Source organism: Telopea speciosissima, chromosome 9 (assembly GCF_018873765.1).
Source record: "Telopea speciosissima isolate NSW1024214 ecotype Mountain lineage chromosome 9, Tspe_v1, whole genome shotgun sequence".
Lineage (NCBI taxonomy): Eukaryota > Viridiplantae > Streptophyta > Magnoliopsida > Proteales > Proteaceae > Telopea > Telopea speciosissima.
In genome coordinates this window covers 21,119,944-21,179,792 of record NC_057924.1, presented here as the reverse complement: position 1 = coordinate 21,179,792, position 59,849 = coordinate 21,119,944, and the positions used below count along the sequence as shown (strand labels likewise).

General features: G+C 40.1%; 2 protein-coding genes across 4 annotated transcripts; both read right to left on the bottom strand.

Moving 5' to 3' along the window:
- Nucleotides 1-14,417: 14,417 nt before the first annotated feature.
- LOC122638748 (protein FAR1-RELATED SEQUENCE 5-like) lies at nt 14,418-15,191 on the bottom strand. Its single transcript, XM_043831597.1, has one exon. The coding sequence runs from the start codon at nt 15,189-15,191 to the stop codon at nt 14,418-14,420; it is 774 nt and encodes a 257-aa protein (XP_043687532.1).
- Nucleotides 15,192-18,916: 3,725 nt separating this feature from the next.
- Nucleotides 18,917-26,122, bottom strand: LOC122640907 (programmed cell death protein 2-like). Of its 3 annotated transcripts, XM_043834192.1 has the most exons (11): nt 25,953-26,122; nt 25,800-25,916; nt 25,603-25,686; nt 25,178-25,311; nt 24,986-25,083; nt 23,054-23,142; nt 22,856-22,970; nt 22,284-22,441; nt 22,121-22,191; nt 19,511-19,625; nt 18,917-19,293 (listed from the first exon to the last, which is right to left on the bottom strand). In XM_043834192.1, the coding sequence occupies exons 1-11, from the start codon at nt 26,019-26,021 to the stop codon at nt 19,129-19,131; spliced, it is 1,215 nt and encodes a 404-aa protein (XP_043690127.1). In that variant the 5' UTR covers nt 26,022-26,122; the 3' UTR covers nt 18,917-19,128. The 3 variants fall into 3 exon arrangements, with proteins under 3 accessions (XP_043690127.1, XP_043690125.1, XP_043690126.1); XM_043834190.1 differs by having other exon boundaries at nt 25,800-26,122; XM_043834191.1 differs by having other exon boundaries at nt 22,284-22,438; nt 25,800-26,121.
- Between the last annotated feature and the right edge of the window lie 33,727 nt (nt 26,123-59,849).

Genomic DNA, 59,849 nt, shown 5'->3' with positions numbered 1-59,849 from the left:
TCTATATATATATATATGGAGTTAGAATGGGTAAACCGAATTACGTTATATGAACCCCAATTACATCAGGATTGGTCAGGACCAAGTTAGAATGGGTAAACCGGACACTAACCCATAGCCCTATCATGGTTAGAAACAGTGTACCCAATAGCACCGATGTTATAAGAGTGAATTGTTTAGGTTTTCGTTATAGAAACCCTAAAAAGAGAAGAGAAGTGATGAGAGGTACCATGGAGAGTAGGGTTAATAATAGGAAGGTTCATACGAGGCGGAGTAAGAAATGGAAGAAGAAGGTGAAACGGCAAATCACGATGTTCAAAGTGAATCAGGGTTTTGGTCGATTGAAGAAAATTCCGACACATGTTATAGACTTCAGCGCTGTTAACCACCTTGGCATCGATCTTGATAAATTGGCATCAGAGAGACGGTGAGGGACAAAGCGCTGCCGAAGGCGAAGGCGAATCGATGTATTGTATCTTCTTTCACTCGATCTAAACCGACGGTTACTATACTCAAAAATCCCTAATTAAAGCCTGATAGATATGACATCTATCATAAAAAGGGTTTTAGGGTTTCAACTCTAGCAAAAGGGTTTAGGTACCTGGTTGAATCTGCATCGAAGTACTTTGTTTGGCTGAAATATGATATGACAAAGGCGGGAAAATGGAAATCTTTCTTCTTCTTTCCCGCCAGTCTTCTTTCTCTTCTATATAAACTCATTTGCTTTGTTTCGGTTGGTGTGAAACCCTAATACTGTAGTTGCAACCCTAATACGGTTGGTTTATTACATTGAACGGTTCACAGGTAATCCCTTCTTCGAAACCCTAATACTGTAGTTGTGGTCCTTTGCATCAATACACACTTAATTATATTGATTTCTCATACATGTATGAATCTTGTCTCTGAATATTTGTAGTTGTGGTCCTTTGCATCAGTACGCACTTAATTATATTGATTTCTCATACATGTATGAATCTTGTCTCTGAATATTTGTTAGGCACATTGACTGTTCTTATTCGGTTCATTCGTTGATCTATTCATCTATTCATCATTTCATCTGTTTTCGGTCTTCATCTGTTCATGTGATATATAGATGTCAGTTGTTATTGTGTTACAAAAGCTAGATTTGTCCGATTAAACTAGGTTTCCTTTATATAAAACCCTAGTTTTGAATCTGATGTACAAATGTTTTTTTAGAAGAATATGTTATTGTGTGTATCCCTCTTCTATATATATGTGTATTCTATGCGTAACAGTACGGGCAGTTGAAGCAGTTGGAGAGTAATTGGGGATCTGTGAATTTTTTTACTTCGAGTTCTTATCCTTTCCCCTTCAGTTGAAGATGTGGAATTTATCTATGAGTTTATGCAGTTGAAGCTGTTGGATAGTAATTGGGGATTTGTTACTTTTATGTTTGGAGTTCTTACCCTATCCCCTTCAGTAAAAGATGTGGAATTTGTTTGTGAGTTTAGGCAGTTCAAGCAACTTGGTGATCTGTGAATGTTCATCTGTTTCGATTTCTTACCATTTTTCCTTCATTTGAAGATGTGGAATTTATCTATGAGTTTATGCAGTTGAAGTTGTTGGATAGTAATTGGGGATTTGTTACTTATATGTTTGGAGTTCTTACCCTGTCCCTTTCAGTAAAAGATGTGGTTTATTGGGTTTGTGAGTTTAGGCAGTTGAAGCATATGTATAGTAACTGTAGATTTATTTGTAAACAAGTTTATTGGTTTATAGACTGAGGATTGGTTATTTGTCTATTACATGACTCTATGACTGTTGGCTTGATTCACAGGGTGTATGTTGTATTTTCATACCATACTAACAAATATGATTTTTGCCTTTTTGTAACAGAGTAAATTGGGTTTTGTTTAACCATCATTCTTGTGGTCTTTATTGACTGTTTCAATGGCAAGGATAAGGTGTCGTATAATGAGAAAAGAAAATAGGCCACCTCGAGTCAGGGTCAATAGGAGGATTGTTGCTATTCTTGTGCTTATTACAGCAATCAGGCGTTGGCGTTTTTAGAAGCAGATGCAGCTACGGGAACTTTCCTTGGCAGCTCAAGGAGCTGTAGGTGATCCACCTGCTCCACCAATTCTAGCACCTGCTCCACCAGTTCTAGCACCTGCTCCACCAGTTCCACCTTTCAATGGTGGTGATTCGTATGAAAATCCAATTGTGGTAGACGATCTACCAGATGGCCCAGTTGAGGTTTGCTATGTGTTGTCTTCTGATGATGAAGAAGTTGATGAAGAGTTAGTTTTGGAGGAAGAAGATGATGAAGAGATAGCATTGGAAGAAGTTGATGAAGAGTTTGTTTTGGAAGAAGAGAATGATGATGAAGAACATGGGACAGATGAAGATTATGAGGTAGATCCAGAAGAAGACATGGACTGATATGTCTTGTTTGGGTTTGGTTTTTTTCTGTTTTTTTTTTTTTTTTTTTTTTTTTTTTTTTGTTGACAAAATCAGTGTGGAAGTATATACTTGTTGGTTTTCCAATTTGATTTTTTAACAGGTTTTTTTGTGATTATGGGTTAGCTAATCACATTCACCCTGCTCTGGTTAAACCCCCAATCCTGAAAATATTGTAACCTTTGAAGGTATCTCATCAGTGTCAGAGTGAGTACAGTCAGAGCAATCACATACATCAAAGAATTTGTGGCCTGTAGAACTTTGGACACGATACGCTGGGTTTCCTTGGGGCATCAAATGAATAAATTTAGACTGCTCTCCAAAGATTGTGCAACCAGCAGCAATTTTTCAAGACATGGGAGAAAACCACAGAAAAGCTGAAGGATACTTGTGATACCTCCTATCTCAAGATCAAATGCAAGGATCAATCTTGCCATTGTCCAACCAAAAAGAAATCCCATTTCACCCGCCTTCCCAAGCACAAGTTTCATCCACATAAGCATAAGCATTTGGGTTCTTCCAGACATCAAGGCAAAGGCAAGCGCTACCGCTATTTCAAAAGAAAGAAATTCCGCGGTAAAACATCTGATAGATGCTTCTCTTGTGGCAAGAAAGGTCATTTTGTAAAACATTGCCCAGACAAGCAGAAGAAAGCCAAGCTCATGCATATGCTTACTCAGTTTGATGCTGCAGATGATAAAGATGCTGATATAGAGTCTTTGTACTCTATCGATGATGAATTTTCTTCAGGTCTTCTCTTTGCTCTAGAATATTGCAACTCAGATTTCGAATCTGACCTTGACACCATATCCACCATGTCTGACGGATTTGACCCCGTCTACCCTCTTTCTAAGCCCCCTTTGCCCCTATGCCCATCTACCCAAAAAATTACCCTTCCATTGGCCCCTTTGTATATCTTCCCGTCTGCATGGGATCGTCCTGTCAAAGTTATTGGTTATTTTGACACAGGTGCTACCATGACTATTCTAGCCCCTCATGTTCTACCCCCTTGCTGTTGGAGATCTCACAAGCAATATTTTACTGCGGCAGATGGAAAAACCATTTCTGTAGATTTAATCTCCAAAGAACCCATCAAGTTTAAAATATTTCCCACTTTGATAGTCAGCCATAGAGTTTTAGGTTCCTCCCTCCCAGGTCGTGATGCCCTAATTGGATTCGATCTCCTCACTAAGTTTCGTAATCTCCAATGGAGTTCCCAAGGTCTTACCTACAAGAAACAGTTTCTTCCATGGACCACAACCCCCAGCCTTTTTTCTCTCATCCCTTTGGCAAATATCAAGTAGCTATTGATTTCTAAATGTTGTGCCGATTCTCACACTGAGTTCCTTGCTAAGTTGTGATCATCCCCTATGGCAAAATTCTCAATTTTTTATCAAGCTCCCATTCAAGAAAAATGAAGATGTCAGTCCTACTAAAGCCAGCCATTCTAGAATGAATCCGCATCATCTAGCTCTTACTCAAGAAGAAGTTACCCTCTTACAAACCCAAGGATTGATTGAACCCACATCATCCCCATGGGCATGTGAAGCATTTTATGTTAATAAAAGAGCAGAGTAGATTCGTGGTAAACTACGGCTTGTGATCAATTATCAGCCCCTTAATGCTTTTCTGACAGATGATAAGTTTCCGTTACCAACTCGTCTAGCTTTGATGTTACAGCTCTCAGTAGCCACTATTTTCAGCAAATTTGATCTCAAAGCAGGATTTTGGCAGCTTGGTATTCATCCTGATGACAGACCCAAGATAGGATTCTGCATCCCTGGTTTTCACTTCCATTGGAATGTCATGCCATTTGGTCTCAAAGTGGCCCCTTCTTTATTCCAGAAAGCTATGATGAAGATCTATTCTCCCATCCAGCAGCAGGCTCTCATTTATATTAATGATATCTTATTGTTCTCCAAGACAGCCGATGAACATCACAAGCTTCTCTCCCAGTTTTATGATCTCATAGTCCAACATGGAATTATGCTCTCCCCCAAGAAGATGGAAATTGGCACCGATACTATTAACTTCCTTGGTGTTACTATCCATAAGGGAAAGTACCAACTTTAGCCTCACATTGGCAAATCACTCCTTCAATTCACAGATGGCCCTTTTACTACATCTCAACTTCAACAGTTCTTAGGAATTGTGAATTACATGGCTGAATTCATTCCACAACAGACATCATATACAGGACCTCTGTACAAACTCCTCAAGAAGAATCCTCCTCCTTGGCTTGATGTGCATACCAAAGCTGTTCAGGCTCTTAAAAGGCTTACAGACCATCTTCCATCTCTTCATATCCCCATCAATGGTCTACGTATCCTTTAGACTGATGCAAGTGATACACAATGGGCAACAGTACTTCTCGAGGAGATTGATGGAAAAAGACAAGTCTGTGGTTATAAAAGTGCCCAATTCAAGCCCTCCGAGCAACATTACCATTCCACTTTCAAGGAAATATTGGCAGTTCGACGTGGCATTGAAAATTTTCAATTCTATCTCATTGGTCATACTTTTCAAGTGGAAATGGATATATCATCTTTCCGGCGAATGTTACAATTCAAGCAGAAGGTTCTCCCAGAACCATAACTCCTCCGTTGGGCTCGATGGTTTTCTCAATGGTCCTTCCGGGTCAAACATATCAAAGGCAGAGAAAATGTGTTGGCAGACTTCATATCCAGAACCAAAACCAAAACACCTATCCACTCTTCTATACCCATTCTGTGCATGCCTCTCTGGCCCACAGACCCTGGCCCATCTCAGCCACCCCAAGACCCAAGTCCTTCCCAGCTTCCTCCACCCGACCTAATCTCCCTCCTCCCTACTCTTCCCCCTAAAATCTACTCAGATATCTCAGGAAGAGCCATGGTCAATTACAGCACACAAACCTATTAGAACATGTTAGCAGTACTTGTTTCTAGAAACGGACTTCTCTATGATTGGCAAGCCTGTCACCCTAACTACCCTTACCTTATCCTTTTTACCATGACCTACTTCTACAATTTTAGTAAAGAATACATAGTATTTTTCTGGCACCTTCTTGTTGTCCATAAAATTGCTATGTGTTTCTCCACCCATGCCCTTCTCCATTAGCTCAGGCAAACCACCACCACATATCGGTTACCTTCTAGATCTCAATCCCACCGGTTCATTCGTCCTGCAGTTCCTTCTCATTTTGCCAGATTCCTCCAACTCTTTGCCCCAATCCCCCACTGGATCAGTCTTCTATCAGACCTACCCAGAGATCAATTCTATGTCACCATTCTCTTTCACCGCCCTGTTGATCACATTCACCCTGCTCTGGTTGAACCCCTAATCCTGAACCGCCATCTTATTACTTATGACCCCACCTTCTCCATCATGAGTACCAGCACTACCAATCTTTTTGATCATAGAGATGATGATACCGAATCTCGAGAAAGATGGATAGTATTCATGAGAACCATGTGCCAAGAAAATCATGTGGACCCTGCCACTATACCAGTTGTTCTCATCAACACCACTTATACTGCTTGGGACGTAAATCACTCTGTCCTGCGACACCCCTTGATACATCGCATCATGATGGCAAATGCTGAGCACAAGGTGGACCAATATCTTCTCTTTACTCTAGTGGATTCTTCGTCAGGATATGATACAGATTGATGGGCAATTGATGGACGCTGTTTGCTTTTTACTTTTGCTTTTGTGTGAGACTTTAATCTTGTGGTGTGAATTGTAAGTAACTTTATTGGCTATTGTGCCTTGTGAGACTTTAATTGTGTGGTGTAGATTGTAAGTAACTTTATTGGCTATTGTGCCTAGCGTTGTAATAATTTTTGGACTTCTGATGTTGTTAAGTCCGAAGATTTGTGTTTGTGTGCCTATATATACTTCATATTGTAAGCTTTGAAGGCAAGATCTGGTTACAGACTACCCTAGTAATATAATCTGAGTGCAGTGCTGCTTTGTTTGAAATCACTTAGTACTGCTTTGTTTGAAATCACTTACTACCTGGTAATCTGAGTGCAGTGCTGCTTTATTTGAAACCAGCTCGTTCTTCCTCAGCCCGTCTTTCCTCCGCCAGCTCCTCTTCTGTTCTGTTTCCCCAATCGCATGATTCTAAAGTTGATTACCTTTATGAACTTAATTATACCCCTTCTGATCAACAGGTCCATCCCACCAATTTCCCCATCCTAAATCCTTATGATGTCTTTCCAAAGAATCCCTCCACTCTCTCTAAAACCATCCAGACTCTTCTTGCTCCTAAGAAGTCTCTTGGACTTAAAGAGTATGTGCAGGCCTCCCCTTTCTCCCAGAATCAGGTCACGGCCTCTGGTCCTGAACAATACTTTCCTGTTGAGATTCCTCCATATCTGATTCGGCAATGGCTTACCTTAGGATATACCCATCTTCATCTTGGTGCGGCCAAAAGTCACCTGTTGGAGCTGGAGGCCTTGAGTGTGCAAGTGTTTGACAGCATCGTTACCCAATGGTTCTGGGAACGAGTTGAGGAAGACTTGTTTCATATTCACATCATCCATTCCGCCAAGAATATAAAACCTATCCATCATTCTTGTAAAATGTTTTTCCAAGTCAAACCGCTGGAAAGAGCAACACTTCATCTGAAAATATTCTTCACGAGCTTTTACCCGGTTGTTCTCAAGAGGGCCAATGAACTCATTGTATAGCTAGAGAACAAATTCATCAATACCGAGTTGTACCCACTGCATCTGTCTATATGGACCCAATGACATATACCATTCTCTGAGGGTACCATGAGTTCTTGCTAGGAATTTGGTAATGGCTGCTCTTGGAGTCATGCCTTCTTGGAGTAATTCTACAGTTAACCAGGCATGGAATTCAGAGATCTTGTTTGGTCATTTATAGAATGGAATGCCATCAAATGTGAACAGTTGTTTAGGGTCCTAGTTTTGGAAGGGCTGAAAATCTGGTAAGGGAGCCTGCATTGGCGAAGTATTTTTACCAATATGGTCTTCTTCTTCAGAAATAACTTCAGTGACGCCAATAGTATTTAGGTGGTCTTGCTGGTTTGGAGGGGGAGTGGCAGCAAAGACTAAAGGAGAAGCTTCGACTTGGAGGAAGTCATTGTCAAATTCAGTATATGAATCAGAAGCTGCGAAGTGAGTTTCTTTTGATGCCTTGACAGGGTTCCTGGAGTCCAGATAGAGTTGTTTAAGAAAAGTGCTCAGAGAATTTGGGTTTGTAGCTGGGAGCAATGGTGAACAAGTAGGCTGGGTAGATGAAGGCTTTGTTGGGGGAACATATAGGACAAAGCTAGGTGGTCTTGGAGGATATGGGTGAATTGGTTGAAAGGTGGGTTGAGAGTAGGACTGATTGGAACGAGAGTGGTGAGACTGATAAGGCTGGGTGTCCATGCTGCTGGAATGGTGAGTCTGAGGAAAAGGTTGGGATTTTGATGATGTAGAACTGGAAGATGGCTTTGATGACTTTCGTTGTCCAAGCCTTCTTTGGTCCTGTCTCAGTTCTTGCAATTCTTTAAACATATCTGTGGGAAAGCTATGGGGTGAGGGAGGCACATCATACTCAAGGACAGGGGGAAAATCTGGATAAAACTTGGTAAGGGAAGGAGAGGGCTGCAGTGGTGCTTGGACCCAGCTGAGTTGTTCTTCAAGTCTTTGCTTTTCTCTTTCTCGGGCAGAGATTAGAGAAGACGCATAGGCAACGTCTTTCACAGTAGTAGCTATGTGCATAAGCTCTCTGTGCAAGGTCTTAATTCTTTCTTTGAGATACTGGACATCCAGATCTTGCTTTTGCAAAGCAAGGGTAGTGTGTTCCTGATAGGAGACAATCTTTTGCAGATATTGATTTTGTATCATAGCATTTTTAGCTTGCCAATTTAACTGGGCTTCAACCGTTGTATTGGTTGGTTGCTGGCCATCTGGTTGCACTGTATTTGATGGAGTGACTTTTCGTTTGTGTTGTCGTCGGTCATGATCTTCATAATCGACTGCACTTGGAAAGTTTCTGCTTATGGAATTGGAACCACCGCTTCCACTTAACATACAGCACGGTGTGGGAGGAGATGGTTTAGGAGCCAGAGGGCAACAACCTAAAGAACATGGCTTCCTGCTTCCATACTCAACGACAAACTGGTACTTTCCTAAGTCATCTCCAAGAGGATCAACATTTGGACATCCCTGTTTATAACGAATCCAAAGGGGATCCTTCTGCTGCTTCCTCTGCTTTCTTCTGGGCTTTGAAGGTATCTCATCAGTGTCAGAGTGAGTACAGTCAGAGCAATCACATACATCAAAGAATTTATGGCCTATAGAACTCTAGAATCGATACACTGGGTTTCCTTGGGCATCAAATGAAGCAATGGGGATGTTCAATCGTGTTTCAAGGAGATCAGGGAAAAAAGGAACGACTGGACCCATGTTAACGGGATTAGGGAATCTGATTTCGGTCTTGCCTCCTTCAAGTCTTTTGTATGAAGGATCTGTAGCTACCAGAGGAGGAGTAGGCTGCTCTTCATGGGTAGACTCATAGGCTATGACCCAAGAGTCTGGGACCAGCTTGAAAAGATTAGCACGACTGAGTTATCGTGGCACATGAGTGATTGTGGGTGTCTAATCTGAACCAATATGGAGGAAGAGAGCTGAATCATTTGATGTGTGGCCAGTATTCAGATCAAAAGCATGATTCTGCAATCTGTAACAAGTTTGATAGTGCATTGTGGCAACTATCACAGATTCTACCTGAGGAGCACCTGTAATCTGGACCAGGAACTGCCAAGCAGTAGGGAGATTTGGATCCAGTAGAGAAATGTTGTAGTTGGGGTACAAGGTATAGAAGACTGTGCCATTATTTAGGGTGGACTGGACATTGGTGAGGACTGCATGATTTTATACTTTGAAACGGGTGTCAAGTAAATCCATCCTCATTATGACTGGGAGACCCTTACGACCATGCAAAGTGAGGGTCATCTTGACCGCACCAAGATGAAGATGGGTATATCCTAAGGTAAGCCATTGTCGAATCAGAACTGGAGGAATCTCAATGGGAAAGTATTGTTCAACACCAGAGGCCGTGACCTAATTCTGGGAGAAAGGGGAGGCCTGCACATACTCTTTAAGTCCAGGAGACTTCTTAGGAGCAAGAAGAGTCCGGATGGTTTTAGAGAGAGTGGAGGGATTCATTGGAAAGACATCATAAGGATTTAGGATGGGGAAATTGGTGGGATGGACCTGTTGATCAAAAGGGGTATAATTGAGTTCATAAAGGTAATCAACTTTAGAATCTTGCGATTGAGGAAACAGAACAGAAGAGGAGCTGGCGGAGGAAAGACGGGTTGAGGAAGAACGAGCTGGTTGCATAATGTAATGGAAAAATCACCTACCAGGAGAAGGATGACTACTCGGAAAGAAGTAAAATAGGTTATAGTCATATAGAACTGCGGGTTCTAGGAAAAAGTGGGACAACACACCAAAGGTATTCCGAGCCTACAGGGATTAAACCGGCCACTTGCCAAGATCCCACTCAATGCTCAAGGACTGTTATTAGTATGGTCCAACACATTAACCAGAAATTAAAACCTGCCTATTCTGATGGAGAAGATCCATCTGAGCGGCAACCCCAGAACATACTAAGGAGGGGAAGAAATAGTTAAACCTCATTTAAATCGAACCAACGTAGGCAGAGCCTTCACCTAGCGGGTGATGGGGAAACTAGAACGTCATGGCTCTGATACCAGTAGTAAGTGATTTCAAACAAAGCAGCACTGCACTCAGATTATATTACTGTAGTGGCCAAATTTAATGATCTGCATTCATGTACCCGTAATAGTATTTATGTTCCATTTTTTTTTATTGTACATAGTAGGATATATGTTTGGAACAAGACAAGTGGAGACATGACTTGAGGGAATTATGTTGAATGGGGGTTATGGTTGTAGTAGTTTTTATTGTACATAGTTTATATATGTTTGGAATATTCAGTCAATACTTGTATGGGCCTGGATCTTCTTAATCAACTGCTTTTTGTTTTATTTCCCAGTGATGGGAGTGGGTGCTTAATTACAGTTTTTTCTCAGCACTAACCGGTGGTTAATGTTTCCTTTTGCGCTTGTTATATTTCCCAGTGATGAGCGTGGGGGGAAAGCTAATTTGATGAGAACAGGATGAATTTTAGATTTCAGTATGTGAAGGTCTCAACCCTGATATACCCTTGTTAAATCTTAAACAGAACAGTTTCATCCAATTTGTTCCCAAGTTTATCACTCATCTATTTTTTTTTTTTGTTAAAAATTTTAGTAACAGTAGAAATTTTACTGCAAAAAGAACAGCAGGAATTTTATGCACAAGCTATCTTTGGTATCATTTATGTTTTAGCACTCCTATTGAAAACCACAAGATAGTCGGGCATCTTCTTCATTAGAAACCTTAGATTGAAGTTTATACATCAACGGTAGATAGTTTTTTTTTTTTAATGTTTTACGATTTGAGATAAATGGGCAACAAGGACGGTGTATTTGCCATCCCTACTACCAAAAAGGTAAGAAACAATGACAATTCTGTCCTAATCCAAAACCTTTGCAACTCAACGATTTTAAATTAATGGAATCCAAACTCCAAAACCTCTTCAACTCATGATGTTGATAGTCCTTCAGAAGCCAACCACTTTTGAGCGATTGACCTTTCATCATTGGTTTTTTTTTTTTTTTTTTATGCTAAGATGACACTTCTCGATTGGTAGGCAGAAACTGCCTATGATCCTTGATTTTTCTATTTAGGGCCAACAAATAGATCTAAAAGAAATTATTTGGGTCATACTATTTGAGCCATTCTATTATGTTCCAATCATAAATTCTCATTTGGTGGTGGAACAAGACCACATCCAGCAGATTCTTCCTCCTGTAAACACTTGACATCTACAAGTAAGCAACGAGGCCGATTGACCTTGTAAAGTGGGTTGAGGCCTGGGTGGTCTATAGCACGAGGGTATGTAATTATATGAAAAACAAAAAATGGCAATTTCAACATATGCAAAGAGAGAGAACACAGAAATATACAACAATTTCTAAAGATGTTAATGATTCCATGAGTTCAATGCAGTCTAAAATCAGTCCTTATATATAGTCACCTACTACATCTAAATGAACATGGTTGAAGGGCTGGATGCTACAATCCATATCAGCGATTGAGTATCCTAACTGATGTTCATCACCAGCTGAGTTTCTTGATTGTCATGTTTGTAACTCTCCAAAGGATTTGTTTTCCATTACGAGCAATAACGTTGCCTTGCTGCCTTGCCACCTGGTACAACGAAGTAGGTGAATTATTCAAACCCCTTGAATTACATATACCCATAAAAGCATGATCAAAGTGGAACAAGCATGAAAATGTAACATGGTTGGTCTGGCAAAAGTTCAATCATCTGACTAGGGTTCTGGCTTAACAGGGGCCTAATGTTAAGATACAAGAGGTTGCTCCACCAATTCAATGTAACCTTACATGCACATATATAGATGCTTAACAATTGGAAAGCTTTATAGATGGACAAGAGATAAAATCTTATTGTCCCTACCTTAGTTTGAATTTGAAGTGACTATATTCTTGGCTTTAGCAGATTTCTCACAAGGAATTTTTGGAAAATTTGCCATTGATTCACAAGCCTTTCCATGGACCTGCAGAAAATGACCACTTCTGTTTCTCACCCCACCCCCATGCCCCCCCCCCCCCCTCTTAGATTGGTAGGAGACCAACTAGGAGGCAGTACACCGGGATCTTTATAGGAATTGGTAATCCAACTTGATCATTCATACTGGAATCAAGAGTCAATGTCAGTTCACATGCATCTGTTTGAAATTCCATCACTTAATCAGCAAACCAAAAACATTTGGGATCAACAGATGCATAATTAACAAAATTTGTCCAATGACTCACCTTAATCCTTAACAAAATTTGTAAAATGACAAAAAAACTATCAATAAAAAATAGCAGGTTCTGCATGACAATCAAGGGTTTAGTCAATAAGGAGCCAAGTTGTTTTAACAAATAATTATTAAAAAATAAAAGATTATATCTAACATAAATGTTTTACTATTCAAATCTATTTGCAAAGATTGGTTGCTTCCTTGTGCATTATCCCCCAATGTATCTATTTGCACCAATAGGTTCATGCCTTGTGTATTTTTCCCTTTGGCCTGTATTTGCAAAGTTTGGTTGCTTCCTTGTGTATTATCCCCCAATGTATCTATTTGTGCAGACAGGTTTCTGTCTTGTGTATTATCCCCTAAGGTTCCCATAGTAACCAAAAAATACAATGTATTAAAACATATAAAGATTAGATAAAACTATTGACTATTTAAATATAATGTTCAAAGCAATATATGTCTACATGAAACAAGGAAATCATTATCAGAGGACAATTTTGAATGTTGTGACCTATACCACGACAGGCAGAACAATGGTAACTCCTTCTCTGAACAGATGTTTCAATGCCACCCCGCATACGGCATAATCTCGGTCTCCCCCTTGTCAACGACGTACGTAATGGATCATTTATTCTTGGTAGGATTATAGCTGAAGGTCCCACCATACAACTTGTAGAAGGCACAGTTGGTTGCAAGTTCTACACCTGTAATAACTCTTCATTCAAAATTTTTAAAGCAACCTCTAACTTCTCTTGGGAAAGAGATCCTTCCATAGCAAATTTATTGGCAGGATCTTGTAAAAGCCATACTGGTTGTTGTGGTTGTCCTTCAGATGTTCCAGACACAGATATAGATGGGATGTTACTAAATCGGGCAGCTTTGGTCCACCTATGCATGATATACCTCGAGGGAATCTAAGATCTGTCTGTTATCACTTAAATCTTAAGTATATGTCTACGCAATATACCTTTATTATTGAAGAACTTGCATCCATAAATTGTGATATCAGTTTCACAATTATCCAACACATATTGCACATCAATCTCTCCATTCCCATCTCTCTTAAAGACCTTGTACCTCTTCTCCATAATTTCTTCATCACATTGATTTGCTTCCAAACCAAAACATGCATACCACTCTTTTGAAAACACTTTGAACACCATTGTCGTATAAACATTAGCGTCTTGTTGTTCGATTCTGTGAGTTGTAGCATAACTAGGGGTTGATGTGATGCAGATAGCATCTTCCTTGGCTTCTTTTCCTCTTTTTTTCTTGATAGCTTCTTCATATTGAGTAACAAATTCATTTAGAGGTGTTGCAGATGTGAAGAAGCCCTTAAAATACTTATTCATTGACTCCCCACTCTGTGTCGTAGTTATACCAACAAAAAAAGTTTCACGATAGTAACACGGCACCCAGTGTTGACGTATCCTGAACTGCTTCTTTAACCATACATGATCCTGTAAATTAAAACTCTGTAGCATGCTCTGCCAACTCTCCTCAAATTCAAGTGGTGTATTAGAACCATAAATACACCTCCCATAAACTGACCTCAAATCAGGGAATTTGTTGTACAGTGGTCTCATGTGTTGTAACCTGTGTTTCTCCAAATGCCATCACATAGCCGATGGACAGTCAATGGAAACAAATGCTTAATTGCTCTCATTATACTAGGGTCATGATCAGTAAAGATTACTTTTGGTTGTATATTTTGCATTGCTTGAAGCCATGTCCTAAATAGCCATACAAATGATTCCTTTGTCTCATCAGCTATTAGGCCACAACCCAAGAGCGTATACTGCATATGATGATTAACACCAGTAAAAGGAGCAAATACTTGTTTTTTTTTATAAGTGGTGTCAAATACAATAACATCACCAAAAATCTTGTATTGTTCCCGTGCTCTACCATCCACCCAAAAAAGCCCATTAAGTTGTTGCTCTTTATAGGCACGGATATCATAATAAAACTCTACATCTGATGCCCTTTTACTCTCCAAATACTTAATTGCTTGTTCACAATCTAACCCTATGCATTTCCTTTGCTTTGACCTTAGTAGATTCAGACAAAATGCATCAATTATACCAGCAAACTACTCACCACCAGCAAAATCTTTTACAATTCTCATTATTAGTGAAGCTGGTATCCCACACTTATGGAGTTGTTCTATAAGGTCAACTGTACCTCTATGTTTTTTCTGACGTGATATAAGTCTGAAAGTCTCATTCCTGTGCACCAACATATGGTTGTGCTCCTTTTCAAATTTATCCACAACGCACAATCCATTATTACTCTTGATCTTTATTAGAGCCCCACAATTAGTTTTCTTTACCACACAAGGCTGGTAATCCACCTTTCTCCGTTTGTTATATATTTTCTCACCTTGATTTGAACACACATAGTATCTTGCTACTATTTCTTTATCTAACTTTGAGCGATCAACCCTGTATTTCCTAACTGAAAACCCAAACTCCTTGGCATAATTGTTATCATGTTCATAAGTCTCATCATCAGTCCGGAATACCATGCCAATAGTGGGTTCTAAGTCATTAACATTGGTACTCATAACTGGCATACTCTCATCCCCATCTAAGCTCAAATCCACAACTTCTTCGTCATCAACCTCATCGACTAAATCATTCTCAAAAGATGTGTTGTTATCATCACTATCTGCACTTTGAGAATTAACCCAGTCTTCATCATCTGAACTTCTACCATCATAACCCACTCCATTCAATGTATTATCACTGTCACTGTTACTCATAGCATTTAGGACATCACTTGACCCTGTGTCATTTCTATCCGACACATAGTTTTCCCCATCAAGAAAATCATTGTATGTATCCTCTAATTCATTCAAGTCCATTTCAACACAATATTGTATAATCCTGCAAGAGTCTTACCAAGTGTACGAACATGAGGAAAACAAAACTAAATTAGGACAAAATGTATCTTAACAATCAAGGTAGCCTCCCATTTCAACCAAAAATGTTATAATTTCAGTATGTAAGTTGAAGAGAATAAATTGACTTCAACAAAAAATACTTGGAACATGAAAATAAAACATATTCACATAAGTTTACACCTCATCAGTTCACATGCAACATTCCACCCATTAAAGCCTCATCTAAAACAGGGGATGGTGACAGATTTGGAGAATTTAGAAATAAACACACCAACTAATTGCCATAAAAAGAAAAGTCATACTTTGCTCACTGGAACAACAATAAATTCTCTAATTTTCAGAAGGAAATAATTATAATTGGAGTTTAACAGGCTTTGAAGGGGCAAGAAAAGGTGGAGAAAGCCTAATTGTATGATTGTGACTGTTTCTGTGTGGGTGTATTTGTTAGTACTATAGTATTGTATTGTAATTGGGGACCAAAGAGGTGATCCTTAATATGCATGTTTTAACACAATCTTGTTGTTCTACCACTGCCAAAAACACATGCTGGCTCTTGGAACATATTTTGATATTAAGGGAAGGTTTCTCACCAGAAACGCATGCTCAACAACCAGTTCTGCCTAATACCAACCCCCTCCCCCAAGGTTCCTTAATCATGACACCTTCTCTTGGGACATTAGGTGATGACATCAATATGAAACATCACCTGTGCATTACATCAAGTATCTTGCCAATCAATGGTAGCTAATAACAAAGCTTTAAAAAAAAATTATGCTATCCATAATCTTTTATCAAGTGTTCAGACTTTGGAAAGTTGGAAGATCTGGGAGTTTGGACAGATGAAGGGGGTATAATATAAAAGGGGGGAAATTGCCCAAGTTGCGAGTTCTGGTATTGCATTCCAACAGATTCTATGGTCCCATCAATCAGTATTCTCCAACCTCTTTTAATGAATTCCTAATGCTGCAAATCATGGATCTCTCTTCCAATAAATTTACAGGTAATTTGCCAGATGAATATTTTCAAACCTTGGGGGTATCAATGCTAAACAATGGATGCAAATCAAAACCAGGGTACATTGGAGATGCCTACTATAGAGACTCGGTCACAATCATGAACAAAGGGCAACAAATGGAACTTAGCCGGCCATCTACACAGCTCTCGATCTTTCCGACAACTTCCAAGGTGAGATTCAAAAGTCATCGGAGACCTATCACTTCTGCTTCTAAACTTGTCTCACAATAAGTTAGCCAGCCAAATCCCATCATCGATCCAGAGACATGGCACAACTTGAGTGTGATATATATAGACAGAAAGCGAACAACACAAGAGCTCATACCTGCTACTGAGATCTCTCTATCTCTGCCGACGCCTGTGAGTATCGACCAAATGGGGGAAGGGAACGCCGGTGAGAACTTCAATCTCGTTTTACTTTGGTAGTGGGGTGATTGTGGAACTCCAATTAAATCAAGGTTAAGTCATTTTACTCTGGGAGGGTGTTTTGGGTTTTGGAAGTTTTTGGTATAGGGGTGATTTTGGAACTCCAATTAAATCAAGATTAAGTAAACCGATAGCTTATAGTATGACCGCAGTAGGAGGTCATAGCAGATATCTCATTACCGCCAGTAGCAGGTTTCCATTTAATTCTAAAGTCAATACAACAGTGAGAGGGATTCGACTGACTCTAATGCTCAGCGCATATTTTGTAGTCTTTTGTTTGGAAATATAAGTCCCACCGAAATTCAAAATATTTTTGTGGAAGCTCTTGAACAATGGTTTAGCGATTAAAAGTAAGTTTAATCATTATCTATCCACCGGTGATTTATGTCCGTTCTGACATATGTTTCTTTCCTGTCAGATTTCTAAAAGAATTTGGGCTGTTGGGATCTTAGAATTGAGAACAGAACAACTTCGTGGTTCCTCACTGGCAGTCCAGGAATTTACCTATTACCTCTATTAGGTCACCTAATCCTAATTAGATCCTTTCAAATATTAACAATTGGGTAAAAGATCTAAATTACATAGGTAAAGTACCTCAATCTAATTCAGGTGTCTCCTTAATCCGTTTTCTCTCATGGGAAGAATAATAAAAAATTTCCGGAATCCTCTAATATCATAATCTACATGATAGTTTCTCCAGTTCATCATGAAAAGCAGATTGGACAAGGTGTACCCAGTGCATGAGGCTCTCACCACTGCAGAATCTAACGAGGGTCATAATGCGCACAGCCTACTCCCGCTTCGTGGAAAGACTGTTTCCAGACTCAAACCCGTGACCACTTGATCACAATGGGCTCACCCTCCATGAAAAGCAGGTTGAACATCGATAATTAATATGACAGTTTCTCCTAAGTATCTCCAATGCAACACTTAATTTTGGTTGGGCAGAAAATGCACAGGAATCCAAGACGAGAAGATTGCTCGAAGGCCTTCAAAAAATCAAACAATTAGAACTCACTTGAATTACCATCTGGACTGACTGTGAATCACTTCTAGATAAGGGTGTCAATTGGGACGATTCCCAGTATTTGGAACGGGACAGTACCGGTACCAAACCAAAAGTGCCAATCCCAGTACCGTCCCATTTAGTTAACGGGACCAAACCTAGATCCCAATCCCGATTATTAGCGGGACGAGACGGTACCGATTCTTAAACGGTTCTAGGCACTGTAGAAAAAAGACGAAGAAGTTTAATTGTTTCTAACGAGACGGGTTTATTAGTGTTGTGGAATTTTTTCACTATTATGAAATCTAAGTTGTCTACTGCTTTTAAGTTTTTATAAAGCAACTTAAATTATGAAATCTTAAAACTTCAAACTCCCTAAGATCACTATTACCAAAAAAAAACTCTCTAAGATCACATGTAATAAGCTTTTCATTTTTTTAAATCTAGAGAAGTCCTACAAAATGAAAGAATCCCGTTGTGCAAAAAGGAAGAACCTGATAAATGTAGTTGGTCGAGGGAGTAGCACTGTAGCAGGTTCTGTGAAGATAGACTTCAAGCTACGGTTATTGACATGTTGTTCTTCTTCGTATTCAAAAGGCAATTAGTGAAACCTTAATGAGTCGTAATTCTCATACCCTTTTTTTTTTTTTCAAAAAAAAAGATCTTATCTACTCTTTTCTTTTTAAACGGTACTAGTAGTTTCGGTACCATCCTGTACCTAATTGGTATTTCGCTACTGGTCCCATTGGGAATCCTGTCCCAGAACCGTCTCGTCCCATTTATCATTCGATACCAAAATCAGATACCAATACCGTCCCATTTACTAATGGGACGGTCCGGTACCGGATTTTAGCGGGACGATATTGGGACGGTTCCCGATTCCGATCCCAAATTGACACCCCTACTTCTAGATATGCTTCATCAAGGAAGGGAGCACTTATAGTATTGTTTCATATTGTTTTGTATAGGGACAAAAACCTTAGATGTTGGTATAACATTCCTAGGACCTCATAAGCTTTGGATCATAGTTTTAAAAATCGGACCGGAGGGTAAACCAAAAAGTCGAACAGTTCTAACTCAAACCGTTTTAAACCAGAAGAACCGCAATTAACTAGAGGAAAATAATAAATACATAAATAATATTCACCGAATCAAACGAAACAGTACGCAAAAAAAACTGGACACTAATAAAAAACCACCCAATTTTTATTTTTATTTTATTTTTGGCTTTTGAAGGGCAGTCTTTAGTGGGGACCAGACCAAAGAAGAGGGTGTTCTGGTTTTTCTGAATTGGTCCGGTTTTTTAAGAGACTGCTATTAAGTTTGAAAAGCTTGGTTGGACAAACAGTCGGATCACAAACTCCGCCACATTTGGTAGCAAAGCTACAACTATTACCATAAAGAAGCAAAAACTTTCCAACATGAACCTATTTCAAACAAAGAGAGAACCCATCAGGCTATCCCAGCAGGAGAATATAGCTGAACCCACGCAAATTCCTCTTTGTACCCCATTCTAGCTTCACAAGAGGCTGTACAGGTGTAAATAACAATGGTTGCCCAATCAAGAGAGTCTGGATCATTCTTCACTCCAAAGTAGTACAGCAGCTGGGGCAAGATCTGCAAATACCAACATGGCAGATTGTCATCACCAAGCCAGAACATGGAAGAGAGAGATCCAATGGAGCAAGTAAATTTGTGCAGACAGATAAACTAACTGAACAATTGAGCTCAACGATAAATGCAAAAATAATATAGACATTCATGTAGATTAGATGTACCACCAATGCGAGATTGTATCACAAAAATAAAGACAGTGAAAGAAGGATCTCTAAACCTGGAATTCAAAATGTCGAGGGCCATCACAGTGGTTGCATTTAGGAATATCTGCCTTTGATGGGCGGCCACTTGACATGGGCCACAATGGTTTAGCATTTGCATCCCTACAATACCTGCAATAATTCGATGATGCAAATCAAAGACCCACTAAGTTTAAATGCTATCAATACATAAGGTGTTATTATTAAGGTTGTACAATTTAATAAAAGAAACAAATCCAGAGTGTAATTGCTGAACAAGGCTGGTAATCAATTATATATGGGAAAATTACGCGTACCATCCCTGTAGTTTGCCTAAAATAAAGAAAAACTTGAAACTTCACACACGACTCGTACACCCCTTCCTATTTACTAAAAACTACAAACTTAACAGTCCGTTAGTAGGAGACTGTTAAGTGATTACGTCATGGTTCTATCACAAGAGGAAATGACCATAGTTGTCATGGCGTCGCCGCCATGGCGTCCTGGCGCTGGGAGAGGTGGCATATCGAGCTACGCCATGGTGGATGTAAATATATCGTTCGATATGGCTTCCATGGCGTCGCCATGGACGCCATACCACGATATGTTGGCATATCGGTCGATATTTGTACATATAAAAGTTAGATTTAAATTTTTTTTTTTTAAACCATTTAATAGCTTAGATGCTTTGCTCCAAATCACACACACTGAAGAAAAACTATTGCTATCAAGCTTCAGTAAACAGGTTAGCCTATCATTTGATTTTTACTATTGCTTTTAATTATTTGATAGGTTAATCTATATTTTCAATTTTTCATACTTTCATACACACTAATGGATATTAGTTACACTTTCATGAATTAAACCATAGTGGCATAGTATATTAGTAGTAGTGTAGTACACTTTCATGTTGATTTTTAATGTTATAGGACATATATTATAGCATACTAAATGACATTAAAAATAGAGAAAATAAAAAATTAAACATGGTCGACGTGCTCGCCATGGCAGCGCCATGGCAGGCGACATGTCGATATATTGATGTGACACCCTTCCACCGACTTGGATCGCCGTGACGCCGTGACAACTATGGAAATGACAAATATGTCATTTACTCATAAGAACCTCAAGAGGTGTCTTCGTCCTCCCCAAACTCTAATCGACTTCTCCAAGGACGGCCACCACTGGAACCCTTTTTCTCTGTGCAAGCTTCCCCTTGCACTTGTCACCGCTGGTTGAATCAACGGTCATGGGACACCAACGTTGTTGTTATCATTGGTTGCGGTGGTGGTACCTTTGGAGAGGGAAGGAAGGTCCAGGGCAGAAGTTGAGCCACCATATTTGCTAATCTTAAGCATTCAATTGCAGGGGGCTTGGCAGTGGGCGTTACTGTTCCTGGTTTGGATGGAGAGGCGGTCACAAGTTCACATTCGTTGGAGATGTTGCCATTGTTTCGGCAGCACCTTCGCAGCTCAGGACAGGATCCATGCCGTTCAAGAATCGGAGATTGAAACAAGAACTCCCCCCTGATCTAATCCTCCCAACGCACCGCCCCACTCTGATATAAACCCCCCCCCACGCGTATTATGCTCTACATTTTCAGCAGCTATTCAAATCGTGCATCCAAATTCTGCCGCTCCAATGTTTCAAATGCTTGCCGAGGATTTGATGTACCAAAACTCACCGCTTCAAGGGTCTGCTAAATTCTATACTTATGATTTCTCGGCATTCCAGCTAACAGATTCAGGACCTCTGAGCACAAACGGCAAGAACTAAGAAGAAGAAACCAGTTCCCGAGAATTTTTTTTAATTTATTCTCCCTTCTTCGTTCTACGCGAGGGTTTCAAATGGGGATGGGCTCGGGAATTGCAGGGAAGGCGGAGGTGGGAGGAGGGAAGGGGGTGGTGTTGCATGTGTAGGTGGGGGAGATACTGAGGAGGAGGAGGAGATGGGATGGATGAGGGAGTTGCGGTGTTCCTTCGTCAGTAGGTTGAGGGAGTTGCAGAGGATGGAGCTGTGGTATTTTGTGAAGAAGAACACGAGGGACGGTAAGAGAATGAAGCTTTTGTATTGAGGGTTGAGGATTTGAATTATTTTGTTTGAAGAGGGTAATATTGTCTTTTGAATTGCACTTCTAACCGTGTCAGGCTAAAGGGGTACAGAAAAAAACCGAAGGGGTGTACGAGTCATGTGCGCGAAGTTTCTGGTTTTTCTCGAATTTAGGCAAAACTACAGGGGTGGTATCCGTAATTTTCCCATTATATATACCACCAAAACTGAGTTGGTTCACCCGAGTATGTTTACCCATAGTTATTAAGACGATGCCATGGCATCCAGGCTCCTTGGGCGCCTTACCACCATGGCGGTGTCGCCTTGATTTTTGACCATCTAAAACCCCGTGGTCGCCTTCCCGCTTGATAACTATGTGTTTGCCATACACCATGCGATAAACCCTCGAAACTTATCAAATGAAAGAAGATCTATCAACATCTCATGAAAGTAAAGATCCATTACTTGCACTACAAGAATGATCAAATTCCTGAAAACTAAACCCTTGATGGTGATGAGGATAAAAACAGAACTGCACAGCAATTTGGAGAAGACCAGAGATGAACATACTCATTTTTCTACAGTTCAGAAGTACTCACCTCATTACTTGCTCGGGAGCTTTAGCGATGCGCTCTTGGAAAGAAGCCCAGCATTTCTGGTCATCATTTCCCTAGCACCCACATCAAAAGAAACAACCATGAAGGATCCAACTAGATGGAACCACAAGCAAAGATCAGCTGTGCAATGTAAACCCAAGCATACCTCAAAAGTATCTAACAGTGACTTCATTGATTCATCCAGCCGGCCATTGGAAACCACTGAATTCGAGTAGTCATTGCCTTCAGATGCCTCCACATTAAATGAGTCTTCATCCTCGCTTATGATTTCGTATTCAGGCCCAAGAGCTTTGTTGGCAACTGTATTGAAAAAAATTCACAACTGGTGAACCTATGTACAAATATTGGAAGTACTGGGAATAAAGCACAACATATTCAAGGATTCATGATCTATGCATCGTACTTGTGCTGATGAATCGCGTGTTTAAATTTTAGATACCAACTTGATGGGCCACTTAAAACTATTAACTATCATATAGTTGTAACCACAAAAGGTCGAACCTTATACCTCACCAATCACAACTCTTCTCTCTCTATAAATCCAAGTACTAAGATAAAGTGTAGATTGAATTATTAGTGTGATACAACCATCATACCTTGGCCCATCCTAACGAAGGTTTGAGGTTTATAAGCATGTGTCACATGCATAGAATGGGGTGCACTAAAATATTTGAGGGCATTTCACCAATTAACCAGGTTTACTCGTATATTAGCAACCTTTTTCTATCTCTTCCAATTTAGTTCTGCTGCCATAAGTGCTAGAGTTAGAGGATTGAGAAGAGATGCATATTCGTTGACAGTCAGCTTTATGTCCTGAGCGCCAATGCATCATCTGCAACAAAGGAAGAACATCAAATTTTCATGGTGTTGATCTAAGTTACAAGCCAGCATTTGAAAATTATCACTGCTAATTACCTGATGTTTCTCTGAGCAATAACGTGCACTCTTGCAACTGCTACAGACCTTGTCTCCCTTCCATGTACCACACCAACAACAGAGTGCAGCTAAAACAAGACATCACTGAAGCAATGAGATTACTGGCAAAATTTTGAAGGATGCAAACTAGTTTTAGATACGCATATATATTATGTAATCTTTCATAAACTTCTGCATCTAATATGGCATGAGTCAGACACATGACATGTCACAGTACATCCAACCTAAACCTGCTCCAGGCTATTCAATTATTGCACCCTTAGACATATTAAAGCTAAGTAATCACTAGAAAAATTTAAACTGAATCCATGATCCACAGGCAAGGAAGAAAAAAGGCGACAACCCATCCAAGATAAACCCCCTTCAGTATTTCCTTTGAACTTACTTTTTTTTTCCCTTTTTTAATTTTTCTACCAATAATCATAAAAAAAAATGTTAAAATGTACCTAAAAATGAAGAATGAGTACCAAATAAAAAGGTGCAAGGAGGGTGGAATGCAGAACAGAGCCTATAAGCTATTTACTAGTCTCCTTGCCAGCTTGTATAAAACTATTACAGGTGTCATAATCAAGACTCCTCCTTAACCTATCCTACTGATTTCTCATGCTCAAGGTACTTTCACTACCAGAAAACAAAACCTCTATGGAGTTTTGGCTGCAAATGGGCGTGATTGCTGGTTCTAGATGACCCTGTATAGTTGTGGTATGTGAGTTTGTGATGACCTATGGATGCTCAACGGTGCATACTTAAATACATGCATCTTATTATGTTATTGGCACACACAGAAAATGTTTATTATACGCTTGGTCGGTAATAAATAGATATGGAATTAGATGGATAATGATCATTCACTATTGTGAATTTTTAAAATACTTTTGTATTTTTTTATAATAAAAAATAGTATATAGAATTAGTTTTATGATTCAATTCAAACAATCACCTTTGAATTTTACAATGTGATTCGATTTTACCAAAGTAAGTTCACCATCAGAAGTTTGAGATTTTGAGCTGCAACGAAAAATTGCAGATCTACATGCAATCAGGAATTCAGGATTAGAAATTTGCCATATGGTTCATGCAGTGGTGTGCTGGATGCTGCAAAGAAAATAATCATTGCATCTCTATGCCAAACAACCAAAGTATAAAGCTACTAAAAGGACCTTTAAACCTTTTTTTCTGTCATTCTACTGCTAGACACCTAATCATTTGAAATTTGTTATATTAAGGAAAGATACAAGAAAAGGATCAAATTATAGATTATACCAGTTCTGGAGGTCCTTCTGAATATTTCTTATAGTTTTTGCTTGCTCTTCATTTGTAATTCTCTTCATATTGGGGTTTCTTGCCACTCTGTGCATTGGGTGATAAATAACTATATAACTATACATATATATATATATAATTATCACACACACACACACACACACACACACAAGGGTTTTAATTTGGGAGCGGGAGGAGAAGAAGTTTTTTGCAAGAAAATTATACCATTTATCAGAAAGCTAAGGAAAAAGTAAATGCACCCTCCCATCACTATTCCCAAACAACCCACCTATGCCTACTACGCTTACCTTAGTACCACCTATGAGAGAATAGCTTGTAACTATAAGTCTGTGGCTCTGTGCTTCCATATATGTAGATTCATTTACTGTCTGCTTCAGGCATACTAACAGCTTGTACAAACTCAAACAGTAGCCAGCAACCAGAATCTATCTAGTACCCATTTTTAAATTATAAACAAAATGATTGCCCTTATGGTCTATGGAGAACCCTGAGAATGAAAATGATGATCCTAATTCAATTTTCAGTTCATACTGAGTATTACGAAGTAGTGAAGTACAATTAGAAGTTACGCAAAGGCTTAAACAAAAAGCATTAGAGCCTTCTCAAAAAATAAAATAGAAAGAGTACCTCCAACTGTAGATGGTTTGTCAGTCCCATCATGTCTTGGAGGATCACTTGAGTAAAAAGGATTTGAGTGATACAACTGGCAACGGAAAACCTTCACACTTTAGAAACCATTTTCAGTGTTAGGAACACCTTGCAATTTAAAGGAAGAATAAACAAATAAGCTCCAAAAGAAAACGGTTTTTCAAACAACACCTTCGTGCTGGCTTATCTGGTGCACGTTTCCATTGCTCGTGCTGGTCTTGGAGAAGGCATGCCATTGATGGGCACATGAACACAAATATAGTCCGATGGAATGTCGATTCCTTCTCGGCAATTGGAGCATATACCTAGCAGCACAACCATTCAAATTTTATTGATTCTTTATATTATAATTTTTTTAAATTCATAGAGAAACATGGACGAATCAAATCCCTAGGAGTTGCAAATCACTCAGCTATGAACATACACAAGAAACTAACCAGAGATAACAATAACTAGCATTCATAAAGTGACAGTTCCTTCAAATATCATAAAGCAGTGGAAGAAAGTATCACTTTTGAAATGATTAAATGATGAAGTGGAAGAAAAAAGCAGATTTTTGCAAGGAGCGAAAATAAATGTCAGATGCAAAACAACACCTGAAGGACAAACTGTAAAGGGTCTCCGCAGATGCCGCAGACACGAGATTTCTCTGATGGCAAATCAAGGGGGTCTAACCAAGCCTGCAGACGTGGAAAAGAGGATATTAATCAACACAAAGAGAACCTATCCATCCATTATCAAAAAGCATTTATAAGTAACAGCAAAAAGAGGAAATCAAGGGTTAAAAACATACGGGCACTCCTCCAGCCTTGCTTGGAAATAGTTGACGGAGAAGGGAATGAGGACCTTTAGGCTTCTCAACGAAACCTAAAGTTACAGGCTCTTGCTCTTCTTCATCTTCATCTTCCTCATCGTCGTCATCTGGTTCCTGTTCTTGATCTTGTTCTTCGATTTGGAGAGAACTGAAGTCATCGAGAGAATCTCCTTCTGCTTCCAAATCCAATATCTGCGGCATTTTCCTTCTACTTCAGTTCTCCTAATCTATCTTTTGAGAAGATAAAGCGTCAACAACGCTTCAATGTCAAAGATTCAGATTATCGGCCTTCTAACTGCCAAGCATTGGCATGCCGCGTGCTTCATACAAAGAGGAACTCAAGACTTTAAATTAAACATTGCCGTGAGAGAGACAAGGCCTATTCGCCATCGACTAGCTGTGTGTTGTTGAGAACTTGAGTAGGAGAGGTGAGAGTTAGTTTCAGTCGAGTTTTAATGGTTTCTGAATGTATGGGTGGGGGAAAGATGAAATGGAAACAACATCATAAACCAAGAAGGTTGGAAATGTAATGAAAAGCTCAAAGTTTCCACTTTTTAGATTCAGAAATACAAACAAATGGTAGAGCTACGACAAATATTAGTAGGCATCAGAGCTAAGTAGGTTCCCATGTGACAATCCAATCAACAAGAAATACCAGACATGATAGAAAACCAATGGTAGAATCTAGTTGAGACCATAGTTAGTTAAAACAGGAACGGCAAAAAAACTTTGTTTGGGACTGCGTGTTTCAAACAGCTTAAAAACAAAACGGAACGGTAAAAAAGGGCCAAACATTTTAAGAATGGGAAAGAAAAAAAAAAGGAAAACGGACGGTACGTATTTTAGATGTTTAGATATTTCACGAACGGGACTAAACAACGGAAATATACACATCAATTGGAGAATTATTTGAGAGTATACCATTCTAATTTTTGGGTGAGGGCATGATGTGGGTGGTCATAATGTTTAACCTTATCCTTATTAATCAAATTAAACCAATATGGTTGATGGAGAATTGTAAATCATTGAATTAATAACTGAATGTAGCAAACAAATACGACATGGATAACACTAATTATTCAGATAATGTGGATTACTGTAATATCCAAATCAGAAAAATGACCAACTGAATGCATTTTAGTTTTAAGTTTCATAATCACCATCTAATCCAATGCCTGAAAGCACCACCTTGTTTGTAGTTTAAATTTTATCATAGGTTCACTTTGAAAACTAGACAAAACAAAACTTTCTAAGATCAATAGAAGTTCAACCAAATCAAAAATAAAAGTTTGGTTTTTTGGATTGAAGCAAACAACTACTCCTTACCCTCTTTGTTATTCTACTGTAGTTTAAACAGCATTTCCAAATATTAGGACACCATTTGGATTTACATCCAAAATTTGGATCATCTTCAATGATCCTAACAATCTAAACAACTTATTTGTTTGGATGGTATTTGATTGATAGATAATGCATGATAGGAGCAACTCTGATGAGATCATCCCTAAATTCTGTCAATGAGAAGGATGATACTTGTCCTGTTTCTAGTCTGATAGGAAACAATGGGTAATATCTTTCTTACATTGTGAGTTTGTTTGAGCTATTTGGGTTTGCTTCTACCTTGCTTGTCAGAACTTGAAACGAATAGAATGATTCAAGTGTTGATTTCTCATCAATATGCCCAGCCATTTGGGAAGCCCATAACAACTCTTTGTTTAACAAGATTAAATCCATTCGATCCTCCATTCTTGCAAGCGTTGGGGATATGCATACTCTTCTTGGGGAACCACAATCATGCTGTGCCAATGTTCAGTCTCACACACCACAAAGGATAACTGAACCACAGTAATGCACTAATGCTATGCCAATGTTCAGGGGATTAGACTTTAGGGCAAAAGTCAAAATGCCCAATACGCAACAATCCATTTAGTGCCCACTCGGCAGCTCCTTGGCACTGTCTTCATTTCAAAAACCAACACATGTACAGACTTCGGAGTTCAGGGTGTCTGGTAGAAACCCTCTACTCCAGAGCTCAAACAAGAGCTGGACAAGGAAGAGTGAAGTGCTAAATGCCGGCCGCTCTTATTCACAAGCAGCAGGAGATGGAAGTTGGAACTTGGACGTGATTAAACCTGTTTCCACAGGCTAGCAGATGGAGATTGAGAGATTTTACCTTGTAGGTGTTGCTGCTGCAAGGCCTAAGGCCTGGCTGAACATTGTCGAAAGGGAAGAGTGAAGCGGCCTGTGGCTTCGAAGACTCAAACAAACTCTTGCAACTCTGCTCGCTCCAAGCCTCCAACTCGTTCACAGGTTCTCTTCTCAGACTCTAAGGCTATGTTTGGAAGCCAATAGGAAAAAACGGGAAATATACTCTAGAGCTATGTTTGAAATTCAAAGGTCCGTTTTTGTCCTTTCAAAAAATCGGGAACACTTTTAAAATGATTGAGCCAAACAAATCCGTTTTTTGCCGTTCGTCTGAGCTCAGTTTGGCAAAACGCATTTTTAAACGTAAAAAAAATGGGATGGCGTTTTATACGCTTTTTAACCAATTAGTGTTGAGCTTAGTTAGTTAGTTCGGGAACGGCAATCAAACGGATACGGATACATACGGGAATTAAACGGATCAGACGGCAATAATACTTTTTAAAAATCCGGCATAACGAAACGCGTACGGCAATGATATGGTAGGTGTTTAATACCGCCGCTCTATAAGCAAAAACACGGGCATATAGTTACTATATAACAGACACTCACCACTTAATAAACAAAATAATAGCATATAGACAATGACTTTATAAAAAAGAAACCCTAGTACATCTCATAAGATTATCATTTAACATATCCAAATATCATAATAATATCTCATCAAACACAAAAAATAAAAATAAATAAATTGAAGAAGAAGTTTGCTGTACAACATAGCTGAGAGAATCTGGGGTGAGAAACCATTACAGATAGAGGGAATCTGATTTGAATCGAAGGGTGGTAAACCTAGGATTTTTCTTGCTGTTTATACTCTGATTTTCTGCGCAAAATAGGTACTGTTACCCTTATCCATCGAGTGTTGTTACTGAATGTTTAATCTCTGGTTTTGAGCTGGTTTGGTATCACTGGTCTTGTTCCTGTTATTGATAGCTAAACAATGTTTTCTATGATTTAAGACTTGTGGTTCCCTTGTTCTCCTGTTCTGTCTCCTAGTTTCAGCAACAGAGCTTTGTGAGTTCAGGCAAATCTGTTAATCAGATCCTGCCACTATTTTGGGATTCAAAAGGTACCCTATGGAGTATGGACTAACATTCGACCATAACTTGGGCCCTATCCGAGGCCTGAATCCCCCTGCTACTTAAACATCTCTGACTTTTCTCTAATTACAAAATTATAGTTTTTAAAATTAGTTTTTATTCCACCACCTAATTCCAAAATTTAAGTTTTCAAATGGTGACTCTATGTTTTCTTTCCCTCTCTTCTTACTTCTTTTTTTCTCTGTGGCTGTGGCAGAATGGCGTTACATCCTCCATTTAGCCCCCAACAAATTACATATATTGTTCCAGGTGTTGAAAATTACGATCACACAGAAATTTCAAATTTTTTTCAGAACGTTCATGATAATTTGGTATGTTCTTTCTTGGATTTGGAGTCGACAAAATGCCCCCTCCCCAGAAAAGCACACTTGGTATATCTGTGAGAGAGAGATGCACACCTGAGAAAAAACTTACAGGAGAGAAGCCCTGATTGACTTGATGGAGACGGAGAAGAAAGCGGGGGCACTGCGGCAGGTGCTCGCCAGAGAAGAGGAGCAGTGAGTCGCCTTCCCGCCGCTGCAATCGCCGATGGAGTTCAACAATCTGGAGGGTCAGTCACCGGCCGCCACTGAAATCATCCGGGAATGGAGCCGGAGAAGAAGGGGATAAGGCTAGGGTTCCAAAATCCAACTCCAAGTAATCTGCCTTCAATGCTTGGGTTTGTACCGTGAACCAGAAGGGCAAGGTCGATAGGTGGATTAGGGATTTTGGGGGTTAGGGGTTTAGGGCAAAAGGGAATCAATCGATTAATTTTTTTAGGGTTTTTGACAAATGCCCATTTGTCCAAATGCCCTCCAAAATTTTTCTAATTTAAAATTTCGTCTACTTTCAAAACATTGTTGCATTTTGGTCCAATCCGTTAGAATAGAACGTTAGACTTAGTTTCAGAGAATCTTAATGATTAAAATGTCCTTTTAATAAAAATCCATCAAAATTTTAAAAAAAATGAATAAATTGTCTTCATTTTCCTCAAATAGTTTTCAATCGAAAAACCCTAAAATCATCTAACAAATCATCTTTTCTTAAGACTGTAATTGGGTTGGCCTTTCAAATTAGGGAAATTATCAATGTCACCCCTAACATTTGTCTATATTTTAAGACACACCCACTAACTACCATAATATCAAGGGTAAATTTTTTTTTTTTTTTTTTTTTTTTTTTTTTTTTTATTTTTCCTTTTTTTTTTTTTTTTTCCTTTTCTTTTTCTTTCTTTACAATTATTAGAAGCCCTTCTCCATTCTTGTATTATAGGATTCAGCTTCTAGTTTTAAGTTTCAGGGCAGCCCCCCATTCTTGTATTTGTGGCTTGTTAACGCAGGGGAGAGAGAGAGAGAGAGAGAGAATGGAGTTACTTCTTCTTCATCGCTTATCGAAACCCATTCCCACCTTCAGCCTCAATTTCACCACTTCTCTTCATTCCATACGGTTCTCTCTACAAGGTATGCTCTCTTTGTGTGTGATTTACAGTACACCTTGAAAAAGCCTGGATTTATGAATTACCAAGAGAAAGGAAACAAAAATTCCATTGAAAAGAGTGATAAAAAAACTACCAATTATGTTGGTGGAAGTGAATCTTTGGTGCTATTTTGGATGAGAAGGGAATCAAACAAATAAAAATGCCTCGTTAGAATTCAAGAAGGAAAGACATAAAAGCAACCGCCGAAATAAGAAGCGTAAAGAAAATAATCGGATCTTTCATCTTATCTCATCTATTGACAGATAAAAATTCAAAAGCTGATAAACAAATAAAACAAAAAGAAAATTTAAATACGTAATCTACTCGCAATCGCATTGAATTCCGTCTTCTCCTTCAATCTCTCTCTTTCTCTCTAGTCTCTCCTTCCCGAAATTGATTGCCCTCCGTCGGGAGAAACCAAAGGGCTCCTTCCGCCTCTCTCTGTTTCTTCTTCTTTCTTATTTTTCTCTGGCAATTATGGAGAAGATGATTTAGATGAAAGACATAAATATAAAACGTGGGTAGAACCGGAGGTTCACGTGTTTTTTTCTTATGTGCGCAGGACGGAGGTTGCAGTACTGGTTCGGTTTCTAATGTGTTAGTCCTACTCGGCAAGAACCTTCGTGATCTTTTACCAATCGGTATCCCTTCTTTCTCCTCTAATCTCTTCTTATTTGTTTGTGGTGGAGGCGGCGCGGCTGCAGTGGTGGCGGTGATGGAGGCAATGGCAAGGGTGGTGGCGGTGGTGGTGGTGCTGGCAATGGAGTAGGAAAGATATGAGTGTTTTAGGTTGAAGATGATGAGAAAGGTAGAATTGAAAATGCGTTTTAATTTGTTATTCGTGATTCCTACGTGATAGAACAAGAGATGCTCCAACGTGTTCAAGCAGAGCACTGGAAGATTGAAATCAACACCTTCTATTGTGCTTTTCACGCGGTAATGGAAGCTATGATGATGAACCCATCTCATTGCGTCTTTGCAAGGCGTGAATTTAAAGTTTTAGGGAATAAGAGTCCGAGGAGGAGGAGGCGGCGGCAGTGGTGGCGGTGGAGAAGGAGGCAAGCGTGGTGGTGGTGGTGGTGGTGGTGGTGGTGGCGGCGGTGGAGGAGGAAAGAAATGAGTGTTTTAAGGTTGAAGATGATGAAAAGGGTGTCATTGTAATTCAACTTATGTTGTTTTAGAACAAGGGTAATATTGTCTTTTCAAATCATTAACTTACAGCAAACTAACACCGTCAACCATAAGGGATCAAAATGTAAGGTGGAAAAACCAAGGGGAGAAACGTGTAATTAGGGCAAAGTACAGGGGAGGCATATGTAATTTACCCTAATATCAACCGTTCCCCATTTTTTAAGGGTGTTAACATATGAAATTTATTTAACCGACATACCCTTTACACTAAAGACATAAAAAAGGTCCAGAGTAAGCAGAAAGGCAGCAAGGTTGGTAAAAGTTTAAGCCTACCAGCAACAAAAATCTCAGTTTCAGTCAATCCTACTTTGCCTAATGGAAAGGGTGCCATTAAACCAAGGAGATTGTCTTACCCAAATGCTGAAAAACCTGTTAAAGAGAAGGCAAATGCTAAGGTATCAAACTTGTCTGGTTCTGAAACTGAAGAAACAAACACCAAACAAGAACAGACAGTATCCCACTGAAGAACAGAGATGGAGTAGAATTGTTATTTTCTTTGGTCCTGCCTTTTTTCTAATTGGAAATGAGTGATTTAAAAACAAAAAGGAAATTGTTTCTCATTTATTTATTTTTGGTTGATGTGTAATCATATGGTTTGCTGTGCAGTGTGCAGAATAAATAAAGTTATAAACCCATTTGTGGGGCTAGCTTTACCATCTTACAGTTTGTATATAGAAACAGCAAATTATTAATGGTTTTGGAAGAGGTACATGTTAAGCTTCTGTCATGCTATGATACCATTCTAGTGTTCCAACGATGTGAGGAAATAGAGAATAAATTTAAGAAGTCACATTAGTTTAAAATGTCACATGGGAGATCATGACCACGGGCACAAGATCTGACATGCACCAAACACGTGTATGACTGACAATGGGACCACACCCAACACAAGTGAGCCCAATAAGCCACTTCAACAAACCCCATGGGCCATGCTTGAGAGCCAAGGTGGGTTTACATTTTATTCCACATGGTAATCTTGTGAAGACATTATTTATTTTAAACTTTACAAATACCTTTCTTTAGGTAAATGGGTTTAAGTAATAAAAAAACTTATGGGAAAGGGTTCTCTGAACAATCATGGGTGTTTTATTCTATTTATTTTTTTTTTTTTTAGGATTGAAAAAAATTATAAAAAAATCAAATGTGTGTGGGTGTTTTCTATGCCTCATGTTCAAAGAGATTTTTCCAAAATTTAAAATGTGTAGGGGCAAGAGATTGTTTCTGATGGCGTAGCCCTTGCAACAATGCAGGGGTCAATAAGAGCGTGTGCAGGGGCATCAATAGATTTTTAATTTCACCGTGGGTGGGATGGTAATTTCATGAGTTCATGTGTCATGTGTCTGCATAGACTCCCATGTAACCAAGCAGCGTTCTTTTTCCAAATTTTTAATTATAGTATTTATTTCATTGGGATAGACAGGGACATGAAGTTCTATGATTGGGTACACTTCATGTTTTGGTGTAAAATAAAGTAAAATATTTTCTTTTTATTATATTTCGGGGTTTTGATTTTTGGGAGTTTAGCAGGTCAATTAGTTGAAATGTTTCAGCAGAAGCTATGCTAACAGTAGAGAGGGTTTTTCTCTTGGGTGCATGAGAATGAGATGATTATACTTTTGGGTGTTGTGATGGTAAGGGTATGTTTGGAAAGACAGACACATTAACTCACCATTAATGTCATCGTTATTATTATTATTATTATTCCTTTTCTTGCCTTTTTGAAACAAATCCTTATAAGGACTGGTATGAAACAGTGCATCCGTGTCATCAAAAAACAAAAAAAAATGAAACAGTGCATTAGAGTAAGAACCATGGGCTCAGATTGTTGAGCCCAACTCAATATCCATTTCCCAGTGTGGTCTGTTCTTCGTCACAATCATTTCCCTCTCTTCCCTTTCCTCAGAGATGGAAAAAAATAAAGGACAGGGTGAATGACAAACTTTTAGTAATAAAATTTCTTCCTAAATTCCTCTTTCTAAGTTAGGACAAAGTTTTCCTCCAACCATAGAGAACGGTTCACCCATCATCGTAGGGTTCACAAACCTCTCCTAGGGTTTTAGTATATCCTCCCGATACCCATTCCTGCCCTTTCCTGCCCTCTCTTGCCCTTCAATGAATTGGTCACCGTGGTGGAGGGAAACTCAGTCCAGTTAAGTTAGTTATAATAAAAATTCTTCCAAAAGCCCTATATTTGTAAGTGTGTGTTTGCATGTAGGGAGGACCTCGTTTCCTTTAGTCCCTTTTGTATGCCTTGTGGGCTCAATCTAGTGTATGATTAGCCAGCAAAATATTGAATAGGTTAAAGGGTTTGATTTAACGTGTTTCATCAGTTGTTGAGGTTTCTGCACCATATCTCCCCTATCTCTTTGTTTTCATGAAAAACAAAATCCTAACTCTTTATGAAATTGGGAAGCTTTGATGTACAAGTGGGAGATTGTTGGAATACGTGTCCATCAAATCTGAATTTGATTTGAATAAACAATATATTTTAATTTTTACATGAATTATTGATTGGACTTATAAGTTTGTTCCTTGGTTTTCACTCAAAATCGTTCTCAACTAGAGATAGGACCGGTCATCCTATTTACAAGGTCGTTACATTGTATATTACTAGAAATGATGATTTTCAGGACATAAATGTAATTACACATTGAGTATGTGTATAGAATAGAATCTGGTATCTCTCAAGTGTTGTTGCCTATTGTATAAGGAAGAGATTCGTACCCGGCAGCAATTGACCTTTAAACCAGAGAGATCCTTATCGTTACGGTATTACGTCACTGGTTTTGCTACACCAAAAGGTTTGTCTCTGGAACTATATCTCAGCATGTTGGATTCATGATTACACATCGTGAATGAAAGAAATGCTCAACATGAAATCCAATACCCTTGATTGGGGAATATCAAGTCGAGAGAATGTCTGTGATCAATCGGATTCACATCTAGATCCACTGACCTTTTTTTGAATTTTTTACCAAATTTTTTTCTTATTATCGAATATATTATTGTATTACTTTAATGATGTTTGATCACGTTTTTAGCACCTGATTGTGATCACAGAATCTCTAATAAAGACATGTATAATGAATCAGGGTTTGGTAGTGTTTATTTACATGCCCTATAGTTCATTATGAGATGTAGTTTAGTAGAGGGTTCCATATGCAAATTAAAGAGTTTAATTATGGTCACAATTATTGGAAAAATAATAATAGGTTAATTATCTCTTTAATTATGGATGCAGTAATTAGATTGATTAGATTAGGGGTGTCAGTGGGCCGGTTCGGGCTTTTCGGTTTCGGTGTGACTTTTATAGAAACCGAAACCAAACCATTAAGAAATGTTCGGCTTCGATGCGGTTTTGGTTTCGGTGCGGTTTGGTTTCATGTCGGTTTCGGTTTATGATAACGGGTTGATATCGGTTTGGATTCGGTTTGGTACTGGTTTTATATAACTAGTAAGGTCTGATTAGTGCTAATTTTTCTTCTCTTTCTCTTTTAAGTACATAAAATATTTCAAATACAATGCATCTTTGTATCCTTTGTCCTATGGCCTATGGATACAATTGGTTGGGTAATCACTAACAAAGGATATGAGATAAAGTGAGAAACTATCACAACATATTTAGGGGGCAATGGGGCATTAGGCATTTATTGATTTACTTATTTATCGGGTTAGGTCGGTTCGGTTTGGGTTCGGGCCTAACGGTGCACCGTCGGGCTAGCCCAAATCAAACCAAACCGTTTGCCTCTCTGGATCCACAAACCGAACCCGAACCATTAAGAGTTCGGTCCGATGTGGTCCGGGCTCGTTCAGGCTGGTTCGGGCCGGTTTCATCGGTTCGGGTTGGGTATTGACACCCCTAGATTAGATCATCAGTCATAATTAGAAGAGATATGAAATCTCTTTTAGATTCTACCTCTTCCCACTTTAGAAGCAAGATAGAGTGGCAAATCCTAGTAATCACCAAAGTGGCAAATATATTATGTGACAATGGACCTGTAATACCATGTCCCAAGAAAAGAATATAATATTGAGTTTCATTGTTTATCAGGCGTAAGCGGGTTCGTTTTGATCGAATCCGATGCGAGTTAGCCCAACAGAGGAAAATTTGAAAAGCAGAGGAGTATTTAGTAAAGTTAGAATGACCCTACCTTGAGTGTGGACCCTACGTGTCCCATAGCAAAGATAAAAGAATAGAAAATTTAGCACTTTCAGTTAAAAGTTGACTTCATGTGACTTTTAAAGGACTTTAGAGTTGGAGTTTGGGTTTTCCCAAGACACGAGGAACGTAGGTAATTAAATTATCTACTTTACCGTTCATAAAAAAATTATCTATTTTACCATATAAAATGCATGTTAAACGGATATCGGAAGAAGAAGCGTTGGCCAAAATATTGGCCAGAAACTGTGAAAAAACCTACACAGAGCATTCCGAGCAAAGGCCTGTTGGTTCAAACCGGAAGACCTTCAATTGACTCGATCGTGTGGGTTGATCTGCAGGTCAACTGGAGACAGACTAGATAGTGCAAATAAGAGAGGTGGTGGCTCACCGGTCGACTGACAGGTCATGATGGTCGACGGGCAGGACTTGAACCAATGTTATAAACAACATTTTAGGGCTTATTTGAGCCATTCCAAACATCAGAAAAGCCAGAGAAAAAAGAGAAAATAGTGGGAAATCTATGGAGAAGTGATTTCAATGTCATTTCACTGTTGAATCGAGTTGCAAACAATGTGGAATTGTTGCTTGCGTTGAGGAGATCGAAGATTTGAGATAAAGTTAGGGTTTCAGGCCCAAAAAAGTTAAACCCTAAATGCTTTTTCGGTTTATTATTAGTTTTTGGATGTTCTGATCAGTTGAAAGTTGCATAGTACAACTGTTATGCTGTACGAATGAATTTCATAGAAAGTGGATAGATTTCCACAAAGTTATGTGGAAATATGTAGAGAAACCCTTTGGGTTTAGAAATTTATAGTTTTAGGGGGTTCAACTTTTGAGTTGTCCAGTATTGCCTAGATGCCTAAGTAAGGCTCTAGAAATAAGAACAATTAAGATTGAGTGGTGGGTGATCATTTTCACTATCCCCAGAGTATAAAATAGAAGTCTAACGCTTATGAAACGTCGTGTAGGGGTTTATTTGGATATGAAGAACAACAGAGGATTGTTAGAAATACGGTTGAGAACCAGAAAGAGAATTTATTACATAGTAACAAAGACAGGTGAGGGGAATTCTATCATATCTTGCATGTTTTCCCATTATAGTACGTAATATCATTGCCTTCGTGATTTATATGTTTTAAGAGTAGAAAAAAAGATGGTGTTTTACGATTGTTTATTAGTAAAGTGAGGCATTATAAGACAGAAGCAAAGTTAAGACTATATAATACAGTAAATTACATTAAAGAACAATATAATGCAGTAAAGAATAGTAAAAGATAGAACAGAGTTGATGCTGAAGGTTTAGTCAGTGTCTAATTCAACAACAGGAGTGAGAAGAGTACTGAGGTCCTCAACCTTTCTGGAGATTCCACTACTGTCATACTTGTCCTGGAGTTGAGATAGATAGTTAGGACTGGATGCAGTGATAAAATAAAGGAGAATTAAAAGCTCAACACAAAAAGCATAATAAAGAACTTGTGACTGCCCATACTTTCACCAAAGGGTCTAGGTATTGGTAAAGATAGACAGACAACCAAATCTTAAATGATTCACATAGTCGAATCTTCATTGATTTCCATAGCAGATAGTCGAATCTTCAGTGATTCCTATATGTGTATGTCTTGAGTTCAGTAGTGGTGTTGACTTTCTTTTCCCCGAATATTACCTGGGACTTAGTCCAACCCCTAGAACTTTATTAATGTCCAAACTTTGCAAAAGAATACAAGGGGGGATGTACCGCCTTACCCCAACCCAAAGGAGCAAAACTCTCCACTAAAATCTGGGCCCAAACCTATACAAAAATGACAAGGAAAAACAAAACCCTATTTTCTGAGGACAGGCAAACCAACACTGTCTCCCCAAAGAATACACTGCAGATCCCCCAGTGGCTGGTTGCCATAGTGGAAAATGATGGAGGAACCTATATCACAAGCTAGATTGGCAAGCCAATCAGCCGCCCTGTTACTTTCCCAATAGGCAAAGGATACAAAAGGCCGTGTAGAACAAATTAACGTCATGGACTCCTGGAACCAGTACTATTCCCTCCATAAGTTACACCTCTTGAGGTTAATCATTCTTACAGTAGTAGCAGAGTCAAAATTTATCACAAAATCTGTGAGGCCTAAATCATGGCATGGCTTCAAGCCATCTCTCAAAGCTTTTAACTCTGCAACCGAATTTGTGCATTCACCATAGTAGCTTGAGAAGGCCACCAAAACAACACCCTCCTTGTCTTTAATGACCCCTCCATCCCCTCCTACACCCAGATTACCTCTACAAGCACCATCCACATTAAGATTCACCGAGGCGAAAGACGGACACCAATAAACAAGTAGAGGACGCTTCAGCTGAGTAGGAGGAGGCGATAATCCAAAACACTGAAGAATTAACACTTCCCTAGGGAAAGCCGAGTGCCTAATCTTTTTGGGATACGGGATGTCTTTCACCCAGACTTTAATGTTCTCAATAATAGAACCTGCAGATCGCATGCTTTCCCCATGCCTTCTGTTGTTCCTTTCCTTCCAAAGCTCCCAAACAACCAGGGAAAGTAACAACCCTGTAACATAGGCACTGAGGCTTTTACAACTCGCCGACTCATGCCAAAGAAAAATATGACTTCTGGTGTCCTGTGAGGGAATCACATCAATATCAAAGACACGTGAAAAATAGTTCCAAACCTTGGTCACAACGCCTCCTGCAATCAAGCAATGAGCTGTTGTATCCCTCTTGGGGCTACCACAACAGTTGCACTTGGATGCCAGAGGAATACCAACAGACATCAAAGATTCATCTGTGGGTATTTTTCCATTGAGGAGCTACCACGTAAAAAATTCTACCTTCGTGGGCAAAGATTGGTTCCAACCCCATCTAGCATAGGAAACCTCAGGCGACCTGCATTCTTGAATAGATACACAGAGTTCAGATCCTCTTTGATCCCCATAGTTTGATCTTCTTGATCCCCATAGCAGAGTTCTGTGTATCCTCTCCATACATGCTAAGTGCCAGATCACCTAGAGCACAGATAAAGTAAACCACAGACAAGGTAAAACAAAGACAGAGAATAACAGACAAAGCAAAGTAAAGACAGAGAATAAGACACATACAATGTTTTCATTGTACATAGTCATGCTTCACAACTATAGTATGATCAGACATAGCATATAGATTTATAGTTATCATAGTAGTATGTCATATTATGATTTGCATAGCATAGCAAGATTGTTTACATTCATTAGCATGATATGAAATGTATTCTTTCTCATTGGGCTAGTATAGCTCACCCCACAGATATAATTGATTTTACAAAGCACACACATATCGAGTGTCCGTGCGCTGACTGTGTTAGGAGAGCGAGAGGAAAAGGTTTAGCCCCTTTCCAAGTAGAGAGCCAGAGCCAGAGACAGAGCTAATGATATAGATGGATTTTGATGTATATGATACACTTTTATCTTTTTGATAAATACATTATGGGATGTAAATTTCAGAATGATCTTCGATGTATTGATACAATAGATATAGTATTTGTAACAAAGTTGATGATACAACATAGCTGATATAGCTTGATATTATAGAGTAATTTGTGGCATAGCATTTTAGTTTCTACTGTAGCAATTCTGATATCTCTGATACATGTGAATACTGATGATTGTTTATAGTTCCGCACATAATTGATTATAGTTTTACAACCGTTATTTAACGACGGTCTATGAGAGCCAGCACCATATCCTTACCTTGGATTTGGGGAGTTACAGGGCCCCTAATGAGGCTCCACTATTTAAGACAAGAGAGAGAGGGAGGCAAGAGCGAATTTTCTAACCTCCTCTCTCCCCTTGCCGATTGCTCTCTCTCTCCCTTCTCTCTCCTTCATTGAGTGTTGGGTGTGCTATGGTTTTGGGATTTGGAATCCCATATTGGTGATAATTGTGATTGTTTGTTTGCACTGATTTGAAGATTCAAAGTATTGATTGCTTCAATCCCTATCATTGCTCAAGCGTGAAAGAACTACTATATGGAGGAGTAACTTTGTTTGCGGTTCTAAGATAAACTAACGTTTCCCGTTTCAAATCATTATGGTTTTCTCAAATTTAAATGCAAAGGTTCTATATCCGATCTGAATCTGCTACGTAATCGGTTCCAATTCCTAACGTGTATTGCTCACTTCCAGACATACAGTGGGGGAAATAACTGCCCAATCCACCATTAAAGGCGGAAATCCTATCCCCCATAATGCCCCAATATGCACATTCTCTCATTAGCCCTCATACACACAGAGGCCACACCCCCCCCCACAGAGAACGCCAACTAGGGGTGAAACAAGGCCTGGTTGGGCCAGGTTTTTTAAAACCCTAGCCCAACCCTGAGTCCTCTTAGCTCAACCCAAGCCCAACCCGAGCCTAGGTCCAGCTGAGATATCTCATCGCAAGCCCAAACCTGCTCAGCCCAGCCCAGCCTAACCCGATCCTGATTGACCCTGATTTTTGCTAGGGCCTGGTTGGCCCGGACTTGCCCTCCTTTTTTGCCATTTACATCGTCGTATGCATTAAAAAAATGACACACATGTGATTGGGTATTGAATTGTTTCATACTCAATTGACTATTAGACTTTTCTTTGGGTTAAAAAACTTAGTCCAATCTTAAAATTATAAATATTTTCGTTCAATAGATAATTAGCCTTTTTTTTTGTAAACCAATAGATAATTAGATACTAAACAAAAATAATAAGATGTAAACAATAAATTGTAAAGCATAACCTAACACAGGGCCGGATCGAACTGGGCTTAGCCAAAAGCCTCAACCCTTGCCCAACCCGATCCTGACCCAGAGCCTAAAAATTTCAACCCTGACCCGTCCTCAGAGTTGAAAAATCCAGCCCAAGCCCTATTCGGGCTCAGGGCGGACTCGGGCTGATAGTACCAAACTTACACCCCTAATGTCAACCCTTACAAAATTTTCCTTTTTAGATTTTAAAATTTTCACTTAGCTTGCTTTTAAGTATTTTCTTTTTAGTAATTTCCCCTCTTTTGAGTATGAATGCTAAGGATCGGACACTTGTACATTGATTAGTCCGAAGAAAGTGCAGAGAGACACGCCCATTAAACAAGTTGTAAGTGGGTCATCCTTTGTAGTGGAACCCATTCCAAAACTAGGATAGTGGAATCCTAAGCCGTGCGTGGGGGGACCTCACAATAAAATACACATCAAAGATGCGCTTAGCTGCTTAGCATTTCACATAAAAGATGCGTTTGGATACAAATGCCAGCCTGCTCTTTCTTTCTTTCTCCTCATTTTGACTGACCATCCATGAATCAAAAGTCATACCAAATCCACAGAAATCCATTTAGCTTTCTAAATTAAAATCAAACTTAACTATCAAGTGCACTGGTCATCAAGAACTTCTTGCTTGCTTCTGTGGACTAAGTCTACGCAGAATTTGAGTGGGCACTACAACGGTAGTGGAGCTCTCACTGCTTCAGATAGTTCTTCCCATGACATAGAATGAATCTAAAAAGAATCTCAAAAATCTCAAACCCGAAAGTGTTTGAAAATTTTCAAATGGAGAATGATAGAGCAATATTAATTTTTTTGTGACTTCTTCTTTATTGTAGGAGTACATGCAGAAGCACATGCATTGGAAAGGTTGGGTTGATGGTATAAATGTGATATAGATATGCTTTGGTCGGCCATTATCCATTGACATTGGACATTGTCAACCTAACCTGAGTGATCCTCCGACTGAGTTCTGACCATTAATCTTTAATTCAATGCTCACACACTCATTGGATTCCTTAATGTGGAAATGTAAGTCAACTCATTTGGGAGCGGCATGGGCACCATCGTGCTGGGTTATACATTCTTTGTTAAAAGGTGATATCCATGGGGATTTAGCCCATCCTATTCTACTTGGATTTGACTGGGAATTGCTCCATCACCTTGACTCATCCTTCAGGTGCCTGCGTTAGATGCGAGTAGTTTCAGAACTCGGGTCTCCTAGTTGGTGTGGTTTGGTCACTAGTGCAGTAGTGCCCACTCAAAAAACAAAAAACAAAAAAAGCTAGCAATAGCAACAAATCATACTCTACTAATGGAGACCGTGTTGCCTAGACACGGTGAGGTATGCAATGACTGTCTTAACCCTGCCTGAGTGTCTTATCTAAGTGGGGTTAAGGCGGTCATTGCGGGCTTCACCGTGTCTGGGTAGCATGGTCCTGCCGGACAGTTCGACAGTAGAAGATCCAAATTGATTTATGGACTAAATGGCATCATAGAGTCCCGATCCTCTCCATAGTCATTGAAGAGGATTCCTCTCCAATGACGCTCTGCTAAGGCCATGTTCATAGTCATTCACGGAGACTTAACTCTGTTTCTTCATTCTTTTTTTTTTTTTTTTTTCTATTTTTCTTTTTTCTCTCTCCCTCTTTTTAAGGAATCCATAAAACGTGATTGAAGAGGAAATAGGTAATTAAATCCAGAATCTAATCTCAAATCTCTTTCTCTTAAGTCCAGAATCTTATCTCAAATCTAAATATCTCTCTCTCTCTCTCTCTCTCCTCATGCGAAACAATCTTGCAACTCACATTGTTTCTAATGAACATTATCGATTGAGTATCGATCACCTGTAAAATCGATACGATATCGATATGGCATCAACACTGATTGGTTGTATCAGATAAGTTTACCCCATGATTTTCTTTTTTAAAAAATAAGTTTTTTATTACTATACCCTTTGTCTGTATCATTTCACCAATACAGTGTCGACACGATATCACGATCATAGTTTGAAGAATCAATACCGGATCGGCCGATTCGCATCATCGGTTGAGACCAATACCGATTCCTTGCCGATCCAATCTCGGTGGACCAATACAGACAAGGGTAAAATTTAAACTAGATTAAAAAATCTAATTTTTTTTTAAGGAAACAGGGGTGAACCTAACCGATCTGGATCGGTAGAGACCATTATTGATCACTAGAACCCATGGTTTTACTGCATGGTATTGGATCAGGTATCAATCACTTGCAAAACCAATATGATACTGCTACGATAATGACAAGGATCGGTCGTATCTAACAAAATTACCCCTGATCTCCTTTTAAAAAAAGATATTTGACTGTTTTACCCCTTGTCCGTAATGTATCATCGATTCAATATTGGCACAATATCAAGATCGGCCACAACCAAACCGTTACATATTGCCCCGATACGAGCGATATGATACCGATACCTCATGATGTGATAATACCTCAGCCCATGAACTGAGTTGCAGAATTGTTTTGCATAAGGTATGAGAGAGAGAAAGAGAGAAAGATTTGAGATTAGATTCTAGATTTAATTACTTATTTCCTTTTCAATCACGTTTTATGGATTCCTATAAAAGAGGGAGAGGCAAAAGAAAAATAGAAAATAAGAAAAAAGAATGAGGAAAATGGAGTTAAATCAGCGTGAATGGATATGAAGCGTGGCCTTAGGAGAGCGTTATTGGAGAGGAATCCTCTTCAACGACGTTGGAGAGGATCCAGACTCTCAATATTGCTAATAACGACTTTATATTTGTTATAGGTAAAATATCTCCACCACTCATAACAAGACATGTGGATTTATAAAATTGGAAAAATGATCTAGTGAATCTCGAACCCAATTTCCCAATAGGGAAACTTTTGAAGTACCAAATACCAAAGATAGGAAGCACAAACCTAATAGAAAATCAAGGAGCCCCACACTTTCAGATCCCAACTAAGGGAAGGAATCCCAACGCATCTACGGGGATATAGAAGCTTTCCTCAATTAGACTCTTCGAGAATTATCTCCATCCCTAAAAGGAAACTACTAATTCGGGAAGACTACGTATCAGAGAAGGATTCTCTCCCTCGACTTAGGCTACCAGACATCCAATATAAATAGAACCTTCCTCACAGGGCAAGGTATGAACAATTTCAACTATTCTACACTCACGTGATATTTCTCTACTATTCCCTTCAGTTGCTAGAAAGCTGACTTAGGCATTGGAGAGTCTTTGTTGGACCCTGCTCCGGCCCTCTCACGGTGTCTCGTTCTCTGTGTTCCACAGGTATATCGTCAAGCACAACTTGTATCTGCGAAGAGATAGTTTTCTGCAGCAACAGTTGGTGTTGTCTGTGGGAACGATTGCAGAGCAATTTCATAACTGATAATGGTGAATATTAGATTCACTATTGCAACGTCCCTAGAAGTAGAAACTTCTATTCGAGTAAGGACATTGAGGCCACCCCCTGCTCTGATCGAAGTACAGACAACCAACCTTGGTGGGAATGGAGAACAGACTCAAATCCACCTATCCCTAGAAACGCAAGTTGAGATTCAGGGAGGAGAAGAAGAACAAAATTGTGCATTGGAAGCGAATGACCCACTGCTTACCGATCCTCAAGCCACCCATGCTGGGGCAGCGACTGATCAGATGGATGCTATGCAGATGCAGATCCACAAACTGGAGAAATTGATGTGTGATGCAGTCAAGCGAATCACTTATATCCAACTACTAGAAACAAATCCTAAGCCCACCCGAAATATATCGTAATACCCCGGGTCAAATTAGACTTTTACCAACGGGTAATGCCACGATGGCAATGGTCAACACCTGAGACCTTGAACTTTAAATTTCCATTATATGTACCCCCCTCGAAGTCCTGAAAGTGTGGGCCAAAGGCTAATAAATTTCCTTAGGGTTCTGCCCTTTACAGCAGCAACGGACGCACGAACTAACTCACAAGACTTCTTCTGTCTGTTAGTCCTTTCGTACTGTTTTAGGCTTTTGGGTGTTTCCTTGTGTGGGATCCACACCCCGTGCCCCGGGCATCCTACCTAAGCACCTACACAAGGTGGACCCCACCCTTGATCTCCTTGATTTGTATGTGTGCTATATAGGTGGGTCCACTTGCCTAAGCTGGCATTTAAATGAGTTTTAACTCTTAAAGCCCCAGGCCAAACAGGCCTTAAGTGGGAGCTTAGCTATAAAAGCACAGCCCAGCCATTTATGACTTTTTCACTTCTCCTACCTATCCAAAACCGTGGAAGCTTGGAGAGCTTTGAAGGCTTTGAAGAAGGAGATTGGAGAGAGACTTGTGGAGGTGGAAGCCATTCATTGGCTCATCTTTAAGGTGAATACTCTCCCCTTCTCCCTCTCTTTTCCATTTTAAACTTGGAGATTCCCTTGGGATCGATTCCTAGCTTAGGGTTTCCTCTTGGAAACCCAATATCCCTCATTAATTCCTAATTTGATACCTACTTTCTCTCTCCCTTGCTGCCTTCATGGCTTTGATGGCATGAGCTACTGCTTAATGCCTTAAGACCTAAAACTAGGTTTGGGAAACCCTGGAGATGGCTCCAATCCTTTGAAAATCCTCTAAGACCCATATAGGGCTAGGTGTTTTTTGGATCCTAACGAAGCTTGGGAGTCACCTCCCTAACCCTAAGACCTCTATGGTCTCATAGATGAAAGGCTGGAGAAGGATTTCCTCCCAAATCTCTAAGAGAGGTTCGACGGATCCATGAACGAATCCATCATCGTGGTTTCGTCTGTTGATCCGTTCGCTCTCGGGAATGTCTCAGGGTCCAGACGAATGCACAAACGGATTCACTTGGAAGCTCCGTCCATTGATCCGTTCGCTCTTGGGAATGTCTCAGGGTTCGAACGGATGCACGAACGGATTCACTTGGAAGTTCCGTCCATGAATCTGTCCCATCTATTTTCATTGAATGCTTGGACAGAGCCAGGAACGGACTCACCTGGTTGCCTCCGTCCCTCCGTCCGTCCATGCTGTCTTGACTTAAATTTCAAACTAACTATTGGGACCCCTCATGGGACCCACCTATATACTTCTAACTTTATTCTCACGCATCCTCAGATTTCGTAACTTGTACGGGAATGCATGCGCCAAGGCAAATCGTACCAAACACACCGAACAACAAGCAAGCAAACTGTGAGTGGGTTTTGGGTGATTTGTTTGGGCTTGGATATACATATTAAACAATCATTATCAAGCTATTATATGAATTATAAGCATCTTGAGCATTGCATTATTTATCTCAAATGTGAACTGCTATGAATGTGATGTGATAATGTTCTCACTATTGTATCGGGTCACGGTGCTGGGTGTGCCGGTACCAGAACCCCAGATTAAAATATGAAACTTGTTAATTGTCATCCTGATCTGTATGCACCGTGCCATGCTAGTACACGGGTACTCGATGGAATGGGACGTTGATGCACCCGTAATACCTCTCGGGATGATAGGACTTGCATGTAGTATATCTGTGGCTAGGATTCTTGCTCCCTTATGCTACGACCCTTACCAACAGGGGTTTATGTGTTGGGTAGTTTGAGCACCTGTTACTTGTGGGGGGGAGAGGCCAGGTCAGGGGTAGTGATGGCTATCGGGGTCTGCCACTGGGTGGTCTGATGGCTTCTACCGGCATAGGCTCCCTCGTGATAACTGAGGTTTTATTGTGGCGATAAGTTAAGTGTCCTACAGTGTCTCCCGAGTTATCACAGTAGCATATACTTGACTTAGAATTTGTGTGCTAGGTGAAAAATGAATTTACATGCATCATGAATTATTGAAATTGCGTGTTTGTGTGTATGTGCATTCTCCTTTGCTCTTTCACTAGCTTGTGGAGCTAATCCTGTTGCGTAACCCCTTTTTAGTTGATATACAGGTAAGCTCTTGATGTGCACCTATGGATGTAAATCAAGCGGAACTGGTGGATGGGACTTGGATGTCGATGTACACCCAAGAATGGTGCCCTAGTGGCGTGATTTAAATATTTATTTCTGTATTCATCTTCATTCATGTATAAACTTCATATGTAAATATACGGAGATAAATGGATGGTTGCGGAGTATTATAATTGTATTATGTGTTATCACTAGAGAACCGATGCTTTATATTTTATATGATTTAAATGAATTTCGCTTCCGCTAACTCTGTAATTGGATGATTTATTCCATTGGATACGTCCTCTGATGTTATCATAAATTGATTACCGTGTGGATTGTGGCTCAGGACACTGTATCTGTGATCCTGGTGGTATTGGGATGACACCTGTCATCCCAGTCACCCCCTTTATTGTAAAATATCTTCATTGGGATGGGGACATGACAAGAATGCCTTCGAGATTATGTTAATAGGTTCACCCATGAATCTTTGGAAGGCGATGACCTAGACCCTCAAGGGGCTTTTCCCGTGCTGCAAAATGGAATAGCAGACTATGACGTGGTTAGGTCATAGTAAAAAACCCTTGGATAACATGGCGAAGCTGCTGGTTAGGTGTGACAAGTATAGAAACATGGCTGAAGTTCTGGAAGCCTAGAAAGAATATGACCATGGGAGAAACGATAAGAGAAGAGCATATTGAGGAGACAATGGAGAACATACTGACTGAGGGAAAAGCTGAGGTACAAAAACTGGTCGAATCGGGATTGAAGCCCACGTAGGTCAAGCACAGTGCTCACCCACCGGAGGTTAGATATCTTGTATTAGATAAAAGACCAGAACATCCTAAAATGGCCCAACAGGATGAAATCAAACCTGATAACCAAGATCCAAGTAAGTTTTGTAGATTTGATGATGAACATGGCCAAAATCCTAACCAATGCAGGAACCCCATAAGGGAGATAGAGAGGCTAATTCAGCATGGCCACCTAGGACAATTTGTATAAAGAGATGATAGGGGACCACAAAAACCCCGAAGGCAAGAGCACTGGGATGATAAACGAAGATACGATTGCTGAGGTGATGGAAGCGGCTATGATCGGAGAGATAACAATCCCAGAGAAGGACAAAGTGAAGGAAGAAATACAATGCCAGCAGACTGAAGGCGAGAGCAACCCCAAGACCAGTTGGTTGGAGTAATTGCCACTATTAGTGGACTTGTTACTGCTGAAATTTCTTCCCCAACAAAAAATCCAAAGCCCATGCTAGGAGTATTAATGCCGCATAATGGCCACGCAAGAAGTCTTGAGCAGGACCATTCATCTTTTTCTCTGATGATGATTTTGAAGGTATCTAGACCCTCCATGACGACCCGATGGTGATAAAGATGATAATCGCCAACTTTGAAGTCCAAAGGATACTTGTGGATAATGGTAGTCCGACTGACCTTGTGTTTTACCACGTGTTTGAAAGATGAACTTGGGCGTTGAAAGGCTCAAACCAGTAATCTCGCCCTTATATGGATTCATAGGAGCTCCCATCAGAATCAAAGGCTCTATAGACTTACCCATCACTATGAGAGTCAAGCACAATCACTCTACTGTAATAACCACTTTCATGGTCGTAAAAGTTGCTAATGCATACAATACCATACTGGGGAGAACCAACTTGAACGTATTGAAAGCCGTGGTTTCCACACCCCATTTAAAGATGAAATTTCCTACAACGGAAGGAATTGGAGAATGTAGAGGAGATTAGCGGGCAGCTCAGGAGTGTCACACTACCTCATAACGAGGATCCAGTAGCTCAGCCGAAGCTCTACCAGTCTAGATAGAAGATTTGAGAGATGAAAGCAACCTCCAGAGAGGAGAACCAACAGAAAACCTCACCACAATAGGATTAAGAGGAGATCTCAATCGAACTATTCAAATTCGAAGTTGATTAGAATAAAAGGAAAGATAAGCCCTGATCTAGTTCCTTGAAGAAAATTCCAACGTCTTTGCTTGGTCAGTAGCAGACATGCCCGTAATAGCTCATGAAGTTATTGAGTACAAGTTAAGTATAGATCCTGCCAAAAAACTTGTCCACCAAAAGAGAAAAAATTTTGCTCCAAAAAGAAAGTTGAGGATCAAAGAGGAGGCAAGTAGTATTGCTATAACCAAATCAAGATTTATGAGTCCAACGTCCCAAAAATGGATTTCCTCACTAGAGACAACTAGTATTGCTATAAAGAATTACTGTTTGGATAGAAGAATGTAGGTGCAACTTACTAAAGGTTAATTAACAAGATCTTCAAATCTCAGATTGGTAAGAATATGAAAGTTTACATAGATGATATGCTGGTTACAAGCATGAAAACTAAAAAATATGTTGAAGATTTCAAAGAAGCTTTCTAAGTCCTTAAGAAGCACCATATGAAGTTAAATCCGGCTAAGTGTGCCTTCGGCTTAACTTCAGGAGAGTTCTTAGGCTTATTGTCTCCAATAGAGAATAGAGGCGAATCCGTCAAAGATTAACCATTCTAGACATGGCACCACAAAAAACAGTGAAGCAAGTTCAAGAACTAACCGAGCGAGTAGCAACTTTGGGGCGCTTCATAGCCAGATCTAGGGATAGACATCTTCCATTCTTCAAAGCATTGAAAGAAGCAAAGAATTTTGAATGCACTGAAGAAAGCCAAAAAGAATTTGAAGAACTAAAGACTTATCTTGCCTCACCTCCTCTGTTATCAAAACTAAAGGTCGGAGAGGACCTGTAATTGTACTTAGCCATATTTCCTGTGGTGGTTCGCACTATAATAGTAAGGGAAGAAGAAAGGGTGCAACATTCAATTTCTATGTTAGTAAAGTTCTCTTGGATGTAGAAATAAGGTATAAGACCATTGAAAAGTTAACATATGCCTTGGTGATTGCTGCTCGGGAGCTCAAACCATATTTCCAAGCTCACACCATAAAAGTGCTCACCAATCAACCCTTCTATAGATACTATATAAACTAGACGTTTTAGGTTGTCTAGTAAATTGGTCAATAGAGTTAAGTGAGTTAGATATCCATTACCTTCCTTGTGCCACCATCAAAGCTCAACTGCTTACAGATTTTCTAGTTAAATCCACGATACCAGAGGACACTGTGGAAGAGAAAGATATTAAAGGAAGTTGGAACCTATGTACTTACATGTAGACGGTTCGTCGAATTCCAGAGGAGGTGTGGGTTTGATCCTCATAAGCCCTATAAGTTGAGGTGGTACACACGTAAGACCTTTTAGTTAAGGCATCGCACCTCATAAGCTCCCTAAGTTGAGGCAGTGCACACGTAAGATGTTTTAGTTAAGGCACGGAACCTCATAAGCCCTCTAAGTCGAGGCGGTGCACACGTAAGACCTTTTAGTTAAGGCACCACACCTTATAAGCCACTTAAGTCGAGGCAGTGCACAAGTAAGACCTTTCAATTAAGGCACCGCACCTCATAAGCCCTCTAAGTTTAGGCGGGGCACTCGTAAGACCTTTTAGTTAAGGAATCGCACCTAGTAAGACCTCCAAGTCGATGCAGTGTACACGTAAGACCTTTTAGTTAAGGTACTACACCTAATAAGACCTCTAGGGCAAGGTAATTCTTGGGCAATGACATTGCAAAGAAATTTACGAATAAGGGAACATAGAACATCTTATTATCTCACGAGTAAATACCTGTAGATCATTACATGAGAAGAAATGAAGACAGAAATACAACACATCTCATAGAGGACCATCATAATAGACTTTGCACAACCATCTCCTCGTAAGCATGGGACAATTGAGAAGATAAACATCCCAAAAAAAACCGTTAGAGCAATGGTTGCAAAATTACACCCATAATGGACTTTGCAGAGCTACATCCTCCCTACAGCTCGTCGAGTAGCAGTGATGTAGACCAGCAAATCATGTTACTAGATGTCCACCAATAGCATGGCACGTATGGGATTTCGTCCAAAACATCAAAAGAGGAAGATCTCGGGTATGAAGAAGAATCCCAATTGCTCTCACCAATGGATTTTGGAAGCTGCACAAGTAGTAAGGATCCCACTTACCAAGCGAGAAGATTTTGCAACTCCAAAGCATCACCTAAAAGGGTCAACAGAGGCCCTACCAGGATCACCATTGGAGAATGAGCTGCATAAACTTAGGTCAAAGAAAGACCGCAAGAAACAGAGGAGCTTCGAGATTGTCAACCCAAGTGCAAAGGATTGAGGGAACCTCTGTGCATCCGACATCTCATCACCAAATCTCCCCAATGCCAAAAGAAGCTCCCCCATCCCTCGCAAAATCATACAAGGGATCTACAACAAGCAAGAAAAGCTAGCTTATACAGTCATCTAGACCTCATCCTCTACTCCTTCAGATGAATCAAAACGAGAGTATCACCTGAACCATGCTCTGGCACTTAGAAGATGAAGGTCCTAAGGGAGACCTGCAAACACCGAACTAACACGTTGTTTGAAGATCGCCTCTGTAAACACATCATTGTTTGAAGATCACCTCTGAGAAGACCAGGATAACAGTTTTAGCTACGCCGGCGTTAAACCAAAGCATGACTAACACATGAATAATACACCAAGTTTTGAACACATTAAAGCCAAGAGGAATTGAAGAAAATCCCAATGAAGGAGACTTAGATATCCGAATGAATGAAGATAATTGCAATGCAAGGAGAAGATACATCCTTATAAAGAGACACCAATGGCCCAAATCTAATTCCAATGAACGGACCGGATTTTTTAAGAGCCTATTTTCGCAAAAAGCACACCATTTCCTGAGAAAGTGGGACATGTGGCGTGATTCTTGGACATATACAAAACGACGTGACTCAAGATGGAATGTCTCATTTAAAGCGCGTTGATCACATACGGGGAATATTCCTAAGGACTGTTGAAACAATTAAGGACGAGTCAAAGTTATTAATACAAACCTTGAAAATGACAAACTCAAGATAGACGAAGCATCAAACAACAGAGACTCCAAAGATTGCGCCCACGACCTTAGGATTATAATGACCTAAGCTAGGTAAGAAGTAATGAATCCCTTCTAAGAAGGTTGCACCCTTGACCTTAGGGTTATGATGACCTAAGCTAGGAATGAGGTCATGAATTCCTTTTAAGGAAGAAGATTGTGCCCATGACCTTAGGGTTTCGACGGCCTAAGCTAGGCAAGGAGTCATGAATTCCTTCTAGGGAAGAAGATTGCACCCATGACCTTAGGGTTTCAACGACTTAAGCTAGGCAAGGAGTCATGAATTCCTTATAAGGAAGAAGATATGAAAAGTTTAAGAGAGTATAAAGGTTTCAAGTAAAAAATCAACTGTATTCATTTGAAACCCAAATGGTATTCTTACACAAGAGAGAGAGAGAGAGAATAAAATTCAAAAGCCTTGAAAGAAAATTCATTTAAGTTGGCACGTTGGAAGGAGATGCAGCATTAGGCTTAATAGAGTCCTTCGGGGAAACAACATCAGGCTTAGTGAGGCCCTTCAGACAAGCGGCATCAGATAGCTTTGACATAGAGAGCACCTCATCCACGACTTCGTAAGGTAACCCTAGTCTTTTGATATCAACATGGGATACATGTTGAGCACATATAGGATCCCTTTCTTATAGTCATCAAGGTAGGTGCCAAAGCTTGCCTCTTCCACCTCTTCAACGAAGTCCTGCGTGGCCTTAAAGGCTGCAACCTTCTCCTCCTCGGATTTGGTCTTAACTGCCACCTTTGATATTGTCGAAGCTTTGGAGGACACCGCCTAATCAAAATCTACCCTAAGGCTCTTCACTTGCTCCTTAACAGAAGTCAGCTTGCTTTCAGCAGCTTGTTTCGCCTCAGACCAATCTTGCACCTTAGCCTACAAGCGAGACTTATTAGCCAGTAATGGCTTTCTAGACTCCTCACGTTTCTCCATAGTTGTCTTCCTTAACACCATCATGTCATCAAATTGGGAGGTGAGTTTCCCATTCTCAGCCACGAAAAAGCCACAACAGTCCACAATATAATCTAGCCAATTAAGGGCCTCAACATTGTGGACCATGGCCTAACAAAAGATGAATAGAGAGAAGTAGGAAAGTAAGGAAAGAGTAACTACAACAAAGACAAAAAAAATGCTCACTGAATCAATCATCTGATAGGCTCTTGAGACGAGCTGCTTATCACCAAGTTCCTAGATATGCATGGCGTCTGTGGGGAGGCGATACCTGTATAGGAGCTACCAGGCAGCATCTGCAGACTTTGAAGCTAATTGGTTAAAACGCAGATCTAATGGAGGGATGAAAAGAGTTTTATCCACAACCTTGTCGATAGAGGAGGTCGTATCCCCAGGGCAATAAATAAGGGCCTCCTCACTAAGGAAAGCAGGCTCGAGAGGGGGAGGAACATAAGTCACCTCGTCGCTCTTCTCCCCGGAGCCTTTTCTCCCGTAGTAGAGAATACTAGGGTGCTTGAGAGAACCATGTCAAAGGAACTCGGCAAAATGACCCCGTAACTTCGGGAGAAGGGGTGCTCTCCTATCTTTTGATTAGGAAAGCCACACATACCAGAGGGTAGCGACTGTTTATTAAAAACACAGGACTCTGCTAAGAGGTAACACGATGTATAGAGTCTGACACCTGCCCGGTGCTGGAAGGTCGGAAGGAGAAGTGTTATAAGCTTTGAATGGAAGCTCTGGTAAACGGCGGCAGTAACTCTAACTGTCCTAAGGTAGCGAAATTCCTTGTTGCATAAGTAGTGACCTACACGAATGGTGTAACGACTGCCCCGTTGTCTCCGACATGGACCCGGTGAAATTGAATTCTCCGTGAAGATGCGGAGTACCAACGGCTAGACGGTAAGACCCCATGCACCTTGACTATAGCTTCGCAATGACAACCTTGATCGAATGTGTAGGATAGGTGGGAGGTGGTGACACACAACGACCAATCCTGAAAGACCACTCTTTCGTCTAAGGATGCCTAATCACCTTTATTTCCCCCTTTATTGTAAATGCTCTAGGCTTAGCGAAAGAGGGAAGAGAAGCAGTAAAAGCAGCCTTCTTGCTTACATCGATGACAATGCCTTTGCCCTTGTCAGCAAAAGTAGAGGTCAACCTAGAGCCAAAATTTTGAAGGAATTTTCTTTTCTTCAATGAACCCCCCCTCGTTGGATGTTGCTTGGATGACCTGAGCCTCGGAGAGCGTAGGAGTAGCCATGACATCATTCCTCTTCTTCAATCTAGCCTCGAACCTATTCGGATTTAGCCTCACTGGAAGAAACAAAATATGGGTAAGGAAATGACAAATGAAATAAAAAAAATAGATGAAGACAGAGGAAACTAAGGCTCACCCTGATCTACCCCATCTTGGTTCAAACTCAAACTCCTAAGAACATGCTCATCACTAAGATCCCGTAAGTTGAAAGTCTTACCACCTAAGACCATTCTAATAGATTCTAAGGCCTTACCATTGAGAAAAGGTTTTACTTTGGAAACTGAACTCTCAACATCTGACCACATCAATCCAGGATAGAATTGAATGGTCAGAGCAAAGAAAAACTTATCCTTTCAATTATGTTTAAAGGATGGTAAGTATGTGAGAACTTTCACCTTCAACCCTGGACGCCCAGAGAAATAAAACCACCCTTAACCAAGGTTATGGTTCTTAATGGCAAAGAGGTACGAAAAGACCTCAAAAGTAGCATGCCTCCCTAACTTTGCAAAAAGGGCAACGAAACCCATGATGAACCTTCACTCATAAGGTGGAATTTAAGCAGGAAGCACCCCATAGTACCTCAAAACCTTGTTCGCAACATAGTGAACAGGGAACCTGAATCCTGCTTCAAACATATGCTTACAGACAAAGCTCTCCCAGCCTGGCCATACAAGCATTTTCCTGGGACCCCGGTTTCCTAAGACTATAACTCAGAGGAATGAAATATGCATCCCTTAAGACCTGAAGAGATTCCACAGTGGCAGAACTAGGAACACCAAAGGCCGCAGAGGACCTAGCAACAATGGACAACTTGGGCAACCCCGAAGTAATGGGGACCCCACTTTGGTGGCCTGCCATCGGGCATTTCACTATAAATTTCCTCTCTAAGGTTGGTTGAGGATTATTAGACACTTGTGTGGCAAAACTACTATTGGAAGAACTTGAAAACGAGACTCTCATCCTTGACTCTGAACCAGCATCCATACCCTGGACTTGACCAGAAGAGCCCTCACTAGTGTCTTTGCTGGATGCAGAGTCGACGGAATTAGACATTCTAAAACGAAGAGAGAAGAAAAACTTACTGATTGATCTAAGGATAAGCGAAACAGTAGAGACAGTAAACTTCACCACCATGAGAAGATAGCACTTTGCGCTTCAGGAAAGAAATAGGATTAGGCAAAGCAACCGAAGAAGGCGAAATAGCATAAGTGGAACTTGCAGCCTAAAGCCCCACTAAATGACCATGATTGAATGACCTAGATGTCTTCGTGTACACGGTGTGACTATAATTTTATGGATTTCCTGGGATCTCATCTAACATGTCATCGTCCCCTTCAATTGCTTGAGGCAAATAGGAAGTGCGCAAAAGCGACAGGCACAAAAATTAAGAACCCACAACATTTGAAAAGCCACGATAGCATAAGAGGCAAGCTTTACAAATTCCCTAGAATTCAATTACCGCATTGCCCTCACTTGAGAGGAAAACCTCTGGGCAGCTTGTGGATTTCGTAGCTCTTACCCTACAAGAAATTTATTCCCGCAACTCATAGTAAATATAAACTGAGGGAGTAGGGGGCCTCTATTACGGGTAAAATATTTCCACCACTTATAAAAGGACACGTGGATACTTAAAATTGGAAACATGATCGAGTTAATCTTCAACTCAATTTTCCCAATAGGAAAACCTTTCAAGAACCAAATACCAAAGATAGGAGGCGCACTCCAAATGGGAAATCAAGGAGCCCCGCACTTCTAGCTCCCAACTAAGGAAAGGAATCCCACTGCATCTACAGGATATAGAAGCTTCTATCAGACTCTCTGAGAATTATCTCCACCCCTAAAAGGACACTACTAATTTGGGGAGACTACGTATCAGAGAAGGATTCTCTCCCTCGACTCAGGCTACCAGACATCCAATATCAATAGAACCTCTCTCAGAGGGCAAGGTATGAACAATTTCAACTATTCTACACTCTCATGATATTGCTCTGCTATTCCCTTCAGTTGCCAGAAAGCTAACTTAGGCATCAAAGAGTCTTTGTCGGACCCTGTTCTGGCCCTCTCATGGTGTCTCATTTTCTATGTTCAACCGGTATAGCGTCCAGTGTAACTCATATCTGTCACAACAATATTGATGACTGCAAAAGTGTAATTCCTGATTCTACAAAGGAAATTTTCTCCTATTTATCCTTTTTTATTTAAATTTGGGTTAAGTTTCTATGCATCATCGGTTTTGATGAGGCATAAAACACCCCACCTATCGGAGGCTGCCACAGGGCCGACCCGACCTTAGTCTGAGAACCGAGTTGGGCTGAGCAGGAAATCAGGCCAACCCCATCTCCACTATAAGTCACTTGACAGAGCCAGACTCACGCAAGCTAGCCGGTGGCTGAGGCCGAGCTCATACAGGTCAGCCATAGACTCCTGGCCGAGCTTACTGCCAAGACAGACCTCTCGGGCCTACCTCTCAGGCCGAGGTGACGGCCAAGGCTGACCTATCAGGCCGCCCTCCTAAGCCGACCTCCGAGGCCGAGCCCTCCTCCACTGAAGCTGCCATAGCACCCCACCGGGGATCTCTAGGCCACGTCAACGCATCCTGAGAATCACGGGATAAGGATCGAGCCACGATCCCAGCACAACACGGAATCGCACTCTATATGGACTCTTACCTTAATAAGAGTCTGACCTCAAAAATAGCTCTCCACTCCGCTCTACACTAGAGAACCTTCTGAAAGAAGGACTGCTACCATACTAGGACTCTCCCAACCGCCTCATCTCCTCCTCGCTCTATAAATACCCAGGTATGGAGCACCATTGATCATCTTGCTTTTACTAGGCAGTTACGCTGTTGCATTGGAGACCTGACTTGAGCATCGGAGAGTCCTAGGCCGGAGCCACACCGGCTCTCTTGTGCTCATCGCTTGGTTTTTGCAGGCTCATCCGTGGGCGAACCTGGCATCGGAGGTTTTCACCCACAACAGGTTTATTTAATGGGCATACCTTATGAGCAAATCAATGGTATCACCTCCGCTAACTTCAGTTAATCATCAACATATGAGACATTTTAACTTACGATCTGATCATCTAAAAGTGAGAACATTTTCCCATATATATATACTAATTAATTTTTTTTTTGGTAAACAAAACTTTACTACTGGTAATGTGTATTGCACATGATCTCTGAGTTACAAACTTCAAGAAGGCATGGAAGTGGAATGGAGGCAAACTGGGCCTTCCTAGCAATAGCCAAACTGTTTTCCTCCCCTCAAACAAAATCCGAAAGCATGACTTTAGATAAGAAGCAATATGAATGATATCTTAGACAATAGGAGCCAGTGATGCTGGAGGAGAGTGTTGCTCGCCGGTGTGACTGGTGACTACAGTGTCTTATTGTCTTATTCAATCGGTAGATGATCCCAAGTTCCCTCGATGGCCTGTAAGATACCTAACTGAATGGCCATTTTGTCACCAGTTTGAGGTATTTCAATGTCCTAAAATCTTTGTCCATTATAAAAACTATGATAAGTTTTATTGGATTCCTCATGATGTCTCCATTTAATCAGTCCCATACTTGTGTATTTATTTATCATAATTGTTTCTCTCTATTACATCAGCCAAACTGGGATAATGTTGGAAATAAGGTTTGAATAAGTAGGTGATTAATCAATTAACAACCCCCTAAAAATGTGGGGTTTTTTTTTCAAACAATATATTGTTTTTAGGGAAAGAGATCTCTACTTGGTCGCAAGGTCTCTATACAAGCATCTGGGCCAATGGATGAGCAAAGCTTAGGTTTCTACCCATGGGACAGAGGTGTCATCTCACGGTGCCTTGTGACAGGGCGTAGGAAACACCACCAAGTAGAGATCTTTTTCCCTTGTTTTTATTATGAGTTCCTCTATGACTTTTGTATTCAACAAATAGCAGAAGCTAGGTGTGAATCGACGAATGACTGTCTGGTGGAAGGTGGCATGGCGTCCAAGGTTTGGAAATTCTTTTCAAGGCTATGTGAAGTGGAGATAGTTCCGTTCCAGGATGTGTGAAGCAGGATTTTATTTTGGCATAGCCACGCTCAGGCTAATAGCTTGTGTGGTATGGTGGTTGGTGTGCTGCCCTCCTTTATTGTTTGGGAATTATAGAAAGAAAGGAATAACCGTAGACATGGGGAAAAAGCTCGTTCAGCCAGCTGCCTGGTGGAGGTAATTAGAAATTGGGTGAAGGAGATTCCTTTTTCTTCTTCCTTTGTGAAGCACCCTTCATTTAGGGAAAAGTTGGTTCTTTAATTTTTTTGATATTTCTTCCCCTTCCTAGGGTGGTTAAGGCACCGATCCCAGTGTTTTGGTGTCTCCCTTTCTGATCAGTTAAGCTCAATGTGGATGGTGCTTGCAAAGCCAATTAACCCTGGACATGGAGGGGGTGGGGGTATCATCAGGAATAAGGAGGGAGTAGTTATTGCGGCTTTTGCAAATTTTTATGGGGAATGCACCAATTCCATTGCAGAGCTTAGGGCATTGTCTGATGGGCTTAAGCTGTGTTCAAACTTGGGGTTTAAGGAGTTCCATGTCAACTCTGATACAGCAGCTACTGTGCTTTGTAATTTCAAAAAGGAAATGTGGCTTCTGGAAAGGTTGGTACTGGTTTCAGGAAGTTTTGGAGCTCATAGACTCCCTGAAACCGATGATCTCATTCACATTCCGTGAAGGTAATAGGATTGTGGACTACCTAGCAAATCTGGCTTGTGAGTTGGCATCTGACGCACTTTTTTATGGTGCGGCTGAGTTACCTTAGGAGCTTTGGCAGATTTCTCGTGAGGATGCTTGGGGTTTGCCAATGTTAAGAATATAACCTTTTTTCTGTTTGGGGTAGGGAGGGAGCTATTGCTTTGAGTGTTCGAGTGGTTAGTTTTGTGTATCTTGGTCTCTGTTGGGCGTGGGGTAAGGCAGGAATGTCCCCCCTTGTATTCTTTTCTATTTTGGGTAATTTTAATAAAATTTCAGGGCTGACCCGGGTCCCAGGTAAGATTCGGGGTAGAAAAAAAAAAAAATAGCAGAAGCTTTTCAATATATATTTTTTTGTTTTTCTAATTTTCTTGTATTACCAACCCCAATTTCTTTCCAACCAATATAAGATATTTAGGGAACCATAAATTGATCCAATCAACAGGTGGGACAGCAAAATGGATCAAAGATTGCAAATGACGACAGATAATCTATGCTGTTTAATCAGAGTGGAAACTTTATCATACCCCAAAATGTGATGGGAGAACTAAACGAGGTCATAAATAAATTAATAAGCTTTTCAAAATGACTATTGACCAGGTTTCTTATCCCCAAAATAAATACTTAAAAGTAGGGGGAATCACATGGATGGGTGTTTGTTATAATAAGAGCTTGGACCACTGTTCATGAACAATGAAATCATATAGCCAACCAACAATTTGCTATACATAAAGTAAGTTCTTGACAAGAACTCACATGCGTGAGAATTTTCTTCTATATTATCATTTTGGAACACTTTAATTTACAATGACATTTAACCCAAAAAAAAAAAAAAATTTAAATGTAACAATGGCATCTATAATAGTATGAAAGATCCAATGATTTGCCTTATACCATATAGAATAGATGTAGTTTGTGACATCAAGTTAGAAAAAAGCAATATTTAGAAAATAAAAGGATGAGGACTAGATATGACTATCTTTGCTCAATAACATAAATAATATATGGCAAGAGATCTTTACTAAATCGCATGGTCTTTACATAATCGTTTGGGCCAATGGGTGAGCACGCCTGGGTATCTATCCAGGGGATACAGGCGTCATCTCACGGTGTCATGTGAGAGGGCTTAGGAAACACCACCAAGTAGAGATCTTTTTTTCATAATATTATATATATGGTTTTCTTAATCATCACTATGCCTAGTAAAGTATAATGCTTCATTATGTGTCATCTTGCAATATGTGGGTTAGTCCATGTGATAGAGGACCAGACAAGCATTTCATTGATACAATTTCAACTTAAAATGAGTAGAGGTAG

Coding starts and splice junctions, on each gene's coding strand:
- LOC122638748 (XM_043831597.1), bottom strand. CDS start 15,191: ATGGACTTGAATGAATTAGAGGATACATACAATGATTTTCTTGATGGG.
- LOC122640907 (XM_043834190.1), bottom strand. CDS start 26,021: ATGCCGCAGATATTGGATTTGGAAGCAGAAGGAGATTCTCTCGATGAC. Junction 25,084..25,177: donor CCAGATAAGCCAGCACGAAG/GTGTTGTTTGAA, acceptor TGGTTTCTAAAG/TGTGAAGGTTTTCCGTTGCC. Junction 22,442..22,855: donor ATTGGAAGAGATAGAAAAAG/GTTGCTAATATA, acceptor TTTTTTTCAATA/CAGTTGCCAACAAAGCTCTT.